General features: G+C 46.8%; 3 protein-coding genes and 1 pseudogene across 5 annotated transcripts; 1 reads left to right on the top strand and 3 right to left on the bottom strand.

The window, feature by feature from the left end:
- Positions 1–49,756: 49,756 nt before the first annotated feature.
- LOC123181899 (peroxisomal adenine nucleotide carrier 1) lies at positions 49,757–53,208 on the top strand. The gene is made up of 5 exons (XM_044594307.1): positions 49,757–50,149; positions 51,133–51,364; positions 51,439–51,585; positions 52,283–52,449; positions 52,569–53,208. The coding sequence occupies exons 1-5, from the start codon at positions 49,983–49,985 to the stop codon at positions 52,858–52,860; spliced, it is 1,005 nt and encodes a 334-aa protein (XP_044450242.1). The 5' UTR covers positions 49,757–49,982; the 3' UTR covers positions 52,861–53,208.
- Positions 52,973–55,188, bottom strand: LOC123181898 (desmethyl-deoxy-podophyllotoxin synthase). Its single transcript, XM_044594306.1, has 2 exons — positions 54,005–55,188; positions 52,973–53,889 (listed from the first exon to the last, which is right to left on the bottom strand). Exons 1-2 carry the CDS (start codon positions 54,905–54,907, stop codon positions 53,224–53,226), a joined length of 1,569 nt encoding a protein of 522 aa, XP_044450241.1. The 5' UTR covers positions 54,908–55,188; the 3' UTR covers positions 52,973–53,223.
- A 398-nt stretch (positions 55,189–55,586) lies between these two features.
- LOC123181896 (calmodulin-binding protein 60 D-like) lies at positions 55,587–58,369 on the bottom strand (annotated as a pseudogene).
- A 271-nt stretch (positions 58,370–58,640) lies between these two features.
- Positions 58,641–62,188, bottom strand: LOC123181897 (mitotic-spindle organizing protein 1A). 3 transcript variants are annotated; one of them, XM_044594303.1, is made up of 3 exons: positions 62,039–62,188; positions 60,424–60,779; positions 58,641–58,853 (listed from the first exon to the last, which is right to left on the bottom strand). In XM_044594303.1, the coding sequence occupies exon 2, from the start codon at positions 60,715–60,717 to the stop codon at positions 60,430–60,432; it is 288 nt and encodes a 95-aa protein (XP_044450238.1). In that variant the 5' UTR covers positions 60,718–60,779; positions 62,039–62,188; the 3' UTR covers positions 58,641–58,853; positions 60,424–60,429. The 3 variants fall into 3 exon arrangements, with proteins under 3 accessions (XP_044450238.1, XP_044450240.1, XP_044450239.1); XM_044594305.1 differs by having other exon boundaries at positions 58,641–58,850; XM_044594304.1 differs by lacking the exon at positions 58,641–58,853 and having other exon boundaries at positions 60,159–60,779.
- Between the last annotated feature and the right edge of the window lie 9,901 nt (positions 62,189–72,089).

The following is a 72,089-nucleotide window of genomic DNA, read 5'->3' as shown; positions in this document are numbered from 1 at the left end:
TGGTCGACAGGCCGGCCCCACCGCCTAGGGTTTTGTCGGCGGCCGCTTACTGTAGCCGCGCCTCTGATGAAGAGGGCTTTGTCAAGGTGAGCATGGCTACAGTGGGCCGCTTTGGGGGCTATCACTGTAGCCTCACCCCGTCTTGTCTCCTTAATGGGGCTCCTGCTTCGAGGGAGGGAGTGGCCGGCTTCTGGAGGCCGGCTATACTCTTGGCCGACTAGGAAGAGCCAGGCCGCCTTCACGCCTCTCTCTGACTGAAGGGGCCCGCAGTCCTTGGGCCGTACAAGAGTGGGTCGTGAATGACGTCGTAGCTGGCGTGGCTACAGTGCCGGGCCGCACGGGAGACATCCCCCCGTACGGCCTCCTGTAGCCATGCCCGCCTCGGTCTTAGGGGGTCGTGGGCCGCACTATGGCCATGCCCCGTCAGGTCGTCGTTATGTGGGAGTGGTTGTGATCTTGGCCGGCTTCTAGGAGTCGGCATCCTTCTTGGCCGGCTTCTTGGAGTCGGAGAGGCTGGGTCGCCTTCCGGGAGTCGGCTTTAGTGCTTAGCCGGCCGGGGAAGGCGGCCCAAATGCTTGGAGTGCTTGAAGGCCCAAAGGCCCGATAAATTTTCTGAAGAGCCAGGGGTAGTCGGTTAGGCTACCCATGGTCGTTTACCCCGACACATGATGACATGATGAATGCAACAAGCAAATAAAACACACGGCAACAACGAAAAACAAGGAAGGCATCTGGAGCGTCGGTCTCGGGGCGTTACAACACTCCACCACTACAAGAGGATCTCGTCCCGAGATCTAGGATGGCACCGGAAAAAACGGAAGAGGAAGAGAAGAGGTAAAGCTAAGTTGCTTCTTTGACAAACGAGTGAAACCACGAACCTTGAGAGATTGAACGAACGAAAAGAGAGAATACAAGGGAGATGAACGAGATTGAAAACACTCCGTTATCAAAGAGGAACAAGGAACATTGCGAGAACCTTTGTAGGTTGAAGAATATGAAACAAGAGCTTAACGGATCAAAAGGAATATGAAAGCACACCGGTAGAAAAGAGAAACAAGGAACACCATGTGAACCTTGGAGTTTGCAAAGCTATGAATGACGAGAACAATGGACGAGAAGTACATGCAAGCACTCCGGTTGAAATTTGATGTACAAGGAACGATAAGGATCAATTACGATAACGCTCCGGTTGGAAAATGGAAGAGATAGAATATGAACTTGGAAAAATGAAAGCAGTTGGATGAGACTCCGGTTAAAAGAGGAATGATAGACACAACACTCCGGTTAAATGGATTAGTAAGAAAAGAACACGATCCTCACAATTCGAGATGATGAGTGAAGAGAGCAACATCACCATGTCTCCGGAAGAAAAAATAGAAGATAGAACATTGGAATAAAAGAATGGAGATGAAAATGCCAACTTCTACCACAAATGCGCTTGGAAAACACCCTTCCATGGAGGTAAGAACGGAGTAGTTGGAAAACCAACAACGAAACGAACAAGCTTGTAGTGGGCTTATGGAAAACTTCTCAAGATAGAGGCGAAATTCTGCCACTACGGAAACAACTAATATAATTGATAACACCAACAAGATGAAAATCTTCTTTCACCAAGAGGATAGGAGAAAACTTGGATCATTGATAAGCACCATAATAGCAACATTCCTTAGGGAAGGCTTTAGGTGAAATATGACACAAGATAACTCCAACAAAGAGATTAAAGGATTGAAAAGATCTCGTGAACGAATTGAAATTGATGGTTTTAAAATATGTCATTCCGGACAACTTGTGAATCATGAACCATGAAGGGGGATTGTCAAGAATGATATAACACCATCTCAAAAGATAAGATAGAGAGAATTGCACTTCGGAATGCAAGATGAAGAATGCTTGAACTCCTCAAAACAAAACATGTGTAGAACACAATGTTTATCTTTAGTATAGCTCGGCGGATCATAACTTCGAGAGAATTCTTGAAGAACAATTGAAGAATGAAAGGAATCCTTGATGAGCCACCATGTTGATCCTCCATGAAGAACTCCGATAATAAAAGAATGATCAAACAAAAGGGAAAGTTGAAAAGAACTCTGGGAGAAGCCTTGCAATGATTAGATGAAGCTTTGAAATGATATAATTGAAATAACTTGGAGCTCCGGAAAGAAAAATGAACAAATGAGATCAAGAATTTTGATGAATCTCCGGAATAAGGAAATAATCACTTGGATGAAACAAGAATAAGAATTACATTATGCTTAGCCTTCACCAATTTAGATTGATGACAAGCAACGGATTTTGCATACTACTTATTCTCGTAGAAAGGATTAAGATAGATATTGCGCAAACTTGGGAAGGTCTTCATCGAACCACCGGTAGGATTGAAACAACGAATAAATTGATATGGTAACGAAGGAAGAGAAATCTTGAACGAACCGCCGTAAGAATTGAAAATGAAAGTGGCAAAAGCACAAAACACCGGGAAAAATTGGAAAACGAATGAAGATACTTGAGGGGATTTAGATACATGTGAACGAATAGATCACGAGCTGATTAGAGAATACTTGAATGATGCACCGGTAAGATTTTTGGAGAACGAGAGCTGAAAGCTGGAATGAATAATTCTGAGATGATGGGCTTCGAAGAATCAAACGGAAAAGACTCCTGAAATGCTCCGGATGGGTGAAAAGAATTCTCACAGTCAAAACAATTATGAGAGGATGGCATCAAACTAGAACCATGAATCTTGAAGAGAAAGGACAAGATTTAAGGGAAACTCTTCTTCGGTCTTCAAAATCTGAGAATGACAACGAGAAACACTACCATGAATTGTTGAGGCACTCTGTAATGAAAATTAGAAAAGTTGAACCAACAATAAAAAGAATTTGAAAGCGATCTTGGAGAAGGAATATGACTGATGATAATTCATTCTTACGTCAAACTTTGCAATGAATTTGAGAATAACTCCAAAAAAAATTAGAAGAGTCAGGTAAGATCCTGGAAAAAGACATGTGGGTTAGGACCCACTCAAAAGATACACCATTGAATGATTAAAAGAAAGATTGCGCCGGTTGAATTAAATGGCTCAAAAGAGATAACAACCTCGAGATAGCTTGAACGGATTGGGAATGGAAATGCAAATCTTCTAAGATATCTTCAGCACTCCAGATAACATAAATAGCAAGAGGTGGATGATTAAGAGATGCACCGACATGAGAAAGCATTTGAAACGAGGAAAAGAATACGATCAACACTAAAAGCTTGACTTGAGTCCACCGGAGAAGAAAAAGAACGAAGAATAATAAACTTGAAGCTCCGTTAGTATCTTCATGGGAAATCACCGGATAAGAACATTGAAAGAAAAGAATGAAGAGACTTCGCATCAATAAAAAGGATACTTGATTAAGAAATCTGAGTCCTTGAAGAAAAGGGTGGGAGGGAGGGAAAACAAAGGCAACTTGTGACGGATGAAACAAACGCCGTTGAGAAAAACATAGAATTGACCTTGCGGATGTGGAAAAATGATCGGATCCACTTGAAGAGAAGCACGCCGGTTGGAAAAGAATTGACATGACAATCTTGATAATCAAGAAGGATTATCATCCACATAGAAATATGAGAACATCGCTTAGGATAAGGTATGGAATCAACACTTGGCATTGAAGCAACTCGAATACCACAAAACAAAACAAAAACAAAGGATTTGGCTTGCAGAATAAGCCGGAAACAAACATATGATAGATCCCATATCGTATCATGTGTGTGTTGGAAAGATATCCTACGAGATACTTGAATTCCCACTTATAAACTCCCGAAACTTTCTGGTTATGCAATCTGGTGTTGGAGATACAGGGGACACAATATATCTCACCCAAACTAACAATACGTAGATCCAGCTGTATCCATCCTTCAACACATAACCAAGAAATCTTCGGAAATCATTTACCTCAACCTTCGAAAAGCATCCGTTATACAAGTTATGGCAATACTCCCGAACTCCCGCCCCAGTACTGGGTGGCGTCGAGGTGATCTCACCAACAACTGCATAAAAGAGATTTTCGATGTCGGCGAAACTCAGGTATTCCAGAACTGCAACGATAAAATTGTGACGACAACACCTCGGAGCTCAACTCCCCGGGACACTGCCACAACCCCTAAATGTCAGGAGGCACCAAGAACAATGTTCTCATCACAAAACCATCGGAACGATTCCAAGATACCCGCGTGATCCTAAAAAAATTAGTGAAATTTGAGGAGAGAAAAGTCAAAACTTCTACGTCAGGAGGCCTCACCAGAGTGACGAAGGGACTGAGGAGTAAAAAGAATCCTACTCTCCGATATATATAATCCTAAGACTCAAAACATTTTGATCTAGACTCAACAACGTCAGCGATTCGATCAAGCAGGGGGCTCCTAAGTCGAGGATGGCTCTGATACCAACTTGTAACACCCACGATGCGGCTATATCTCTCACGTGTCAAGGCACGACTTAGAGGCATAACCGCATTGTAGGTTTTGTCACAAGAAGGGTCATCTTCACACAATCCCATGTAATGAACAAGAATGGGATAAAGAGTTAGCTTACAATCGCCACTTCACACAATACATAAATAAATTCATACATCATCCAAAAATACACACATAGACTGACTACGGTCAAATCCAAATAAAAAGAAGATAACCCCAAATGCTAGATCCCCGATCGTCCCAACTGGGCTCCACTACTGATCATCAGGAAACGAAACATATTAAAGACCAAGTTCTTCATCGAGCTCTCACTTGAGCTGGGTAGCATCGCCTGCACTGGTATCATCGGCACCTGCAACTGTTTGGAAGTATCTGTGAGTCAAGAGGACTCAGCAATCTCACACCCGCGAGATCAAGACTATTTAAGCTTATAGGAAGGATGGAGTAATGAGGTGGAGCTGCAGCAAACACTAGCATGTATGGTGGCTAACATACGCAAATAAGAGTGAGAAGAGAAGCAACGCAACGGTCGTGAAATAGAAGTGATCAAGAAGTGATCCTAAAACTACTTACGTTCATACATAACCCAAACCGTGTTCACTTCCCGGACTCCGCCGAAAAGAGACCATCACGGCTACACACGCGGTTGATGTATTTTAATTAAGTCAAGTGTCAAGTTCTCTACAACCGGACATTAACAAATTCCCATCTGCCTCATAACCGCGGGCACGGCTCTCGAAAGTTTATACCCTGCAGGGGTGTCCCAACTTAGCCCATCACAAGCTCTCACGGTCAACGAAGGATATTCCTTCTCCCGGGAAGACCCGATCAGTCTCAGAATCCCGGTTTACAAGACATTTCGACAATGGTAAAACAAGACCAGCAAAGCCGCCCGATGTGCCGACAAATCCCGATAGGAGCCGCACATATCTCGTTCTCAGGGCAACACCAGATGAGACATCCTACGAGTAAAACCAGCCCTCAAGTTTCCCCAAGGTGGCCCCGCAGTCTGCTCGGTTCGGACCAGCACTCAGAGGAGCACTGGCCCGGGGGGTTTAAATAAAGATGACCCTTGAGTCTGCAGAACCCAAGGGAAAAGGGGATAGGTGGTAGCAAATGGTAAAACCAAGGTCGGGCCTTGCTGGAGGAGTTTTATTCAAAGCAAACTGTCAAGGGGGTCCCATAAATCACCCAACCGCGTAAGGAACGCAAAATCAAGGAACATAACACCGGTATGACGGAAACTAGGGCGGCAAGAGTGGAACAAAGCACCAGGCATAAGGCCGAGCCTTCCACCCTTTACCAAGTGTATAGATGCATTAATTAAGATAAGAGATATTGTGATATCCCAACAATATCCATGTCCCAACATGGAACAAACTTCATCTTCACCTGCAACTAGCAACGCTATAAGAGGGGCTGAGCAAAAGCGGTAACATAGCCAAACAACGGTTTGCTGGGACAGGTGGGTTAGAGGCTTGACATGGCAATATGGGAGGCATGATATAGCAAGTGGTAGGTAGCGCGGCACAGCAATAGAGAGAACAACTAGCAAGCAAAGATAGAAGTGATTTCGAGGGTATGGTCATCTTGCTTGAGATCCCGCAAGGAAGAAGAACGAGTCCATGAAGTAGACGAACCAACGTAGTCGAACGGGTCCTCACAATCTCAACGTAACCGGAACTATCGGGAAGGAGTACACCCGGAAAAGAAGCAAACAACATGGTAAACAACCAAGCATAATCATGGCATGATGCACAATCAAGTATGATGCATGTCTGGTTTAAAGAGGCATGGCATGGCAAAGTGCACAAACCAATCTACAAATTAAGTGGAGCTCAATATGCAATGAGTTGCATATTGACGAAACACCACATCAATTATTTAGTTCTCTCTTGTTTATTTACCCAACAATATTAAATGTTATTAAACATGGCAAAGGGTGAAGCATATGAAAACTACCTATCTAGGCAAGTTTAAATGAGGCCAGAACAACAAACAACAATTCAGGAAAATCCTCATGTGCATAATTTAGATTTGGTACTGTTCTGCCCTAAACACAATTTTAATGGTGTTAAACAGCAAAATAAAGTGCACCATGTTAAACTAGGCATTTTTCTACCCCATTTACATATAAAGTTTGTTAAAATCGGAGCTACGGTTAATTAGTTATGAAATAAATCATTTTAGCATGGCATTTAGCAAATTACATGCAAGCAGCATTTTAAACATTTTAAACAAGGATGTAAGCAGCATATTATGAAACTAGATGAAATTCTGAGCATTTTACATATATAAAGCATTTTAAACCCATGCATGGTTGGTGATTTATTATATGCATGAACAACAGGGGGCAAACTATAAACATGCAGTTTCTGGATAATGAACAGATTCGCAGCGCTGAAAAAAAACATAAGCCGGCCGAATCTGACTGGGCCAACTATGCACAGGAGGCGGCTGCTCACATTGGGCCAAAAGGCCGGCTTGGGCTGGCGGAACTGGGCCGCGAGGTGAGGCCGAAGGAGCTGGCGGCCCACAGAGAAGGCGAGGCAGAGGAGGGCTCGCGCAGGCTGGCGCTGGACGGCTGGACCGAGTCAATACGGGGGGGAGCGGCATCGCTCGCTCATTCCCTCGAACAGGACGAAGCAGAGGAGAGGTCGGGCTTGGCGGCGCGGGACTTGGCGGGACGCAGAGGTGGACTTGGGGCTCCGGCAGGAGGAACTTGAGGCGCAGGGGACGGCGAGCTCGAGCAGATCCGGCCGGTGGGGTCGCGCATGAGGTGGAACTTGGGAGCGGCGACTCCTGTCCATGGCGTCGGGGCAGAGCTCCTTTGGTTCCTGTGGAAGCAGGATAAGGAGAGAGAAAGAGAGAGAGAGAGGGATTAGAGCAGAGGAGGGAGTAGAAGGCAGGGAAGGAGAAGAAGGGGCGCAGGTGAGGGCGACGGTCTGGTCGTCTAGGTCGACGGAGGGCGAGGTCGCCAGCAGCAGGTCGAACTCCTGCTTGAGGAAGGAGGCGCGCGAGGTGGTACTTCGGCACGGGAGTTCGAGGCGGCGGGGTCGACGTGCTCGGGAACGATGGCGCTATGGGAGGAGCACGAGAGGAGCTCGGGGTAGGAGGCGCGCTGGAGCAAGGGCTGGAGGGCTCCTGGTGCTCCAGTGGCTTGTGGTGACAGGGGAATCGGGCGAGCGGTGCTGGTTGGATGGATCGAGGGAGGAGGCTTGCGGGCTGATTGGAAGAAGAATGGGGATGGATCCCGAGGGAGTTTTGGAGGAGTGGCGACGCCGAGAGGGATCGATGGGACATGTCCCTAGATTTTAGGGTTGGTCTTTATATAGCAAGTGGATTTTTGGGTAGAGGTCTAATTGGACCCTCTGATTTAGATCGGGCGGTCGAGAAAAATAGGCTAGGGAAGCCCAAATAAGAAGCCAGAGATATTTTGTAGATGTTAGGGGATGATCCGGACCCATTGGTCATGACAGAGCGGGTCGGGTTCGGGACAACTTCCGGGCGCGCGCAAGGGGGTCAGTGCACTGTGCAGAGAGGGTCAAATGGTCGGACAACAAAAGAACGGTTGGACTAAGAAAGGTCAACGGAGGCAAGGGATTTGATGTGCTCAGAAAAGAGAGAGAAGAGAGCGGTCCGGTTGATCAGAGAGAAGGTCAACCGAGAAACGGAAGAAGCGGCAACTACGAGCGGATGCAAGTTTTATGAAAACATGAGAATGCAATGCTCATGATGACATGATGAATGCAACAAACAAATAAAACACACGGCAACAACGAAAAACAAGGAAGGCATCTGGAGCGTCGGTCTCGGGGCGTTACACCCCGAGTGAGAGGCTTGCTCATCACTCGGTAGGATTTTTCAAACTTAGGCGACTACTGGACTGCATCTAAGCCCACGAGTGAGAGGCTTGCTCACCACTCGGTAGGATTTTTCAAACTTAGGCGAAACGGATTCGCGGCTAAGCCCCCGAGTGAGAGGCTTGCTCATCATTCGGTAGGATTTTTCAAACTTAGGCGAAACGGATTCGCGGCAAAGTCAGCCACTAGGGGATTTCAGATGCAAACAAAAGCAACAACAACCATTTAGGAAGACTGTAAAGGTCTTGTCTTTGATGAAAAAACTACAAAGGTATTTCTTATTACATCTCATCTGAATGAGTACTTAAGTATAAAAGGGGTGGAGCAGCTCCGCGTTCCAAGCCCGTGGCTCGTCTTTCTGATGCTCGACATTATAAAGATGGTATGCTCCATTGTGGAGAACTCTGGTGACAATGAAGGGACCTTCCCAAGCAGGGGCGAGCTTGTGTGGTTTCTGCTGATCCACTCGAAGAACCAAGTCTCCCTCTTGAAAGGCTCGGCGCCTCACGTTTCTGGCGTGGAATCGACGCAAGTCTTGCTGATAAATGGTCGACCGGATTAAGGCCATCTCTCTTTCTTCCTCTAGGAGATCGACTGTGTCCTACCGGGCCTGTTCTGCTTCGTCTTCAGAGAAGAGCTCGACTCGGGGTGCATTGTGAAGCAAGTCGGTCGGTAGAACAGCTTCATCTCCATAAACCAAGAAGAATGGAGTTCGGCCAGTCGACCGATTGGGAGTTGTCCTCAATCCCCAAAGAACTGATGGAAGTTCATCGACCCAGGCGCCTGCTGCGTGCTTGAGATCACGCATCAGTCGGGGTTTCAGTCCTTTGAGAATCAAGCCATTTGCTCTTTCGGCTTGTCCATTCGACTGGGGGTGGGCGACTGAAGCATAGTCGACTCGTGTGCCTTGGGAAGCACAAAAGGCTCTGAACTCATCAGAATTGAAGTTCGAACCGTTGTCAGTGATGATGCTGTGCGGAACACCATATCTGAATGTCAATTCTCTGATGAAGTTGACGGTAGTACTGACTTCAAGATTCTTGATAGGGTTGGCTTCAATCCATTTGGTAAACTTGTCGACTGCTACAAGCACATGAGTGAAGTCGCTCCTACCAGTCCTCAGGGGTCCAACCATATCCAATCCCCAAACAGCAAAGGGCCAGACGAGTGGAATAGTCTTCATGGCCGACGCAGGCTTGTGGGACATATTGGAGTAAAACTGTCAGCCTTCACATTTGTCGACTATATCTTTCGCCATTTCATTTGCTCGTGGCCAATTAAATCCGGCTCGGTATGCTTTGGCCACAATGGTCCGAGAGGACGCATGGTGACCACAAGTCCCCGAGTGGATGTCGTTGAGGATCACTCGACCTTCTTCTGGTGTAATGCATTTCTGGCTGACTCCGGTTACGCTTTCCCTGAATAGTTGTCCTCTGATCGTAGTAAAGGCTTTGGATCGACGGACGATCTGTCGAGCCTCTTCTTCATCCTCTGGGAGTTCCTTGCTAAGGATATACGCAATGTATGGCACTGTCCGGTCGGGAGTGATGACCAAAACCTCCATGATCAGGTCGACCACGGCTGGGACTTCGACTTCAGTCGGATCTGTGGCACTCTTAGGCTGCGGGGGCTCTTCAGTGAAAGGATCTTCTTGAACTGAAGGTGTATGAATGTGTTCCAAAAACACGTTGCTGGGAATGGCTTCCCTCTTGGAACCTATCTTTGCCAAATCATCGGCTGCTTGATTTTTCAGTCGGGGTATATGATGGAGCTCTAACCCCTCAAACTTCTTTTCCAACTTCCTCACCGCATTGCAGTAACCAGTCATAGCTGGGCTTCTGACGTCCTACTCCTTCATCACTTGATTGACTACCAAATCTGAGTCGCCGTAGACCATGAGGCGACGGATGCTGAGTGAGATGGCCATACGTAACCCATATAAGAGTGCTTCTTATTCCGCTTCGTTATTGGAGGAATCAAAGTGAATCTGGAGAACATATCTGAGCTTGTCTCCTTGGGGGGATATCAGTACCACCCCAGCACCAGAACCATTCAGCATCTTGGAACCATCAAAGAACATGGTCTAGTGCTCCGAGTGGACTTGAGTCGGCAGTTGCTGTTCGATCCACTCGGCGAGGAAATCTGCTATTGCTTGGGACTTGATAGCTTTCTTTACCTCAAACTTAATATCCGAGGGAAGGAGTTCAATCGCCCACTTTGCCACTCGACCAGTTGCATCTCTATTGTTCAGAATCTCTGATAATGGAGCGTCGCTGACGACTGTGATGGAGTGGTCAGAGAAATAATGTGCAACCTTCTTCGTGGTCATATAAATCCCATAAACAAGCTTCTGATAATGTGGATATCTTTGCTTTGATGGAGTCAAAACTTCAGAAACATAATATACTGGGCGCTAAACTTTATAGGCTTTTCCTTCTTCTTCCCGCTCGACCGTAAGTACTATACTAACGACTTGTCTAGTGGCTGCAATGTAAAGTAGTAAAGGCCCTTTGCTGATTGGGGCAGCGAGCACCGGCTGGGTGGAAAGCAGGGCTTTGAGCTCTGCAAATGCTGCATCAGCTTCAGGAGTCCACTCAAACTTATCAGACTTCTTCATCAGTCGGTAAAGAGGCAATGCCTTTTCACCGAGGCGAGAAATGAATCGACTCATGGCGGCCAAACAACTTGTAAGCTTCTGGACATCGTGCACACGCATAGGGCGTTTCATTCGGGGAATGGCACCAACTTTCTCTGGGTTAGCGTCGATCCCCCGTTAGGAAACGAGGAAACCGAGTAATTTTCCGCCCGGAACTCCGAATGTGCACTTTGATGGATTAAGCTTGATATCATACCTTCTGAGGTTGGCAAAAGTTTCGGCAAGGTCAGCCAACAGGTCGGAACCTTTACGTGACTTGACCACAATGTCATCCATGTATGCTTCCACATTCCGACTGATTTGAGTGAATAAACACTTCTGAATCATCCTCATGAATGTGGCTCCAGCATTCTTCAGGCCGAATGGCATGGTGACATAACAGAAGCACCCAAATGGAGTGATGAAAGCTATTTTTATCTCATCGGGTCCATACAGTCGAATCTGATGATACCCGGAATAGGCGTCCAAAAAGGACAAACGCTCACACCCTGCAGTCGAGTTGACTATTTGATCGATGTGGAGGAGAGGAAAGTGATCTTTCGGGTAGGCCCGATTGATATGCTTGAAGTCAATGCACATGCGGAGTGCGTCGTCCTTCTTGGGGACCATGACAACGTTGGCTAGCCACTCGGAGTGGTAAATCTCTCGGATAAACTCAGCTGCTAGGAGCCGAGCCACTTCTTCACCGATTGCTTTTCTCTTCTGTACGGCAGACTGTCGAAGATGTTCTTTAACTGGTTTCACTTTTGGGTCGACTCGCAAACGGTGCTCAGCCAGCCCCCTGGGAACACCCGGCATGTCAGAAGGTTTCCATGCAAAGATGTCCCAGTTCTCATGGAGGAACTGGATGAGCGCTTCTTCCTATTTGGAGTCGAGTGTTGTCGAAATGTGAGTCGGAGTAGCATTGGGATCGGTTGGGTGAATATGAATCGGCTTCGTTTCACCAGACGACTGAAATGCTGAATCCGTGGCAGGCTTCTTAGCTCGCAACAAATCACTCAGATCTGCATTTTTTTGATACTCCTGCAATTCCACTACTACCATTTGCGCATCGGCGATCTTTGAGCCCTTGTGGAAGCACTCTTCCGCTTTCTCCCGATTGCCAGTGATAGTGATCACTCCTTTAGGACCAGGCATCTTCAATTTGAGGTAAATGTAACATGGTCGAGCCATGAAACGTGCATAAGCCGGCCTACCCAGAATAGCATGATAAGCACTCTGGAAATCGACGACTTCAAACATCAACTTTTCTTTGCGGTAATTCTTGGAATCACCGAAAACCACATCGAGGGCGATCTGGCCGAGTGACTCAGCCTTCTTGCCAGGAATAACCCCATGGAAACTCATATTGCTTTCACTGAGTCTGGACATCAGAATGCCCATTCCTTTCAAGGTCTCCGCATACAGTATATTCAGGCCACTGCCACCATCCATCAGAACCTTAGTCAACCGAGTGCCTTCGTCGACTGGGTCGACCACCAAAGCTTGCCTCCCTGGGGTGGCTATGTGTGTCGGGTGATCAGACTGGTCGAATGTAATGGCAATCTGAGACCACTTCAAATAACTGGGCGTCGCCGGAGCGACCATGTTCACTTCTCTGTTGATGACTTTCAGTCGACTCTTGCTCTCAACATCAGCAAAAATCATCATAGTGGAATTGACGTGGGGGTAACCATCATCGTCCTCTTCCTTATCTTCAACTTTGTCCGATTCTTTCTCCTTTTCTTTGGGTTGTTTCTCTCGGAACTGCTGGATTAGGAGCCAACATTGTCGAGTGGTATGTTTTGGATAAATGAGATTACCCACCTCATCCTTTTTGGTGTGAATGTGGCATGGTAAATCCAACACATCATTTCCATCTTGATCTTTTACTTTCTTGGGGTTCCATGGCCCTTTGGGCTTCCCCTTGAACTTTCCTTGAGTCACGGCTAAGGCTTCTCCGGGAGCAGCTGGCTCGGCTTTACGCTTCTGCTTCCGGCTGGAGTTCCCTCCCCCAGTTTCGTGGGCGACTGTTTTGTGCTTGCCACTCCGGAGCCGATCCTCCTCTTCACCATTAGCATACTTGGTGGCAATTTCCATCATTTAACTCAGAGACATATCTCCGGTCCGACCGAACTTCAGATTCAATTCTCGATACTTGATGCCTTCCTTGAAGGCACAAACTGCTTGGTGATCAGACACATTCTCCACCGTGTGGTGCAACGTGATCCATCTCTGGATATAATCTCTCAAAGTTTCATTCGACTTCTGCACACAAGACTGTAGCTCTCTTAGCCCTGCTGGCCGTTTGCATGTACCTTCAAATGTTCTGACAAACACTCGGGCAAGCTCTTACCAGCTATAAATACTGCCAGGTGCTAACTGATTCAACCACGCTCTGGCCGAGCCCTCTAACATCAGAGGAAGGTGCTTCATGGCCACTTCATCATTGCCACCACCAATCTGCACAACCACTCGGTAGTCCTCAAGCCAAGTGTTAGGCTTGGACTCACCAGTGAACTTGCTGACTCCAGTTGCCAACCTGAAGTTGGGAGGAATCACTGCTGCTCTGATGGCTCTACTGAAACACTCGGGACCTGAAACATGCACCCTTCTGCCGGTCGGGTAATCTCTATTGTGGCCATCTCGGTGTGCTCTGTTCCTGTCAACCAGACCTTGAACGAGAATGGATCTCGCATCAAAGCCCGGCTCCCGGGGGTCGACTGGAATCCTTCGCACCACTGTGAGGGCGCCTGACATCGTGTTGCTGAGGCGCGTATGACCCACTCCTTGGGGGACGCATGGGTACTCGACGACGATCATACTGCTCACGGTTTCTGTACTGATCCTGTCGATCTCCACGTCCCTCACGCCTTGGAGGTGATCTTGGGCTGTGAGCCGACTAAACTGTGTCTGCCATTACGGATCTACTATGAATCCTATTCCGAGACTGTGACACTGATGTGTTCTCCTCCCCCGCTGCCCGGAGCAAAGCCCGGATCTGCATCAAACCCCTACCAGCCTCCGACTAGGAAGGCTGAATCGACTCTGCTATTCAGGCAGCAGCTGTGAGATTCTGGATCGGAGTTCGATATACCTGGGTTGGAGGCAGAAAAAGTTGTCGTCGACTGGATTCAGGAACTCGCTGCCGAGCACGCTCGTCGAGTGCGTGCTGGAGATTCTCCAGTCGAGTGTGCTCAGCCAAGTTGGCCAGGCGCACCTCCTCCAAGGCCCGGGCCTCGGGGGTTTCTCCAACGATAGGAGTGTGAAGTGCATCCATGTTACGGCGGCGAAGCTCTTCCCTCTGCTGCGAAGAGAGGGGCTCGGGGCGGTACTCCTCGTGGACACGCGACGGATCGCCTCCGCCATCACCACCGTCGTCGCGGGGGAAGCCAGGAGGACTGCGCGGTCCGTTGACCATCAGGACTTCCGCCGCGGGGTCACTGCTGTCGCACTCGGATGCGGTCTCAACGGAGCCAGTCGAACAGGCCGTAGAGAGTTTCGTCGGGCTCGATTGCCGCGACTTGGGGGGTGGCCGACTGGCGAGCCACCGCATGCCTCACCCACCGCTGGAGCCTCGACCGACCGGAACGCTTGTGCCGGCGGGCAGCAGGGAGTGAAGACGCCACCGGAGCCGACCGATACTGGGTTGACGGCTGCCACGGGAGGACGCCGCGGACGCACGCGCGAAATTGCGTTGCCCCGCGGACGGGGAGCGCTTCGACGTCGAGTGGAGCTTCTTGGAGCCAAGCGGAGTCGTCGGCGACGAACACGAGCGCGCCGAGACGGATCTCGCGGCCCTCGGCCAATCCTCCGCCTGAAACCATGCTGATGGGGATCGGAAAAATTGCAACTTCTCCAACAAGTCACTAAGACACCTGCCCCACGGTGGGCGCCAACTGTCATGGTTCTAAGTTTGACAGTAGATTGGGGGGTAGGGATGTAGAGGCAAGATCCTAGCTATGGAGAAGCTGTACACACGAGTTTTACGAGTTCAGACCCTTCTCGGAGGAAGTAACAGCCCTACGTCTCGGAGCCCAAAGGCGGTCGACTAGATTATATGCGTGTGTGTTACAGGGGGTGTGAACCCTTGTGCATGTGGAGGGAGTGGCTTATATAGAGTGCGCCAGCCCCCGGCCCGCCCACGTTACAAGGGATTTAAGGTACATCAAGAGGGGGGCGTTACTGGTAACGTCCGTAATAAAGTGTTATAAATGGCTATTAAGTCTAGGAGTTAATGCTCGACTGTTGCTGTGTAGAGTGACTTTAGGTCTTTTGTCTGTCGAGTGTTTCTTGTTACGGTCGAGTGATCTTGACTCCTCCGAGTAGAAATGTTTCTGGTCGAGTGGGTGATGGTACCCCTCGAATGCTTCTGGCTTTAGAGTGATGTCCTTGGGGAAGGTATTTAGGTCAGGCCTGTGACCCTACCCTAGGTACATGTCCTCATTAGTGCTCGCCCGATGAGCTGGTAGCGTTGCAGACGCGCATCCAGAGCATGATAGCCAAGAATGTCAAGCTCGTTGACATAATCCAGGTGATGCTAGTTCACCGGATTCTCCCCTACCAGCGCAGGAGGCGCCCTCTATGGGATTTTAATCCGAAGAAGCACCAAACCCTGGTGAGGCTCTTCGAAACCACCCATGAAGATGCCTGGAAGTTGCTTTTTAAGGGCAACGAGAAGCCACCGGCCACGGATTGAGACCGTGGTCACGATTGTAAACACCCGGCCAGCGAGGTATGTTATGTCTGACGAATCCCCAACTTAATTGTTTCGAAGATGATGCTGAGTTTATCATTGCTTTTTCAGGACTGGATGGAGAGGGCGAAGCGGATCCAGTGTCCGGCTCCGCTGCCTGAAGAACCAGTCATCCCGCGTCTAGCGAAGATGCTGGTGCCGGCGCCATATAATGCACCGGAGAAGAAGGCCAAGGGGGCCAGGAGTGGCCCCCGTCGCAAGGGTACTTCGGACGTGACGTCCGAAGATGACGAAGCTCATTCCGCCGTCCCTGAGGATAATGACGAGGAAGAGGAGGAGGAGAAGGAGAACAACCCTCCCCCTGAGGAGAGGAAGAAGAAGAGGGCGGCTCCGGCGCCTCTAGAGGCGGAAACGCCCAAGAAGGGGAAGGGCATCCCGGCGGACAACACTGTGTGGGACGTTGACAGCAGTCCGGAACGACGCCCTCGCACTAAGCCCCAGGCCACATCATAAGTGACATGGCTCGCTCATGCGCACATCCGGCCCTTTCTCTTCATTATCTTGACATAGTTAACTGTATTATTGCAGTCCGGCCCGCGACCTTATCCAGCGATCCTCATCTGGAGGTTCGTTGGCTCCGTCAGAGATGGCGAGCATGACGCCACCGCCTGTCGATTCCCCCAGGGCCAAGGCGACACCAAGGTGTTGTCCCGGAGGGCTGCTCCGAACCGGGGAGGAGCCCAGGACGCTGTCCGGGAGGCGCCACAAGGCGAGACCTCCACTGCCGGACACATGGGGGAGCCGATCGCCATTGAGACTGGCGAAGAGGGCCACATCCAGTTCGGCCCTCAGCCGAATACGATTCCGGAGACCCATATGGCCCCGGAGTCGGGCGAGCAGCCCCCTTTGAAGGAGGGGGGTGCCGCTTCCACCGGCGGCCCTTGTCCATCCAGGGGCGCTGGATAACCTGATGGAGGCGCTACGAGGCGCCTCCGTCGAGGACGAGCACCGTGTCCTTATGGGTGTGGTGATCGAGAAGGTTCAGTCCGCCAAGAGTGGACTGAATGAAGCCTGCAGCAACCTATTGACAGGTTTCGAGGTAAGAAAGAGAAAAACCCCGTGTAGACAGTAGCCCCTGAGACGCTGTCCGGTGTTCGGCGAGACGAACCGGACATCGGATCAATCTTTCGTTGTAGGAGGCTAACATAATATGTATGAATAAGCATGCGTCGCTGTTGGTCGCAACCTCGCATGCTGCCAAAGTCCCTGAACTGAGGCAGAGGCTGGAGCGGACCGAGGACGAGCTCGGCGAGGTTAAGGTTCGGCTCCAGGAGAAGCAAGGTGAGTGACGACTTGCTGTGTGTTCGGAACAAACAGGCGTTGTATATTGACCGCAGTGTCGTAATATGTGCAGGAGCCACAACTAAGGTCGAGGCCTTGAGGAAGGCCCTGGGCGAGGCCGAGGAGAAGGCTGTCCAACAGCAAGCCGCCCGTAAGAAGCTCAAGGCCCGGGTAAAAGAAGTCCAGCAGGAGCTCCAGGATGCTTCAGTTCAAGGGGCCGAACTCGCCAAGGCTCGTCAGAGCGCAGAGTCCGCACAGAATGAGGCCCAGGCCGCCCTCCAGGAGATCCAGGAGGCCAAGAAGATCACGGCGGGTAAGGCATTTAAGATGCAAAGCAAGTATGCGGAGAAGCAGTACCTTTTAGTAACCTGGGTTCGGAGTTCCCCAGGGGCTTTTGCGGATTTACCATGCAGTGTATCAGACGCCGAGGAGTTCTATCAAGCCGAATGAGGGGGTTCAACGGACAAGCTATTCTGGTCGCAGTATGCAGCACCAGAGCGTCCCGTGTCCTTCACCGATCAGCTGAAACAGCTAGTGGAGCTGCATAGGGTGGCCGAACTAGCCATTAAGGACTTCATAATCCGGCTATGGCCGGCCGAAGCTATGCCAGGCAGCTACTTCGGACTCGTGAGGCGGATGGTGGACGCCTGTCCTCGGCTGGACGTTGTCAAGCGCTCGGCCTGTATTGAAGGCGCGCGCATGGCCTTCGCCCATTGCAAGATGTGATGGGCGAAGATGGACGCTGTCGAGGTGACCGGAGGGCCACCGGAGGGCAAGGAGCACCGCATGCCCGAACGGTATTTTGCGGATGTCCTGGAGGGGTCTCGCCTTGCGGTAGCACAATGTTCGCAGGACATTGTATTTGAATAAATGTATTCGTGTTGCCCCTGCCTTGTATTACGAAAACAAAGCCTGTTTGCAATATAATTTTGTTATGCTTTAATTGTTTCCTCCTGTGCGGCCGTGTTGTATGTAATCTGAGGGTTGGCCAGTCGTCGGCTTCTGCCCTCACGTAGGTAGTACGGAGGTGTTCGGGATGGAATCTAAACAATCTTGATCCAATTATATGGTCCTTGAAGGAGTTGTTTAGCGCAACGAACAAGGCAATCAGACTATGCGGCTTAAACGCCCTCACTTAGCCATAGGAGTTTTATAATAAAGCATGGGCGCAGCCCCTGGTGCTGTAACGACCAAACCTCGAAGGATTTGAGTCTCTGTGCTTACCGTGCTAGTCCCTGGATCGAACTCGCTAGCACACACAGTATAGATGAATACCAGAATAGCAAGTGCATCATTTATTACAACGTATGATCCAGAGTATATAAAATAAAACAATTTGCATAGCACTTGGCTAGCTTTATTCAATCAAACAGCGGAAAGTAGCAGAAAATAACGATGAGTCCCATCATAGCCCACTGGCAATGCTGAGTGCAGACTCGCGACCCTAACGGTACCTTACTCTTCATCTGAATATCATGCAACATGAGACGTTGCAGCCATATAGGTCAATACTTTGAATGTATTGGCAAGTTACACAGGAGTAATAATATAGCAGACCTACATGTATATGCATAATATAACAAAAGGAAGGCTTGAGGGTTTATTTTGTAGAAAGCTGATTTTATCCTAATAACTACCTAATAGTCAATTTTATTATTTAGTTCTTTTATTACTACAATTATGTACACAAGGTTGAGTTGGCAAAATCAACTCCAACCTACCCTTTATTAAGTTGCCCAACAAATTTATTAAGTGTTACATCTGTCAAGATCATCCAACAACTGTAATGGCATAGTGGCTCAGATTTACCCATAACCGGGGACACGGCTAATCATGATTAGTTTTAATACTCTGGAGAGTTTTGCACACTTTACCCACTAGACTCAACCCGAATATTGAGACGAAGTCTTTCAGAAGCAGTCACCTCCACCCCCGGCAGCCGGTACACCTACTCATATCTACATCTGCTAGCTTACCTGGGCGAGGATCCCACAACCTACTCAACTAAGCCAGAGCCCATTTAGCTAGTGGTTGCGCATGGAAGCTACTAGTCACTAAGTCTGTCTGGTCTTTTTGAGCCTGGGTGGCCGTCCACTTACATTCAGAGGGTATAAACCATGATGTTCTTGAAACCACCCTTCAATACCAATTCCGCCTAGAGGTGAATTAAGTCCTTAATTACTACTCAATTTGTTATATTTATAGTCCTCACATAGGCTCAATGAATACACGAACCACCCCCGTCTGCAAAGCATAGCAACTACAACTACCACGATTTGCAAAAGACGGGAAGATAGCTCAACAGCATAGCAAAATTTATATATTAATCCTATACATGCATATATTCATAGTGTGATATAACTACATGCAGAGAAAACAATAGGTAAAGGATGATCAACGTGTAACTTGCCTTGGTTCTGGTTCAGAAAGTCACACTCTTGACAATAGCTCGCGTCGCACTCCGGACAATCTACACGTTTCACACAACTAAACAAATCAATCACCGGAACACGAATTGAACCAAAACAAAACCAACAGCAAGGAAACCATTTTTAAAACCCAACAACAGAAGCTTAACAGCACCTAAAATGCACTATGGTCACAACGCAAAAAAGAATCACTCGATTCCGATAAACTATTTAAAAGTTATGGCCTCCGGAAGATTTAATTCAAATTCAAACGAATTCAAATTTGAACAGTGCAAACATGTGCAAAGTTGGTATTTGTGATAATGTGCTGATTTTTTGTGAGATCATAGGAAAAAGAATCACCTAATTTGGACATATATAATAAAAGATATAGCTAGTTGAAGTTAGAGTTGAAAATCTGAAGAAAAAAAACAAACAGAAACAAAAATCTCCTGGGCACTATAGCAACTCCTGTGCGTGCCCTGTAGCGAAGTGCCACATGGCAGCGTCCGATTGGCTGGGCGCATGTGCTCACCAGAACAGGGGAAAACGGGGGCGGCGGTCTCGGGCGGCGGCGGCGGCGCGTCTCCGGCGGGTCTCCGGCGAAGGTAAGGGGATGGGTGGATGCGGCGGTGACTAGCGGAGGTGGTGGTGGTGTTCAACGGCGGCGGGGCTCCCTCGAGCGGCGGTGTGCTCCGGCGGCGGCGAATGAGCTTCAGTTGCTCGCTCCGGTGGCTCTCTGCCCACGAAAATAAGTCAGCGAGGCGCGGCTTCGAGGGGGGGAGCGAAGGGTGCAGGCGGAGCTGCTGTGGGTGATCTTACGGCGGCGCAAACTTCCGGCGAACGGCGGCGGACTTCGAGCTCCGGGGCGAGATCCGTTTCGCCCTAGCTGAAGTGTGCGGCAGCGGAAGAGATCGAGAAAGGGGTGCGGGGGTTCTTCGGGGTCTTGGGCATGCGCGAGATGGCTCGGGCGTGCACGGGGCGGCTCGGGTGTGCGACCTCGACTCGGGTTCGCCCCGGGTGTGCGTGCGGTGCGTGCGTGTTCGACTCGGGGAAGAAGAAAGCGGCGCGGGACCCACGGTCAGTGGCTGGAGGCGAGGTGGATCGAGCGCGGGTCGGGTGCGAGCGACGCTGCTGCGTACCACTTCGCGGGAAGTGGGCTGCACCGGCGGGAGCTGGGCCGCGGCGTTGGCTGGCTGGCTGGCTAGCTAGCTGGGCCGCTGGCTAGCTGGCTGGCCGGCTGGTGTTTTTTTTTAAACAAAAACAACAGCAGCAGAACAAAATAAATAAAATAAATACACAATATAAATTCTAAATAAAAATACCTAGACACAAAGTAAAAATAGCCCTACAGCTATAAACTACAGGAACACTAGTTCCAATACTAATGCAATTTTGTAAAATAATTTTGATGCAATAAGCCACTCAAATAGCAATAAAACAATCAAATATAATATTTTGGAGATTAAGAAAAATACCAGAACATATCAGATGAACTGGAAATAATATTCTGGACATTATGAACATTTTTAAAACAGGGGAGAAGTCATGTTATCTCCACTCCAATAAATTGCCTTTGTTGCATAATGATTTGAATATTGTGAAAAAGCAAATAATGCAATAAAAATATGATATGCATATGAATGATCTATTAACATCCTAATTTAGGAAAATTGGGATGTTACAAACCTACCCCCCTTAAGATGAATCTCGCCCTCGAGATTCGAGCTGGCTAGCAAATAGGTGTGGGTGATCCTGCCTGAGATCTTCCTCTCGTTCCCAGGTAGCTTCCTCCTCTGTATGATGATCCCACTGAACCTTGCATAACTTGATTGTCTTGGTGCGAGTAACTCTCTCTGCTGTCTCCAGAATCTTAATAGGCTTCTCCTCATATGTCAAATCACTTTCCAACTGAATTGCCTCAGGTGGCACTGTGTCCCTCAATGGAACATCCATCATCTCTGCATGGCACCTCTTCAACTGAGATACATGAAACACATTATGAACTCCAGACAAAGATTCTGGCAACTCCAGCTGGTAAGCTACCTCTCCTCTACGCTCCAAGATCTTGTAAGGCCCCACAAAACGTGGTGCTAACTTACCTTTGATTCCAAACCTCTTAATTCCACGGAGTGGTGAAACTCTAAAATATGCACGGTCTCCTACCTCATATGTCACCTCCTTTCGTTTTGCATCTGCATAACTCTTCTGCCTGGACTGTACTATCTTCATCCTGTCACGAATCAACTTGACCTTCTCCTCAACATCTCTGATCAAGTCTGGTCCAAAGAACTGACGCTCTCCAACCTCATCCCACATCAACGGTGTCCTGCACTTCCTACCATACAATACCTCAAATGGTGCCATCTTCAGACTAGCCTGATAACTGTTATTATATGAGAACTCTGCATAAGGTAAATTATCATCCCAACTGGACCCATACTCCAAAGCACAAGCTCTCAACATATCCTCCAAAATCTGAGTTACCCTCTCTGTCTGCCCATCTGTCTGTGGATGGAAAGCTGTACTGAACTCCAGCCTGGTGCCCAAGGATTCATGCAACTGACGCCAAAATTTGGATGTGAACTGAGTACCTCTATCAGACACTACCTTCCTTGGAACTCCATGCAGACAAACAATCTTAGACATATAAATTTTTGCTAGCTGAGCACTGGTATAAGTAGTCTTTACCCAGATGAAGTGAGCAACTTTAGTCAAACGATCAACAACTACCCAAATAGAATCATAACCTGACCGAGTCCTGGGTAAACCTGTAATGAAGTCCATACCAATCTCATCCCACTTCCAATCAGGTATAGGCAATGGCTGTAACAAAACTGCTGGTCTCTGATGTTCTGCTTTAACTCTCTGGCACACATCACATGTTGCAATATACCCAGCAATTTCCCTCTTCAGGCTAGGCCACCAAAATCTTTCCCTCAAATCCAAATACATCTTAGTATTACCTGGGTGAATGGAATAAGGTGAATCATGCGCCTCCCGAAGAATCAACTTCCTGATATCTGCATCTTGAGGTACACAAATACGTTTTTCAAACCATATGGCCCCATGTCCATCCTCATAGAAACCTTCTGCCTTACCTTTAACCATATTCTCTTTTATCTCAGCAATCTCCTTATCACCCTTTCGAGCTTCTCTGATCCTGTCAAGCAAAGTAGGCTTTACCTCAAGTGTTGCTAAATATCCCTTAGGAACCATCTCCAACCTGAGATTCCTGAACTGTTCACATAACTCGGGTGGCATATTATCAATATTAATTGCATTAGCATGGCTCCTACGACTCAATGCATCAGCAACAACATTAGCCTTACCAGGATGATACTGCACATTCAAATCATAATCTTTAATAAGCTCCAACCATCTCCTCTGCCTGAGGTTCAAATCCTTCTGAGTAAAAATATACTTCAAGCTCTTATGATCAGTAAATATATCACAATGATTACCAATAAGATATGGCCTCCAAGTTTTCAATGCATGCACAACTGAGGCTACCTCCAAATCATGTGTAGGATAATTATGCTCATGATTCTTAAGCTGACGTGAAGCATATGAAACAACTTTACCTTCCTGCATCGAAACACTCCCAAGTCCTTGACGAGAAGCATCACAATATACCTGGAAGTCCTTATGTATATCTGGTAGAGTTAAGACTAGTGCTGTAACCAAACGCTGCTTCAACTCCTGAAAACTGGCTTCACATTCATCAGTCCAAACAAACTTCTTCTCCTTCTTCAACAATTCAGTCATAGGCTTTGCAATCTTAGAAAAGTTCTCAATAAACCTCCTGTAATAACCTGCAAGGCCCAAAAATCTGCGAATCTCTCCAACTGTCGTGGGTGTCTCCCACTCTGTAACTGCAGCAACCTTAGATGGATCAACTGCAACTCCATTACCTGACACAACATGTCCAAGGAAAGCTACCTCATCCAGCCAAAACTCACATTTGCTGAACTTGGCATACAACTGATGTTCCCTCAATTTCTCCAATACCAAACGCAGATGCACCTCATGCTTTTGCTTATTCTTGGAGAATACCAATATATCATCAATGAAAACAACCACAAATTTATCCAAGAACTTCATAAACACCTTGTTCATCATATTCATGAAGTATGCAGGGGCGTTAGTCAATCCAAATGACATAACAGTATATTCATACAACCCATACCTCGTAGTAAAAGTAGTCTTTGGAATATCTTGCTCACGAATCTTTAATTGATGATAACCAGAACAAAGGTCAATCTTAGAAAACACAGTAGCTCCCTCCAACTGGTCAAACAGATCATTTATCATAGGCAAATGACACTTATTCTTAATGGTTAGCTCATTCAGAGAACGATAATCAACACACATCCTCAAGGTCCCATCCTTCTTCTCCACAAACAAAACTGGAGCTCCCCAAGGTGATGAACTTGGGCGAATAAATCCTTGTGCCTTCAATTCTCTTATCTGCTTCTTCAATTCCTCCAACTCATGAGGAGGCATTCTATACGGTCTCTTTGCAATAGGTCCAGTGCCTGGTATTAAATCAATAAGAAACTCAATATCTCTATCTGGTGGCATACCTGGCAACTCCTCTGGAAACACATCTGGATAATCCCTCACGACTGGCACCTCTCCAGGCTACCCCCCTTAAGAGAGTTCACATGTACCTGCTTATGCTTATACTTACATACATATTTGATCCTCTTCCCTCCTGGTGCACTGAGAGTAATAGATCGACTGGCACAATCAATAAGACCCTCATACTTGACCATCCAGTCCATACCCAAAATAATATCCAGACCTTGTGATTTCAGTATAATTAAATTTGTAGGAAAAACATGCTTCCCAATAGACAAAGGCATCTGAAAACAACCCAAACTTGCTGCCATCTTAGCCCCCGGAGAACTTACTGGAATGGGTGACTTAAGTACTACAGTAGACAGCTTATGTTTATCCACAAATACCCGTGATATGAATGAATGTGATGCACCAGAATCAAAAAGAACAAGCGCAGGTATTGAATTGATCAAAAACTTGCCAATCACTGCATCAGGTTCATTGTAGACATCCTCCACATTAACATGATTTACATGACCCTTTTGGAAGGGGTTTGGCTTGCTCACTCCTGAATTCCCATTACCGTTCTTGCTCTCTGGACAAGCATTGGAGTAGTGGCCCATCTGCCTACACTTATAGCACTGAACCTGACTAATATCCCTCTGCACAGGCATACTCTGGTGGCTCTGGTTATTATTCCCTCCATTACCATTACCATTACCATTGTTACTCTTGTGCCCATTGTGATGATGGTGGCCATTATGGTTGTGGTCATTCCCTCCATGGTGATTATGACGCCCATTACCTCCATGATGATTATGTCCATTACCTCCATTACCATGATATGAAGTGCGTGGCTTCTGCTGTGGTCCTGAATTATACATGTTATTGTTGTTGTACTTCCTCTTGCGATTCTCTATGGCATGTTGATTTCCCTCCAGCACAATAGCCTTATCAATCAGGTCCTGACAATTCCTAAAAGTGGCCACTGTCAACTGAAGGCTCAACTCATCATTTAGGCCCTCCAAGAATTTCTCCTGCCTAGCTGCACCAGTGTTAACATCATTAGGAGCATAACATGCAAGATTATTAAATTCCTCCACATACGCATTAACTGTGCGACCTCCCTGGCGCAAACTGCGGAACTCCTTCTTTTTCAAACTCATAGCACCAGCAGACACATGTGCAGCACGAAAAGCATCCTGAAATTGAGGCCATGTGATAGTAGCAATGGGATAAGTGACCAAGTAGTTGTCCCACCAAGCTGCAGCAAGACCCTCCAACAAATGTGAGGCAAACCTCACCCTCTCTGCATTTGTGCATCCAACCGTCTCCAGGTTCCTATTGACTGCACGGAGCCAGTCATCAGCCACAATAGGTTCAGGGGAACTGGAGAACCTCTGAGGATTCAACCTCAAGAACCTGGTAAGCATATCCACTGGTTGAGGTGGCGGTGGATTGTTGTTGTTATTGTTGTTGTTCTGGTTCTGGACAAGCAACTGGATCAACTGAGCTTGTCCCTGAAGCAATTGCTGCATGTATGGCGGTACATCATTGCCATTGTTGTCTCCTCCTGCAGCATTACGCCTATTATCACGCCTCGGCGACATCTGGTGGTCAAGCATAGAAGAGTTATAGATATAATAAGGCCAAAAACTATGTATATATAAATATATTCTACCCATATGCATAATATGATCAAGCCAACAAAACACAACAACTAATAACACCAACAAACAAAGAAACAACAAACAATATGATAATATTATATATATATAGTCGAATAATTTCGACACTAAGAAATTTAAGAAACAACTACCAATCAAGCCAAACAATCTAGTATCTTCATACCACGAAAGTGGGCATAATCAGATACGCTAACACGATAACGTTGCAATATAAAGCAAGCATGAAAGGTGGTCTCAGCACTAGTTCCTACTTAACTGTTCAAGATACTTGAGGGGGTTAACTAATAAACAGCAAGAAGTATAGCTGGTTTACAAAATAATTTTCACTCCTATGGCTTTTCTAATCCATTTTCTAGGGTCACGTCCTACAGTCAACACACTGCTCTGATACCATTTGTAACGACCAAACCTCGAAGGATTTGAGTCTCTGTGCTTACCGTGCTAGTTCCTGGATCGAACTCGCTAGCACACACAGTATAGATGAATACCAGAATAGCAAGTGCATCATTTATTACAACGTATGATCCAGAGTATATAAAATAAAACAATCTGCATAGCACTTGGCTAGCTTTATTCAATCAAACAGCGGAAAGTAGCAAAAAATATCGATGAGTCCCATCATAGCCCACTAGCAATGCTGAGTGCAGACTCGCGACCCTAACGGTACCTTACTCTTCGTCTGAATATCCTACAACATGAGACGTTGCAGCCATATAGGTCAATACTTTGAATGTATTGGCAAGTTACACAGGATTAATAATATAGCAAACCTACATGTATATGCATAATATAACAAAAGGAAGGCTTGAGGGTTTATTTTGCAGAAAGCTGATTTTATCCTAATAATTACCTAATAGTCAATTTTATTATTTAGTTCTTTTATTACTACAATTATGTACACAAGGTTGAGTTGGCAAAATCAACTCCAACCTACCCTTTATTAAGTTGCCCAACAAATTTATTAAGTGTTACATCTGTCAAGATCATCCAACAACTGTAATGGCATAGTGGCTCAGATTTACCCATAACCGGGGGCACGGCTAAGCATGATTAGTTTTAATACTCTGGAGAGTTTTGCACACTTTACCCACTAGACTCAACCCGAAGATTGAGACGAAGTCTTTCAGAAGCAGTCACCTCCACCCCCGGCAGCCGGTACACCTACTCATATCTACATCTGCTAGCTTACCTGGGCGAGGATCCCACAACCTACTCAACTAAGCCAGAGCCCATTTAGCTAGTGGTTGCGCATGGAAGCTACTAGTCACTAAGTCTGTCTGATCTTTTTGAGCCTGGGCGGCCGTCCACTTACATTCAGAGGGTATAAACCATGATGTTCTTGAAACCACCCTTCAATACCAATTCCGCCCAGAGGTGAATTAAGTCCTTAATTACTACTCAATTTGTTATATTTATAGTCCTCACATAAGCTCAATGAATACACGAACCACCCCCGTCTACAAAGCATAGCAACTACAACTACCACGATTTGCAAAAGACGGGAAGATAGCTCAACAGCATAGCAAAATTTATATATTAATCCTATACATGCATATATTCATAGTGTGATATAACTAGATGCATAGAAAACAATAGGTAAAGGATGATCAACATGTAACTTGCCTTGGTTCTGGTTCAGAAAGTCACACTCTTGACAATAGCTCGCGTCGCACTCCGGACAATCTACACGTTTCACACAACTCAACAAATCAATCAACAGAACACGAATTGAACCAAAACAAAACCAAAAGCAAGGAAACCATTTTTAAAACCCAACAACAGAAGCTTAACAGCACCTAAAATGCACTATAGTCACAACGCAAAAAGAATCACTCGATTCCGATAAACGATTTAAAAGTTATGGCCTCCGGAAGATTTAATTCAAATTCAAACGAATTCAAATTTGAACAGTGCAAACATGTGCAAAGTTGGTACTGTGATAATGTGCTGATTTTTGTGAGATCATAGGAAAAAGAATCACCTAATTTGGACATATATAATAAAAGATATAGCTAGTTGAAGTTAGAGTTGAAAATCTGAAGAAAAAAAACAAACAGAAACAGAAATCTCCTGGGCACTGTAGCAACTCCTGTGCGTGCCCTGTAGCGAAGTGCCATGTGGCGGCGTCCGATTGGGTGGGCGCGTGTGCTCACCAGAACAGGGGAAAACGGCGGCGGCGGTCTCGGGCGTCGGCGGCGGCGCGTCTCTGGCGGGTCTCCGGCGAAGGTAAGGGGATGGGTGGATGCGGCGGTGAGTAGCGGAGGTGGTGGTGGTGTTCAACCGCGGCGGGGCTCCCTCGAGCGGTGGTGGTGAGGACGTGAACGCGGTGTGCTCCGGCAGCGGCGGACGAGCTTGAGTTGCTCGCTCCGGTGGCTCTCTGCCCACGAAAATAAGTCAGCGAGGCGCGGCTTCGAGGGGGAAAGCGAAGGGTGCGGGCGGAGCTGCTGTGGGTGATCTTACGGCGGCGCAAACTTCCGGCGAACGGCGGCGGACTTCGAGCTCCAGGGCGAGATCCGTTTCGCCCTAGCTGAAGCGTGCGGCAGCGGGAGAGATCGGGAAAGGGGTGCGAGGTTCTTCGGGGTCTTGGGCACGCGCGAGATGGCTCGGGCGTGCACGGGGCGGCTCGGGTGTGCGACCTCGACTCGGGTTCGCCCCGGGTGTGGGTGCGGTGCGTGCGTGTTCGACTCGGGGAAGAAGAAAGCGGCGCAGGACCCACGGTCAGTGGCTGGAGGCGAGGTGGATCAGGCGCGGGTCGGGTGCGAGCGACGCTGCTGCGTACCGCTTCGCGGGAAGTGGGCTGCGGCGGCGGGAGCTGGGCCGCGGCATTGGCTGGCTGGCGGGCTAGCTAGCTGGCTGGCCGGCTGGTGTTTTTTTTAAACAAAAACAACAGCAGCAGAACAAAATAAATAAAATAAATACACAATAAAAATTCTAAATAAAAATACCTAGACACAAAGTAAAAATAGCCCTACAGCTATAAACTACAGGAACACTAGTTCCAATACTAATGCAATTTTGTAAAATAATTATGATGCAATAAGCCACTCAAACAGCAATAAAACAATCAAATAAAATATTTTGGAGATTAAGAAAAATACCAGAACATATCAGATGAACTGGAAATAATATTCTGGACATTATGAACATTTTTAAAACAGGGGAGAAGTCATGTTATCTCCACTCCAATAAATTGCCTTTGTTGCATAATGATTTGAATATTCTGAAAAAGCAAATAATGCAATAAAAATATGATATGCATATGAATGATCTATTAACATCCTAATTTAGGAAAATTGGGATGTTACACGTGCGAACCAGAGTGCTATCAGCATCTGATCGGGAATTACCGATCCTTCGCGTAACGCGGAAAAAATCTCCAATGATTTGTAACCCTCGAACAGCTGACCGGCTCTCGCCGTATCATGACAGTCAGTTTTTGGCTTTCTCTACTGAGGCGCTCATCTGGTCAAGGCCAGGGCACAATCGCAGTAGTTCTCTCTTTACTACCCTAGCCGATTTAGCGAAACGTAGGGTAGCAAGCACAGGAGTCGGGCAACCCAACTATTGACCAAAGACATGATTCGGAACCAATGCATATATTGCTAAATTCGGGGTGCCAAACTTATCTTTAAGGAGTTCGGACTTTTTTCCATGTTAAGGGGCGATGGGGAGCCCCTGGCGAATATGAAATGTACCAGAGTGTACGGTTGTTAGTAAATAAGTAATTAAAGGAAAACAGAGATAGAACAGAGATAGGATCTAGGGCCCTTGAACTTGGCTCATGAAATGTTTCCATTATAGTTGGGTTAATGCGTCAAAGCACATTGGTACAAAATAATGCAATAAGCAACCGGCTATTTGACATGCCACAACCAAAAGGTGAGCTGCGTGTGGGTCCTGAAAGCGGATAGAGTAATCGTTGAATTAGCCTCTAGGGCTTCCCGTGTACGCTTCTGCTCCGTGTCAATCCGGTGTGTTCATCCTTTGATAGGACCATTAATTAAGCCGTCGAAGGAGGCCCGCATAAGAGAACCCTGAAACAAGGGAAAAGGAGATAGTAAAGTTATATGTGTGTCCGGAATCGGTCTAGCCGAACTGTAGATCCCGGGCTAGCTTGTGCCTCCGTCGATGCCCATGGAATTTTGAGTGCGTAATTATGTACGCGTGGTATGAATGCCACTACCTCATCGGGATTGGGACGGAGGCCGAATTGCTAATCGAGCTCTTGACGAGCCGCGCAGTCCTGTTGCAGTGTAGTCCGGACTCTCTTAATGATGTCTAGGGGCTCGGCAGCCAGATTATGATGCTGCTTGAGAAGGCTGCTTTGTACCTCTACTGCTAGGGCATGTTGGGGAACGTAGCAATAATTCAAAATTTTCCTACGTGTCACCAAGATCAATCTAGGAGATGCTAGCAACGAGAGAGAAGGAGTGCATCTTCATACCCTTGAAGATCGCTAAGCGGAAGCGTTACAAGAACGCGGTTGATGGAGTCGTACTCGCAGCGATTCAAATCGCGGAAGATCCGATCTAGCGCCGAACGGACAGCGCCTCCGCGTTCAACACACGTACAGCCTGGGGACGTCTCCTCCTTCTTGATCCAGCAAGGGGAGAGGAGAAGTTGAGGGAGAACTCCAGCAGCATGACGGCGTGGTGGCAATGGAGCTCATGGTTCACCGGCAGAGCTTCGCTAAGCACTACGAAGGAGGAGGAGGAGGTGTATGAGGAGGGAGGGCTGCGTCAGGGAAGAGGTGCGGCTGCCCTCCCACCCCTCCACTATATATAGGGGCAAGGGGAGAGGGGGAGGCGCCCTAGGGTTTCCCCTAGGGGGCGGCGGCCAAGCAGATTGGATCTCCCTAGGGAAAATCCTAGGGAAACTTGCCCCCCAAGCCAAGCAGGTGGAGGCTTGCCTCCCAAGCCAGGTGGAGGCGCCCCACCTCCCCAAGTAACGTGGGGAAGGGTGTGGGGGCACACCACCCCTTAGTGGGCTGGTTTGCCCCTTCCCCTTTGGCCCATGAGGCCCTCCAACACTTGCCGGGCCTCCCGAAACACCTTTCGGTCATGCTGGCCATAGCCTGGTACCCCCGGAACACTTCCGGACTCCAATACCTTTCGTCCAATATATCGATCTTCACCGCCGGACCATTCCGGAACTCCTCGTGATGTCCGGGATCTCATCCGGGACTCCGAACAACCTTCGGTAACCACATACTATTTCCCATAACAACTCTAGCGTCACCGAACCTTAAGTGTGTAGACCCTACAGGTTCGGGAACCATGCAGACATGACCGAGACACCTCTCCAGCCAATAACCAATAGCGGGATCTGGATACCCATATTGGCTCCCACATGTTCCACGATGATCTCATCGGATGAACCACGATGTCGGGGATTCAATCAATCCCGTATACAATTCCCTTTGTCTATCAGCATGTTGCTTGCCCGAGATTCGATCGTCGGTATCCCAATACCTCGTTCAATCTTGTTACCGGCAAGTCTCTTTACTCGTTCCGTAACGCATGATCCTATGGCTAACTCCTTAGTCACATTGAGCTCATTATGATGATGCATTACCGATTGGGCCCAGAGATACCTCTCCGTCATACGGAGTGACAAATCCCAGTCTCGATTCGTGCCAACCCAACAGACACTTTCGGAGATACCTGTAGTGCACCTTTATAGCCACCCAGTTACGTTGTGACATTTGGTACACCCAAAGCATTCCTACGGTATCCGGGAGTTGCACAATCTCATGGTCTAAGGAAACGATACTTGACATTAGAAAAGCTCTTAGCAAACGAACTACACGATCTTGTGCTATGCTTAGGATTGGGTCTTGTCCATCACATCATTCTCCTAATGATGTGATCCCGTTATCAATGACATCCAATGTCCATGGTCAGGAAACCATAACCATCTATTGATCAACGAGCTAGGCAACTAGAGGCTTACTAGGGACATGTTGTGGTCTATGTATTCACACATGTATTACGGTTTCCAGTTAATACAATTATAGCATGAACAATAGACAATTATCATGAACAAGGAAATACAATAATAACCATTTTATTATTGCCTCTAGGGCATATTTCCAACAGTCTCCCACTTGCACTAGAGTCAATAACCTAGTTCACATCACTGTGTGATTGTAATGAATCCAACACCCATGGGGTTTGTTCACATCTCGCTTGTGAGAGAGGTTACTAGTCAACGGGTTTGAACCTTTCAGATCCGTGTGTGCTTTACAAATCTCTATGTCATCTTGTAGATGCAGCTACCACGCGCTACTTGGAGCTATTCCAAATAACTGCTCTACTATACAAATCCGGTTTATTACTCAGAGTCATCCGGATAGTGTCAAAGTTTGCATCGACGCAACCCTTTACGACGAACTCTTTCACCACCTCCATAATCAAGAAAATTCCTTAGTCCACTAGTTACTAAGGATAAGTTCGACCGCTATCATGTGATCCATTCCTGGATCACTCTTGTACCCCTTGACTGACTCATGGCAAGGTACACTTCAGGTGCGGTACACAGCATAGCATACTGTAGAGCCTACGTCTAAAGCATAGGGGACGACCTTCGTCCTTTCTCTCTCTTCTGCCGTGGTCAGGTCTTGAGTCTTACTCAATACTCACACCTTGTAACACAGCCAAGAACTCCTTCTTTGCTGATCTATTTTGAACTCCTTTAAAATCCTGTCACGGTATGCATTCATTTGAAAGTACTATTAAGCGTTTTCGATCTATCCTTATAGATCTTGATGCTCAATGTTCAAGTAGCTTAATCCAGGTTTTGCATTGAAAAACACTTTTCAAATAACCCTGTATGTTTTCCAGAAATTCTACATCATTTCTGATCAACAATATGTCAACAACATATACTCATCAGAAATTCTATAGTGCTCCCACTCACTTCTTTGGAAATACAAGTTTCTCATAAACTTTGTATAAACCCAAAATCTTTGATCATCTCATCAAAGCGTACATTCCAACTCCGACCAATCCTTAGAAGGATTGCTGGAGCTTTGCATACTTGTTAGCATCTTTCAGGATTGACAAAACCTTCTGGTTGTATCACATACAACCTTTCCTCAAGAAAATCGTCGAGGAAACAATGTTTTGACATCCTATCTGCAAGATTTCATAAATAATGCAGTAACTGCTAATATAATTCCAACAGACTCTTAGCATCGCTACGAGTGAGAAAGTCTCATCGCAGTCAACTCCTTGAACTTGCCGGAAAACATCTTAACGACAAGTCGAGCTTTCTTAATGGTGAGACTTACCATCATTGTCTGTCTTCCTTTTAAAATCCATCTGTACCCAACAGCCTTACGACCATCAAGTAGTTCTTCCAAAGTCTACACTTTGTTTTATACATGGATCCTCTCTCGGATTTTATGGCCTCGAGCCATTCGTCGGAATCCGGGCCCATCATCGCTTCTCCATAGCTCGTAGGTTCATTGTTGTCTAGCAACATGACTTCCAAGACAGGATTACGTACCACTCTGAAGTAGCATGCATCCTTGCGTCCTACGAGGTTTGGTAGTGACTTGATCCGAAGTTTCATGATCACTATCATAAGCTTCCACTTCAATTGGTGTAGGTGCCACAGGAACAACTTCCTGTGCCCTGCTACACACTAGTTGAAGTCATGGTTCAATAACCTCATCAAGTCTCCACCATCCTCCCACTCAATTCTTTCGAGAGAAACTTTTCCTCGAGAAAGGACCTGTTTCTAGAAACAATCACTTTGCTTCCGGATCTGAAATAGGAGGTATACCCAACTGTTTTGGGTATTCTATGAAGATGCATTTATCCGCTTTGGGTTCGAGCTTATCAGCCTGAAACTTTTCCACATAAGCATCGCAGCCCCAAACTTTTAAGAAACAACAGCTTAGGTTTCTCTAAACCATAGTTCATACGGTGTCGTCTCAACGGAATTGCATGGTGCCCTATTTAAAGTGAATGCGGTTGTCTCTAATGCCTAACCCATAAACGATAGTGTAATTCGATAAGAGACATCATGGTATGCACCATATCCAATAGGGTGCAGTTATGATGTTCGGACACACCATCACACTATGGTGTTCCAGGCGGTATTAGTTGTGAAACAATTTCCCCAATTTCTTAATTGTGTGCCAAACTTGTAACTTAGATATTCATCTCTATGATCATATCACAGACATTTTATCCTCTTGTCACGACGATCTTCAACTTCACTCTGAAATTACTTGAACCTTTCAATAATTCAGACTTGTGTTTCATCAAGTAAATATACTCAGCATCTACTCAAATCATCTGTGAAGCAAGAACATAACGATATCCACCGCATGCCTCAGCACTCATTGGACTGCACACATCAAAATGTATTACTTCCAACAAGTTGCTTTCTTGTTCCATCTTACTAAAAACGAGGCCTTTCAGTCATCTTGCCCATGTGGTATGATTTGCATGTCTCAAGTGATTCAAAATCAAGTGAGTCCAAATGATCCATCTGTATGGACTTTCTTCATGCATATATACTAATAGACATGGTTCGCATGTCTCAATCTTTTCAAAAACGAGTGAGTCCAAAGATCCATCAACATGGAGCTTCTTCATGCGTTTTATACCAATATGACTCAAGTGGCAGTGCCACAAGTATGTGGTACTATCATTACTATCTTATATCTTTTGGCATGAACATGTGTATCACTACGATCGAGATTCAATAAACCATTCATTTTAGGTGCAAGACCATTGAAGGTATTATTCAAATAGACAGAGTAACCATTATTCTCCTTAAATGAATAACCGTATTGCGATAAACATAATCCAATCATGTCTATGCTCAACGCAAACACCAAATAACAATTATTTAGGTTTAACACCAATCTCGATGGTAGAGGGAGCATGCGATGCTTGATCACATCAACCTTGGAAACACTTCCAACACATATCGTCATCTCACCTTTAGCTAGTCTCCGTTTATTCCGTAGCCTTTTATTTCGAGTTACCAACACTTAGCAACCGAACCGGTATCTAATACCCTAGTGCTACTAGGAGTACTAGTAAAGTACACATTAATATAATGTATATCCAATATACTTCTGTCGACCTTGCCTACCTTCTCATCTACCAAGTATCTAGGGTAGTTCTGCTTCAGTGACCGTTCCCCTCATTACAGAAGCACTTAGTCTCGGGTTTGGGTTCAACCTTGGGTTTCTTCACTAGAGCAGCAACTGATTTGTCGTTTCATGAAGTATCCCTTCTTTCCCTTGCCCTTCTTGAAACTAGTGGTTTTACTAACCATCAACAATTGATGCTCCTACTTGATTTCTACTTTCGTGGTGTCAAACATCGCGAATAGCTCAAGGATCATCATATCTATCCTTGATTTGTTATAGTTCATCACGAAGCTCTAGTAGCTTGGTGGCAGTGACTTTGGAGAACCATCACTATCTCATCTGGAAGATTAACTCCCACTCGATTCAAGCGATTGTAGAACTCAGGCAATCTGAGCACATGCTCAACGGTTGAGCTTTTCTCCCTTAGTTTGCAGGCTTAAGAAACTTGTCAGAGGTCCCATACCTCTTGACGTGGGCACGAGCCTAAAATCCCAATTTCAGCTCTTGGAACATCTCATATGATCCGTGACGTTTCAAAATGTCTTCGGTGCCTCAATTCTAAACCGTTCAACATTACGCACTGAACTATCACGTAGTCATCAAAACGTGTATGTCAGATGTTCGCAACATCCACAAACGACGCTCGAGGTTCAGCACACCGAGCGGTGCATTAAGGACATAAGCCTTCTGTGCAGCAATGAGGACAATCCTCAGTTTACGGACCCATTCCGCATAATTGCTACTATCAACTTTCAACTAAATTTTCTCTAGGAACATATCTTAGTAGAACTAAAGCGTAAGGTACGACATAATTTGCAAAGACCTTTTGACTATGTTCATGATAATTAAGTTCATCTAATCAAATTATTTAATGAACTCCCACTCAGATAGACATCCCTCTAGTCATCTAAGTGATACATGATCCCAGTCAACTAGGCCGTGTCCGATCATCACGTGAGACGGACTAGTCATCATCGGTGAACATCTTCATGTTGATCGTATCTACTATACGACTCATGTTCGACCTTTCGGTCTCTTGTGTTCCGAGGCCATGTCTGCACATGCTAGGCTCGTCAAGTCAACCTAAGTGTTTCGCATGTGTAAATCTGGCTTACACCCGTTGTATGCGAATGTTAGAATCTATCACACCCGATCATCACGTGGTGCTTCGAAACAACGAACCTTTGCAACGGTGCACAGTTAGGGGAACACATCTCTTGAAATTTTAGAGAGGGATACTCTTATTTATGCTACCGTCGTTCTAAGCAAATAAGATGTAAACATGACAAACATCACATGCAAATCATAAAGTGACATGATATGGCCAATATCATCTTGCACCTTTTGATCTCCATCTTCGAGGCGCGGCATGATCACCTTCGTCACCGGCATGACACCATGATCTCCATCATCATGATCTCCATCATCGTGTCTTCATGAAGTTGTCTCGCCAACTATTACTTCTACTACTATGGCTAACGGTTAGCAATAAAGTAAAGTAATTACATGGCGTTTTCATTGACACGCGGGTCATACAATAAATTAAGACAACTCCTATGGCTCCTGCCGGTTGTCATACTCATCGACATGCAAGTCGTGATTCCTATTACAAGAAGATGATCAATCTCATACATCACATATATAATTCATCACATCCTTTTGGCCATATCACATCACATAGCATACCCTGCAAAAACAAGTTAGACGTCCTCTAATTGTTGTTGCATGTTTTACGTGGCTGCTATGGGTTTCTAGCAAGAACGTTTCTTACCTATGCAAAAGCCACAATGGTGATATGCCAATTGCTATTTACCCTTCATAAGGACCCTCTTCATCGACTCCGATCCGACTAAAATGGGAGAGACAGACACCCGCTAGCCACCTTATGCATCAAGTGCATGTCAGTCGGTGGAACCTGTCTCACGTAAGAGTATGTGTAAGGTCAGTCCGGGCCGCTTCATCCCACAATGCCGCCGAATCAAGATAAGACTAGTAACGGCAAGCAAATTGAACAAATCATCGCCCACAACTACTTTGTGTTCTAAACGTGCATAGAATCTACGCATAGACCTAGCTCATGATGCTACTGTTGGGGAATGTTGAGGATATAACCATTAGAGTGACCCGCCCAGGAGGGGCCGGGTTACGTCATAATGATCATCACGTGAAGCCCAGTACCAAGCTTGAGGATGGTGGACCAATAATGGGCTTAAGACCCGGAGGCGGCTTAAGGCCCGTAGTGATAACCCGCCGTTATGGCAAGACTTGTAATGTAAGGCAAGAGTAGTTAAGAGTCCGAGCCAGATACTGTTATAAGCCGGCCGGGGCTCTGAGAGCCGCGGGGTGTCAACCTCTCTATATAAAGGGATGACCCGGCAGCGGTTCAGGACGAGAGACAACAGATCGAGAGCCAGGCATAGCGATTAAGCTCCCTGGTCATCGAAACTCTAAGTAATACCACCTCAACTGGACGTAGGCTTTTACCTTCATCGTAAGGGGCCGAACCAGTATAACCCTCGTGTTCCTTGTCCCGCTTAACCCCTTTAAGCTTCCTAGCTGCGATGGCTGCGCGACTAAGTCCTTGCACGAGGACATCTGCCGTGACAATTCCACGACAGTTGGCGCCCACCGTGGGGCTGACGCACGGTGGATTTGAGTTCTTGAAGTGCAGCTTCGAAGGGCTCAAGGGATACGCTGTGGGCCGGATGACCAAGAGTCGTCGCGGCAAGCTCTACATCGACGATGCAAACTGGGGCCCCGATGCCGGCTCAATTGAGTACGGGTACTGGGTCCCCTTCGGCGGAATCCATGTCTTCATTGGCAAGATTGGCGAGCCGGGCCTTGAGCCGGACCTCTGCGCCGATCTCATCGAGACGGCTCAGCGTGCACGACCCGCCCGGACTCTGCCTACCTTGAAGCATGCTTTCGTAGGATGCGTCCATGGAGGACTCTCTGAAGGATCTGGATCTGGCGAGGAGACGGCCGCTCGCTCTGACGGCGAGTCATCCACAGAGGAGACCGACTCGTTATACCAACTTCAAGATGACAGGCTCAGGGGTTGTTCCGATGGCGACAGTATTCCGGACCCCTTTGAGCCGCCGAGCCGGGTTGGAATCTTCATGGCTGGCGCACAACCTGTTCAAAACCCCGCCGCAGGGGCAGGAAGCCCTGTGCCCTCGCCGGCTCAGGTGCTGATGGACCTCACAGACAAAATGACGACCCTGTTAACCGCTACGGTCGCCCCAGCGGATCAGGCTCAGCATGACGCGGAGGTGGCACAGTTAAAGTTGGATTTAGCAAAGGCCAAGGAGGATCTGGCGGCGGAGGGGATCAGGATGGCTGCAGAGAGGGCGGCTCTCGACGCACAGACTCAACTGATTCAGGCACAGTCTTTCCGGCTCACGATGGATCAGAACGCGTCCAATGAGGTCATGAGAAGGAGGCATCAAAAGGCCCAATCTCGACTCCCTCCGGTTTACGATCCTCGAAACCTCTTCAACGAGCATGGTGCAGGGCCCAGTAACCCGCCAGACATCACGACGCCCGGGGTTGGAACGTCAATTCAGCCCCAAGTGACGGGGCCTCCCCGGGTGAACGCTGCCCCGCCTCAGTACGTGCCGATACCGCCGGGTCATTATGCTAACCCATTGGAAAACATGGTCGCCGCGGCGGCGCGCCTGGCGGCTCTCCCAATCGACGGTGACTCTCCGACGGCGGTTGAAACCCGCCGGGTCAGAGAACTCCTTCAGACGGCTCTGGCGCAACAGGAGGCATATTCATATAGCCGGGACAGGATTCATTCAACCCCTCGTCCAGGCCGGAGCCCTAGTTATAGCAGACACATGGTCTCAGCGACCGGCTCTAGCAATGTCCGACACCGTGACATGCCTCCGGGCCACAGCCCGGCTCATAATGGAGCTTTTAACGCGGCAGACCAAGACAGAGCACGACAAGAGGCGGAGCAGACGGCTCAATTGACGGCTTACCAGCCACTCCCGGCTTATCCGACGGCCTCCATCGACGCGGGTATACCTACAAGGACTGGAGGTGTTCCTTGTCTGGTGCCGGCTCTCCGTAATGAACGTCTGCCCAAGGATTTCAAAGGGCCTAGGAAGGTACCTAATTACACGGCTGATTTGCAACCCGGAGCATGGATCGAGAGTTACGAGATGTCTATGGAGTTGTTGGAGGTTAGTGAAGCGGCAATGGCCAAGTACCTCACCATGATGTTAGATGGGACTGCCCGCACTTGGTTGAAAGGACTGCCACCAAACTCTATCGGGTCTTGGGCTGAGCTAAAAGCCCGATTCATTCAAAACTTCAAAGATACATGTAGGCAATCTATGTCAATTGTGGAGTGTCGAGTCTGTGTGCGGCTCCAACGCCGCGGAATCTGTGGCCTCGGATGGCATGATCTGCTTCGGTTCTAAGGCCGTTGCAGCAACAGGAACCATCTCCTGGACGTGATCCGATGACAGATTTAAGTCATGTTCATCGGGGCGAGGGGGAGCGATCGCTGCGGTCTCAAATCCGTTGAAGATCAAGTCTCCACGGATGTCCGCGACATAGTTCAAGCTTCCAAATCTGACCTGGTGGCCAGGGGCGTAGCTATCGATCTGCTCCAGATGGCCAAGCGAATTGGCCCGCGGTACGAGGCCGCCGAACACAAAAATATGTCCGGGGAGGAAGGTTTCTCCCTGGATAGCATCACTATCGACGATTGAAGGGGCCATCGAACCTTTCGTCGACGGCACAGTGGAACTCTCAATGAAAGCACCAATGTCGGTGTCAAAACCGGCGGATCTCGGGTAGGGGGTCCCGAACTGTGCATCTAGGATCGATGGTAACAGGAGACGGGGGACACGATGTTTACCCAGGTTCGGGCCCTCTCTATGGAGGTAATACCCTACTTCCTGCTTGATTGATCTTGATTAATATGAGTATTACAAGAGTTGATCTACCACGAGATCGTAATGGCTAAACCCTAGAAGTCTAGCCTATATGACTATGGTAATGTGTGTATCCTTTCTGGACTACCCCCTCCGGTTTATATAGACACCGGGGGCATCTAGGGTTTACATAGAGTCGGTTACATAAGAAGGAATCTTCATAATCGGTCGCCAAGTAGAGTCCAATCTGGACACGGGTACGGTCTTCGGCCTTCATGTCTTCACAGCCCATCAGTCCGGCCCAATGGATAACGGGCCGGACGCCCGAGGACCCCCTAGTCCAGGACTCCCTCAACGGGCGGAGGGGCTACAGTGTCGTGTCGTGCAGGAGATCTCCGGCTCGTACGGCGCACTGTAACCATGACTCACCCTGGATATGGGGGTGGCAGGCTTCACTGTAGCCACGCCCCGTCTAGTCGTCTTTATGGGGTTGCAGACTTTGAGGGCGCCTGGGGCCGCCTGCTAGGAGTCGGACTCCCTAGAGGCCGCTTGCTAGGAGGCGGCCCACTTTATGGCCGTCTTCTGGGGTCCTCCGCCTTCTGGCGGCCGGCCGACGGGACCAGCCGGCCACAAGAAGGCGGCGACCAAGATTCGAGATTCTGAGGGGCGCAGCCGGCCCCGATGTTTTGAAATGCCATGGGGGCGGATGAAGCTACCCATGGCCGATAACTCCGACATGAGGAGAACAAGGAGTGACAAAACCCTAAGCTTGGGGATGCCCAAGGCACCCCAAGGTAATATTCAAGGAAGATCCTGCAACTAAGCTTGGGGATGCCCCGGAAGGCATCCCCTCTTTCGTCTCCAAAATTATCGGTAACCTTACTTGAGGCTATATTTTTTCACATGATATGATTTTTACTTGGAGCGTCATTTTATTTTGCTAGGATTTGCTTGCTGTTATTTAGAATAATGTTTTGCATCTTTTATTTTTCAATAAAGTGGCATTGATAGCCTTTGCCATGCTTATCTTGCAAGTATACATGTTGCTGTTTGAAAACAGTAAGTTTATCGATGTTGCAAAAATTCCCAAGGAAAGTCAGAATGTGATAAAATGTTGAAACTTTTTGCATAATAAGCTCTGAAAAATTTCCTACAGTGTGATAGAATTTCATAATGTTTGGATTTGAATAAGTATTGATACTCTTGCATTCTTTACAGACTGTACTGTTTTGGCAGATTGTTGTTATGTTTGCACTGTTTGCATATGCTTGCTTGTTTAATGAATCTATTTGAGGATAGGAGTATTAAATATGCAGAGGCATTTAGTATGCAATGTTGAACAATAGTTTTAGTGATTTTTCTACAGTAGAGAATGATAAGGTTTTTGCATTGGTTTATACTAACTTATCTCACGAGTTCTTGTTGAGTTTTGTGTGGATGAAGCTTTTGAGATTTAGGAAAACCGTGATATGAGAGGAATTAAGGAGACACAAAAGCTCAAGCTTGGGCATGCCCAAGGCACCCCAAGTTAATATTCCAAGAAGTCTCAAGCATCTAAGCTTGGGGATGCCCCGGTATGCACCCCACCTTTCTTCTTCAGCAATTATCGGTTAGTATCGGTTGAGCCTAAATTTTTGCTTCTTCACATGATGTGTGCTTGGAATGTCATTTTATTTAGTTTTTCTTGTTGTTTTAATAAAATATTTAGATCTGAAAGTTTTAAATAAGAGAGAGTCCTCACATAGCTATCTATTTACTCAACTACTCGCGTGATCTTCACTTGTATCTTTTTGGAGTAGTTTGTCATTTACTCTTGTGTTTCACTTATATCCTATGAGTAAATTGTTGAATGAATTGAATATCATGAAGTTGAAATTGTATGTTCATATCATGCCTAGTGGTAGCTTCACATTGGGTTTAGAAAGTGAAATCTTTTGAGGCTTGACAATCACAATTTTGGTCATACAAGCAATTCATGAATAATTAGTATAAGGAAGAGAACTTTCACATGAAAATACACTATCATGGAAATCTTTTGTGATTGTGAGCCCCCATCAAAATATTATATGCCAAAATTGTTGACGTTGGATAAGGAAGACAACGTAATGGTTTATGTTTGTTCATATTCATGTCACGACCGGATTTTTGGGATATAAATTCCCAGAAAAACGGCCTGTGCGCTCATCAGCCCCAGGATTTCTGTTAGCTGATGAGGTACCAACTTGATACAAGAATTCCAAGAAAGTACAAAAAAATATGTAGTACAAGACCATTTAGGCTTAGGAGTACAACACTTGGTTACTAGAGGTTGAGGGCGGAAGCGGTTGGATACATCTGCGTTTATGGGACTCCATTTCCCACAAGAACAGCTGACCAGGATAACTCCTATCTTCGCGAGGCTGCAAACGTCAACGCATAGGTTCCGAGGTTGTCACCGCGATGCTTATCTCCAAGTAAGGAATCTGGCCAAGACAATAGCCAGGGACAAGCCAGTGAGTACGTTTGAATGTACTCGCAAACATTAAGAACACGGGTATAATATATCAAACATGCTCCGGATTAATTAGATGGTCACGCGTCTGTCACGAAATATACGAAAGACCAAGATGCACACATATGGTAAAAAAAATATACCAAAACAAAATACTGGGTGCCAAACGAGTGTCTGAATGACTCCTCGAGCGGAAAATGCAGAATAGTAATACATGTGCCAAACGAGTGTCTGAATGACTCCTCGAGCGGAAAATGCAGAATAGTAATACTGGTGCCAAACGAGTGTCTGAATGACTCCTCGAGCGGAAAATGCAGAGATAATAATGCCGCAGTCGGGCGTCGGGGCGACACCACATAAAGGGCTTATAAAAGATAAATGAACAACAAGCATGCCGCAGTCGGGCGTCTGAGCGACGCCACAGAAAGGGCTTAAAAGAGAATAATTACAGTGAATATCTGGGAGGTAGAACCATCCCAGGGATACTCAATAATATACATAATATAAAAGGTTAGTCCAAAAATAAATAAGGATCAAAATCCACATGTGCCACAATCATAAACAATATATAGTACAGTCGTTTCTCCATCCGAAAAACCGATAATTTAGTCAAGCCGTATCTCCATCCGAATACCGTTGCTATGATCCAGTTAACCGTGTCTCCATCCGAATACCGTTACAGAGTTCTAGTTAAATCGTTCTCCATCCGAACACCGTTACCAAGATTCAACCCAGACTGTGGTCCTTACTCAAGAACATGACTATCCAACAGGATATATCCTCTGCAGAGGGAGTACCATTTTCCACGAGTAAAGGGATTACTCAGTCCCTTGGGACTAATTCCGTCTATGGTCTTTTGATTGAAAACACGCCTGACCTGCACACACCAGCTTAACTCACCAGTGTCTGGAATCACCCACGACACCTGCCAAGCAAAACTCTAAGTGGGGAGGCTACAACCTCGACGTAGCATGGGATCACAAAATTTATACCGCGCGCAAACTAGGGGAGCAACCCCCCTCGGCTCCAACCGGAAACACCCATGCCCCGGACCGAATGATAGGCTTTAATCCGTGGCCACGGGACCTTCATCACGGCCTCTTTGTACGGTGTGTGCTTTGGAAAGGGGTTGACAACCTACTGAACCATACCCTGTCCCCTGCAGGGACAAGTGATGGTGCCAACAAAAGGAAGCTATTGATCAAGACTCGGTCTACAACCGACTCAGGTGGTCCAAGCATCCACCATCGATATTACCACTAGTGAAATAAATCACCACTCCTCGAGCCTCACCATGCTATGCCGGGCATACTCGTCTCGATGAGGGATTAGGGACAAGCTCGTGTCTACCCAAGACCACGACTTTCCCGGCTTCCTACCGGTGTGCAAGAGAAGCTCACGAGGATGACCCAAATCATTAGTGTATCCATTGCTGACCACAAAACAACTCCAAAGTGCACTCATGCACGAGACCATATCGATACATAAAGCTATCGCATACTCCACGTCCAAAGGTGTTGCGATCGTATCAAAACACCACGACAAAAATATTATGCCAGAGTTCAGAAATGCTTGCCTTCAAGAGTATGCAAAGGATGCACTTATTGGAAGCTTCCCTTTTCCTCCAAAAATCCTATTTTGCAAAATACACAAACAACAAATATTTCAAACACAGTACCAAAAGTTGTCTCAAATATTTTTGAAATAAATCTTAAAATAAACTAGATGAAATTTGAGAGAGGTAGGAAAAATAATCAACTCATTTGGAGTTTTATTTTAAAAGTTACAGCCAGTCAAAGATTAGTCAAACTTCTGTTTTTAAATAAAACCAGAAAAGGAAAACGATTCAGCAGAAATACGCTTTCGCAGCAGAGGAAACGCACTCGGGAGTTTGCACCTTCACTTAAAAAGAGAGAGGGCGGTCGTGCGGGTCGCTGACAGTGGGTCCAGAGGGCCCACTGGTCAGGTTTAACCGTTTCTTCCCTCCTTCTCCTCTCTTCTGCCCAACGGGAGCGGGGCTCCGGCGATCACCGTCGACGAACGGCAGCGCCTCACGGGCATCCAAGGGCGGGGATGGAACGGCTAGACCGAGGCGGTTCTTTGGGTGGTGGTTGGGTCGACGGAGGTGGCAGGAATCGCCGGCGGCGGGCTCCGCGGCGGAGGAAAGCTACGGTGGTGAAGTGACATTTGGGTTCCGGTGGTCTCCGACCGAAGTTGGGTAGCTGGGCCGCTCCGCAAGACTACGGGGAAGTTCTTGGTGGCGCTGGATTGGCGAAAGGGTGGCCAGCTGCGACGAATCGCACCGGAGCTTGGCGGCGGCCGAGCTGGCCGGAGTTGGGGAGGACGGTCCTCTCCGGTCAATCTACTGCTAGGGGAGCTCTACGGGGAGGGCCTGATGTCGCCTGAGTGCTCGGAGGGGCTCGGGGTTCCCTTTTATAGCGTGACGAGGCTGGCTCCGCGGCGGCAGAAGATAAGATCGCCGGCGACCACTTTCCTATAGTTGCAGGGCATCGTGGCGGCGACGAACGCGTTCCGACGAGCGGGAGGATAAGCATGGCCTGTGCTCTGGGGCAGCTAGCGTGCGCTGGTGGTTTGGGCGGCGCCGTCCGCGGCGGAATCCGCTGCCGACGCCGGCGTGCTGCCAAGGCGGCGCTGCAGGGTGTCAGGGGGAGCTTGGAGTGTACTGGAGAGAGGGCGAGTGCCTGGCGGGGTTCGGCAGGCGAGCAGCGGTCAGAGATGGGACGCGGCGAGGGCGGCAGTGCGATGTGTCGGCGTAGTGCGCGCGCGTGCAAAACGTGCGCTCTGGGCGCGCCCAGAGCACGCACGGCACCTGTTCGACGAAATGCCAGCGCGCTCTAGAGCTCGAGGGTGGAGCTGGCACTGCACAGGGTGGAGGTAGGGGTAACAAGGCACTCAGTGGACAAGGTGGGTAGGTCAGGGGTTCAAGCCTATAATGCAAACCAGAGAGCTTGCCAAAAAGGACTGTGCACACCAGGCGTTCGACAGAATGCCAGATGCACTTAGGCAACTCTTGGAGTGGCCAAAATCTCCAGATCAGTGTCTCTTTAGATGCAGGAGATGGTGGTAAGGTTAGTTTGGCAAAGACAGAAAGTTGATAGTGCAAGTTTTGCAAAACTCCAGTTTTGGACAGAAAGAAAAAGGGTTTAGAACATGTATTTCAAAACCTCCAATGAGCCCAATCTCCTGGATTTAAGAGTTTGGTAGGGAGGGCTACTAGTAGGAAAAAGCTCAGGGTTACTAGAGCAAGGAAAAATAAGGTTGCAGTACAAATCACCAATTTGGACCAGAATGCAAAAGAGGCTGATCCACTCAAATTTTCCAAGGAACATCACTGGGTTTTTGCTTGAAGATGAATGGTATGCATCCACTGACATCTCCAAACACTTGGAAGAATTTTTAGAAGAATATTTAAATGGGTTGCAGTGCAAAAGTGCCTACTGGACCAGATTGGAAAAGTTGGTGAAGAGCTCAAAATCTCCAATGGCCAGAAGGTATTTTTGCATAAAAGTGATGTGGAACCATCACATGACATCCCCAAATTTTGGTGGAATTTTTAGGAGCATTTATCAAATGGTTGTAGTGCAAATGGGCTCCAAATGCAAAAGAAATCATTTTATAAGAGCAAAGTTTTGAGAAAATAAATCTTGCAACATTTGAATCCACTGAATAAATAATTGCTTTATTATAGAGAGAAATCAAGTTCAACAATACCTTTGAAGGTTTTTCCCACAAGAGGTATAAATCCAAAATCACAAAAGGTAAAACTTGACAATTGGAAAAGTTTTATTTCCTGGCAACATTTTAATCAATAAAAACAAGGCCAAAATTTTGGGTGTCACAATTCACATAGAAGTCATATTTTCATAGATCCTTCAACATGTGGTGCTTGCCCCCCATCTTTGCTAGCCAAAAATTCCGCACCAAGTAGAGATACTACTTGTGCATCCAAAAACCCTTAAACCCAAATCTTATCTTCAAGAGTCCACCATACCTACCTAAGGGTTGAGCAAGATCCTTCAAGTAAGTTGTCATCGGTGCAATAAGGTAATAAAAATTGCTTCTAAAAGTGTTAGATCATCTAGTGTAAGAGAAAATTGAACGTTGTACGAACTTGTGATGGCAAAGCAATAAAAGCGACGAACTGCATAATAAAGGTTGCTATCATAAGGGGCAATATAACGTGACGTTCTTTTGCACTAAGGGGTTGAGCATACAAACAATTAAGCGCATGGCAACCTCTGCTTTCCTCTGCGAAGGGCCTATCTTTTACTTTTCAGTATTTATTTTTATGCAAAGAGTCAAAGTTATTCTCTCCATTCCTTTTTATTTTTCTCTTTTGGCAAGCATCATGTGGTGAGGAAAGATCTAGGCACATATGTTCAGTTGAATATGGGTAGCATGAGTTATTATTGTTGACACCCTTGAGGCGAATACGTTGGGAGGCAAAACAATAAGCCCCTATCTTTCTATATGTCCGGTTGAAACGTTTTGCTCATGTGTAGGCGGGGAGTGTTAGCAATCATAGAAGACTATATGATGGTTGAGTATGTGGAGCTCTTACTTAAACTCCGTTGAATAAGTTGAATTGCAGTTGCTTGGTGACTAAAAACATAGGTTTTTGAGTTTCAAAAGAATTCATTGTTTGAACCTTAACATGTGAATTGGTTGCCACTATAACATGAGAAGTTTTATAAGAAAGAATTGTTGTTATGATGCTAGGAAAAGTGATTGAAATTATCATTGATCAAACTTATGCACTTTGCTAGCATTCACACTTCATAAATTATTTCTTTTATCATTTACCTACTCGAGGACGAGTAGGAATTAAGCTTGGGGATGCTGATACGTCTCGAACGTATCTATAATTTATGAAGTATTCATGCTGTTATTTTATCATTCTTGGATGTTTTACAATCATTTTATAGCAACTTTATATCATTTTTTGGGACTAACCTATTGACCCAGTGCCCAGTGCCAGTTGCTGTTTTTTTTCTTATTTTTTACATCGCAGGAAATCAATACCAAACGGAGTCCAAATGCAACGAAACTTCACGGAGATTTTTTATGGACCAAAAGACCAACAATGGGCCAAAGAAGCACCTGGGGGTGCCCCGAGGGGGGCACAATCCACCAAGGCGCGCCTGGGGGCCCAGGCGCGCCCAGGTGGGTTGTGCCCACCTCGGTGGCCTCCCGCACCCCTTCTTTGCACTATAAATTCCCAAATATTCTGAAACCATTACATCATGAGCATCAAACATAGAACAAGCATCATGAACACCTATGTAGCTAACTAGCAGCATGAACACTAAGCAGGAACATCAAAGACAGCACCAATATAGCTAACATGCCCATGAACCCTAAGCATGAACATCAAACACACACCAATCAAGATAACATGCACATGAACACTAAGCAGGAACATCAAAGACATCACCAATGTGGCTAGCATCAAGAGCACGTTGTTGCACATGAGCACTAAGCATGAACATCAAGCACAACACCTATCTACCATGCCCATGAACACATTGTACATCATGAGCACTAAGCACACACCAATCTTGCATGCCTATGAACACTACTAAACATTCACATCAAACACATAACAAGCATGAACACTACCCTGCCTATGAACAATACCGCACAAGAAGGGATCGAATCCAATCCAATCGATTCATTGGGATGATAATGATGAAAATCCTAATATACAAATCTACGAGCAAAGGGGAGATTTGGTTCTTACCAGAGTGGGTGGAGCTCGAGCGTATGTTTGCTGGGGAGAAAACCCCGGCGGGAAGGAGATGGCGGGCGAAGAGGAGGAGGAGGAGCCGCCACTACGGACGACCGTCGGCATTGGCCTGGTGCTCGTGGCCACACGCGCGGTTGAGGAGGAGGGCGCCGTCGTCCATGGGCATGTCGCGCTGCCTGGAGAAAACCCTCGGATGGTGGTAAAAAAACCTCCCACCCACAGGGGTTCCCGAGCAGTGGCGCGGTGACCGTTCAGGGAGTCCTGGATTAGGAGAGTCCCCGGGCGTCCGGGCTATTCAATATGGGCCGGACTGATGGGCCGTGAAGATACAAGACAGAAGGCTTCCCCCCGTGTCCGGATGGGACTCTCCTTTGCGTGGATGGCAAGCTTGGAGCTCAGATATGAAGATTCCTTCCTCTGTAAACCGACTCTGTACAACCCTAGTTTCCTCCGGTGTCTATACAAACCGGAGGGTTTAGTCCGTAGGGGCAATCATAATCAGACAGGCTAGACATCTAGGGTTTAGCCATTACGATCTCGAGGTAGATCAACTCTTGTAACTCGTGTACTCATCAAAGTCAATCAAGCATGAAGTAGGGTATTACCTCCATCAAGAGGGCCCGAACCTGGGTAAAACGTTGTGTCCCTGTCTCCTGTTATCTTCGATCGTAAGACGCACAGTTCGGGACCCCCTACCTGAGATCTGCCGGTTTTGACACCGACAGCCGCCCCCTCCGGCTGCGCCACCGTACCCATGACCACGAGGTCCGAAAACGGTGGCGGAGCCGAAGCGGCCTGGTGCAGAGAGGAGACGGCGCGCGCAGAGCCTGCATGAGATCGACCCCGGAGTTCCAAGCCGGCAACCCACCGCTTGTGGATGCGGTTGTTGCCGGCGCTGATTGGGGTGAGTGAACGGCGCGACAGCGGGCGACTCATCGGAGGAGAGAAGAGGAGAGGAGAGCAACGGGCGGGTGATAGGAGAGTGAGAAAGCGTGGCGTGAAAGGGAGTGGACGGTGACACGAGAGAGGGGGAAAGTTATGAGACGTCCCGTCCGTCTCCCGTGCTTCCCGAGGAGTGCAACGAAGAGCCACACGTGGCCGCGTCCTACCTGGCTGCAGAGAAACTACCGATGACAGTAGCTCTCGGGCCTGGCCCGGGACTGCTTTAAGTTTTATGCGGGCCAAGACGTGGGTGCAGTCCCATGCGGGGCTGGTTGACCAAATGCGACCAACCAAACGCGTTCCAAGGGAGAGGCCGCACATCGCAGCAAGTTCAATCCCATCCCTTGTCCACACATCATCCCATGGCCGCGCAGCAGGAAGAGAGAGAGAGAGCAGTCCAAAGCAGAAACGGACGCACGCGGCGCACGGGCACGATGTTCACATGGCGAGCGAGCCGCTCCTTCTCGCCACCGCGTCCAAGTGTGGAAGATGGCGGACTGACCAAAGACCGACGACGGGCCAGCGGACTAGAGGCCCTCGCGCCGGCCGGTCTCTTCCGGTCGTCGTCCTCGCCGTCTCCACCTACCCACACCCAGCGCCAGCGGCGACCCTCGCTCCGGAGGGCTCGTCCCGCGCGCGCGCACGATCGATCCATGGCGCCACCATCCACCCACACCCACCCCCACGGAAAACCCAAACGGCTCGTTCCAACGTAATGCGCGGATACCGGAAGCGAGATACGCACGCACCAACCAGATACCCCGCCCCGAAACGGCGAAACCAGACCGCCGTGCCGTGCCGTGTCGTGCAGCCGTGGGTACGTGACTCGGAGTGGGCTGGCTCGTCTAAGCCGCCACGCTGGCCCTCCTCTGCCGTGACGTCTCCCTCTTCTCCTACTCCTCCTACTCCTGCCTACACACACCCCGCGCCCCGCCCCCCTTTCCCTCCTCGCTGGAAGGAAGGTACGCCCCGATTACTACTTACAGGCTGCTTGGACCCCGCGACGAGCCAGCCAGCAACAGACTAGCAGCCAGCCGAGAGCGCCGAGTAGGGAGAGGGGGAGCCTGCCTTGCCTTGCCGAGATTCCTCTCGGAGTCGGGCTCGGGGGATCTCGTCGGCCGCCATGGAGGGGGAGGACGGCGGCGGCGGCGTGGACTGGGACAGCCTGGCCGAGGCGGCGTCGGGGGCCGTCGGCGCGCTCGTCAGCACCACCGTGCTCTACCCGCTCGACACCTGCAAGACCAAGTTCCAGGCCGACGTCCAGACGGACCAGGGCGCGCACAAGTACAGGTCAGTCAGCCGCCGATTCCCTCCTCTATCTCTCTCCCCCACTTCGCCTGCGTCCCCTCCTTGACTCCGTCGCGGTCTGCTGTCTGTCTGCATATAAGGTGATCGCCGGCTAGAGGGCCGGAATTTGGGTCCTCGATTGAGTGAGAGTTCGGATCTGGGGGACTGGATTTTGCTTTGCAGACCATGATTGGGGGATATCATTCTGACAGCTAGGAATATCCATCCTGCGTTAGATGTGGACGGGTTGGTTTCCACATAGGCCGATCGTGGATTCAGTAAATCAGTATCTCGTTAGGCCCAAGTTTTTTGTATGGTGAAGGGCAAACAGTTACTCACTTGTGGTCTTTGCACAAGTTGCTAGGACTGTAGTTTTGGTAATTACCACATTAATGGATCGTTAATCAATTTAAGGTTTACAAGGAGTTCGTTTAATCTAGAAATTGTACAAATCTGCATGCATAATTACTTCAGGTTGTGAAATAAGGAAGGAGCTCAGGGTTCAGTTCCAAGCAACAGGGGTTAGGTTGATTTCTTACAAGCTCTAGGAATAGCGAGATGAATCATTGTTGTAATTTGTAAAGCTGTCAAGGAAAGTAGTTTATAGCCAAAATAAAAGGATCTTACCCGTGAAGGCGTTTCCTTGCCGATCACCTAGACCTAGTAACTGAAAAGTGAAGACATTCAGCGTAAGGTCGTAAACAATACATTCTCATACACTAGTAAGAGAGATCTGTTGGCCTTAATATTTTGGCTAGTTGAGATGTTTGATTGGCTGCGTTTGTGTGCTCTAAAAATATTTAAAAGGTTTTTGAGCTTATGAAGATTTATCTTCTCATGCAGTATGTCCTCCCCTTTATGTTTTTTGGTGAAGGAGATTTCACTGCATGCTGTTACATCTCTAGCATAAAATTCCTTTTCATCATATACGTTGAACTTCTCTAGTTACTCCATTGTACATACTAACTGGCATCATGACTTTTCAGGAACCTTTCAGATGTCTTTTGGGAAGCAATTAAGAAAAAGCAATTTTTGTCCCTATATCAGGGCCTTAAGACGAAGAATATCCAGTCGTTCATTTCGCAATTCGTTTACTTTTACGGCTATAGCTATTTCAAAAGACTCTACCTGGAGAAGAGTGGAGCCAAGTCTATTGGAACAAAAGCCAACTTGTTGATTGCAGCTGCCGCTGGTGCTTGCACAGTTGTTGTGACACAGGTAACTAGTTGTATAGATTCTTGAAAAACAGTTTTAGCTGCCTGATCTTATACTCGTTTCTCTCACCATTTCAGCCATTAGATACGGCATCTTCTAGAATGCAAACAAGTGCTTTCGGAAAGTCCAAAGGGCTGCGAGCAACTCTCGCAGAAGGTACTTGGCTTGAGGCATTCGATGGTTTGGGCATTTCCCTTATGTTAACATGCAATCCTTCAATTCAGGTACTAACTTCTGCATCATTATTGTACGACAGATCTTGTAGAACTTAATATTGGTCCTCTGAGTTACATTGTCCAGCTATGTCCTTTTCTGTATACATTGCTCGAGTATTTTTTGGTGAAGAGATATGTAGATGCTTCAATCCAATTGAACATTTTTTGCTTGAACAAACATGGGAGCCATCACAAACAAAATATTCAGCTAGGGCAAAATTCTTGGAATGTTGTCTGGTTGTGTACTATGATGTACTTGTAAGTACCATTGCAGTTATCTGTAAATTAAATGGGGCTCTCGTATAGTCGTACCTTCCATTATAGAACTTGGGATAATATCTTGAACAAACTGAGAGGAAGAGGTTCAGAGCTTATCTGTGGATGTGTGTTGTTGTCCATGTCTCCTACTGGAGCAAATGCATATACCAAATTATTTAGGTCTGCAAAATGGTGTGAATCATTGGCCTCGCGATTTTCACCTTCTTGATTCAGTCAATATAAATCCTCGATGTTTTGTAGTAACTGTAGAGCCTTCAAACATGTTTCAATATTGTTGAGTATGTAGTGTCTGCATTACCATATTTAAAGTGAAAAGTAGCAGTGTATTCGTACTGTTCTCGGGTGTAACTTGCAACGTTATAAGTTCTATTTTCTTTTCCTTTTTCGTGCACGAGATAACAACTGTTTTATGTCCAATCTTTTGCAGTACACCGTGTTTGACCAGCTTAAGCAGAAGCTAATTCTGAGGCAGACGCGTAGAAATGCAGAATCAGCAGGCGATTCTTCCCCAGTTGCTCTTTCTGCTTTCTCGGCATTTCTCCTTGGTGCCATCTCAAAAAGTGTTGCAACAATCTTGACTTACCCATTAATCAGGTATGGAAACTTCACTTTGCCAGCACTTGTTATCTGGACCTTCCCACTTGCTTTTGCCTGTTAGTGCTGCCTATAAATTCAACCGCTACCGCAATTATATGACGCCATTTTTCAAACAGGTGCAAGGTCATGATTCAGGCTGCAGACCCCGATGAGGACGACGAGGACGAATCTGAAAAGCCAGGCAATTCAAGGCCTCCCAAAACAATGTTGGGCGCCATGCATGCGATGTGGAACAAGGAAGGCATCCCAGGCTTCTTCAAAGGATTACATGCTCAGATACTAAAGACAGTTCTGAGTTCCGCATTACTGCTGATGATAAAAGAGAAGATTTCAAAGTTCACTTGGATCTCGCTGCTTGCCCTGCGGCGATACCTCTTTGTTTCTCGGAAGAGAATCAAGAGTGCATAATTGTATCATACATATGTCAGACCTGAGAAAACCAGTCTAATCGTCCACTGGTATTTCGAGATCTTATACTACCAAATAACAGAAGTACAGAAGCAGAACAGCACGAATCATCTTGAGAGCCCCATGGAATTTTCTGAATAAATTTACTTGGTTTTTTCCTGTAGCTCTGAGTATCTGATACTTTGAATGGAATGGAATAGGTGTTGTACACTGTCCAGAAGTAGTTCTGGTGATGTGATTGTGGTCTGGTAGACTGGTAGTACTATACGTGTAAAAATATCACTTTTGTTCTATTCTTTCTTTCTTTGCTGGAGATGAAGCAATAGCAATAAATCTTTCATGTTGTAAGTTTCGCGCCCTACCCTAAGGCTTAATGTCGAAAGAATTTTCGCTTGGCGCATTCAAATTTTGCTTTGGCAATGGCACGCGGACCGCCGGGACGAGCAGGAGGTCGAAGCGCCGGCGCGTGGTGAGCCCCAGCAGCTCGGCCATGTCCAGCTCCCCGGGCTCCGCCCCGTCCGGCAGCTCCCAGTCGAAGTGGTAGAGAAGGCTGGCGAGCGCGAGCTCCATGTTGGCCAGCCCGAACGCCATCCCGGGGCACATTCGCCGCCCGGCGCCGAACGGTATGTACTCGAAGTCCGTGCCCTTGAAGTCGACGCCACCGCCCTCGAACCTCTCCGGCGAGAACTCCTCCGACGAGTCCCAGTGCGCCGGGTCCCTGCCGATCGCCCACGCGTTGACGAGCACCATGGCGCCCGCCGGCACGTCGAAGCCGAGGACCCGGCACGGGGCCCGGCACTCGCGGGGGAGCAGCATCGTCGCCGGCGGGTGCAGCCGGAGCACCTCCTTGATGACGAGGTCCAGGTAGCGCAGGCTCGCCAGGCTCTCCTCCGTGACCCTGTCGCGCCCGTCGAGAGCTCGCCGGACCTCCTCCTGCGCCTTGCGCATCACCCTCGGGTTCCTCATCAGCTCGGCCATGGCCCACTGCAGCGCCGTCGCCGACGTCTCGCTGCTCGCTATGAAGATGTCCTGTCCGAGTTGAAGCAGAGGAAGGAAGTTAGTCTCGCTCCCTCACGGTGGCAACTTACGGTGCTGAAAATTTCTCCTCCATTGTAGTACGAGAAGATCGAGATGAGCAGCTTACGACGATGACTGCCTTGATGTCATCGTTGGTGAGGGGAGGGTCGAGCTTCCCCTCTCCCTGGATCCTCAGGAGGACGTCGAGAAAGTCGTCGTCGTCGGCGCCGGCGCCGGCCGGGCTGTTCTCTTGATGCTCCTGGATGATGGCGTCGATGAAGTCCCTCATCTCCCGGCGCTCCCGCTTCATCTCGCGCGGCATCCGGCTGACGAGCATCGCCAGCCGCGACGACGGGAAGAGGTCCGGCAGGCACTGCGCCGGCGCGAGCTTCATCCTCCGCTCCAGCATCCGGAGGAACGCGCCGCGGTCCTTGAACCGGCTGCCGATGACGGCGCGCACCGCCGAGTCCGCGACGTACGCGCTGATCCGCTCGCTCAGGTTCACCGCCGACGACGGAGCCGCCACCGCCACCGACCGGAGCAGCCGCCCGACCTCCTCCTCGCGCACGGGCCGGAAGGACCTGACGCGGCGGGAGGTGAAGAGCTCGAGGGTGCAGATCTTGCGGAGCTGCCGCCACGCGTCGCCGTAGGGCGCGAACACGATGCCCGGGCTGTCGCCGAGGAGGGCCGTCCCCGTCGGGGTCATGGGCCGCGACGCGAACGCCAGGTCCTGGGTCTTCATGATCTCCCGCGCGGCGTCGGCCGAGGAGGCGACGACGACGCGGAGCTCGCAGAGGCGGAGCAGCATGAGCGGGCCGTGGCGGCGCGACAGGCCCAGCATCGCGCGGTGCGGGAGCGCGCCGGCGACGTGGTGGAGGTGGCCGATGACCGGCAGCGCCCACGGCGACGGCGGGGGCCGCGGCCGGCTGCTTCCCTCCTCATGCCGGCGCCACGACCGGATGAAGTAGAGCACGGGGACGACGACGAGCAGGGCAAGGAAGAGCATGGAGAGCGGAGCTAGCTCAGCCATGGCTCGATTGATTTTGATTCTGACCTCCGATCCGAGCTAACGCAGCAGAGCGCTTCTCTTTGTCTGTGTGTGCGTGTAGCGCAGCGTAGTAGACCAGCAGGAGCAGTAATTTTTTCTAGTCAGTGTTCGCCTCATCTTAATCTGGTCAATATCCTGTAATATAGGAGTACTACTGTACGCTACACTGACGCTTTGCCCAACCACTCGCTCACTCTGAAAGCGATTTTCTTAGCGTAGCCAGTTTCTTCTGCCGGAGTTCAACCCACCATCCATGTTTGACTTGGGCGAGTATTTATTATAGTAAAAAAATACTCCCTCCGTACCATAATATAAGAGCGTTTTTAACACTAGTGTAGTGTTAAAAACGCTCTTATATTATGGGACGGAGGGAGTATCGTTTGACAAATCCGCATCTCAGGGAAAGTCATGTACTACGTGGTAAAAACCTGAAGGTACATCACAACAGAAATGTCCGTCGCTGCTTTGAAACTTTAAATCCAACAAATGTTTGGAGTATGGATCCTGAATTTGGCAGCACATCACAATCCATTTGGTTCTGCACCTGTAGACTTCATTCATACTTGGGCAGCATATGCGCACATGTAATGTCATACCACAAAACATGTGGCAACAAGTTATGGACCAAATTGACAATACCTAACACGCTGATAATAGCCCATACAATAGCACCACCATTCATATTTACGGATTTATGTACTGTACAGAGCTCATCTGATTATTTAGAGGTGTCACTCTCGCTGATAAAACGGCTCGAGAACACCAGCAACAAAAGCACGCAAAATGAAAAGATCCGAAAGATAACCAACCACTCATTTGTACATGCTTTCCTTTCCTCCACTTCTATATCTCACAATCTTTTAACTAATCAACCACAGGCAAATGAAAATCATCATTTCCCGGGTTTCTTCCTCTTCTGAGCGGCCATCCTCTTGGTGTAGAATATCCATCCTATAACATATGACAATGTCCTCCATCCTCTATATGGCTTGGGCTTTGATATTGTCGCGATGAATCCCTTCAGCGCAGCGCCGAGATCTTGCGTCGAAGGATACCGGGGGAGGATCTGGACGGCAATAGTAGTCTTCTTCGTTGAATGAGGCATGACTGGTGCTCTCCTCGAAAACCAATGAATTCGAGAACTTGTCTAAAGCAAGTGATTCTTGAGGCTGTCCATGGCCACCAAGTGGGGGAAGCTCAGGCTGAAATCTATTTTCACTGCTCTCTACAGCTCCCACCGCACAAGGATCCAAGGCACACAATGGTTCCACAGAGAAAATGTCACCTGATGGTATGTCCAAGTGGCTTAAATCAAAATCGGCAGTGGCAACTTGTGCAGGTAACTGGAAAAATTCGTTTTCACATAAAGATGAGGATCTCATATTGAGGAGCTGTGACGGATTCTCCAAAAGTGTTTCACTGTCGCAGGTCGAGACATTCTTCCAGTCTTCAAATGCTTGTTTAACAGCTGCATTTGCTTCAGCCTAGAAAGAACAAATGCTGTAAGACCAGATGGTCTAGGTTGCAACTGGTAGAAGGGTAAATGAATTTGATCTAAAGAACTTATACGACGAAGAAAAGTGAATGCCTTCTCCTTTTCTGTTAGATCATCAACAGAAACAAACTTCTCCGATATTAACCCTCACTCCTCCAACAGCATTGAACACAACAGCAGTTTTGCTTGGGTTTTCTATATAGTAAATGTGCACCTTGTCACTGAGAATACATGTTGTTTTTGCATGCTCAATAGTAACCTCCTACATCTTAGTTGACATGCCAGTGCCCAATATCTGCACAATGCTAACATTAGAGTTGGTTAGGAAATCTACATATTTTCTGAGCCACCACTATCATCTGCAACAACATGCCACACCTCATTTACACTACCATAGATAAAATACAGTTGATCCATCCAAATGAGGGATCCAGTTTGATGGTTCCAGTTTTTCCTAATTCAAAGATTTACAAAATAATGCTGTCAAACACCAATATAAATATACATGTCAACCTTGGATAGAATGGACAAGTCATCAACAGCTTGTATAAACTCTACAAAGAATATAGAATATAAATACATAAGCAAATTCTGTAAACCTTGCAAAAGCGTGCATAGTACCTTCCGGAGCCTAGGAGCATCAAGATGCAATAAAGTGAGAAAATCTTTGACTGTAACTATCTTCTCCTTATTCAAACGCTTGTGAAAAGTTCCTTCCTTGCCGATCTTCTCCAGTCTCCAAACCTCATCTTCAAGAACTGGTGGGTGATGCTTCTTGTACACTGGGAAATGGGAACAAAATATAACAAGTGAGGCATTTACATTTGTCCATTTTGGTAGCATTTGAGACAATGAAGCGATGACATAGGTCAATCATTATTAGCAGTACGAGTAAACTAAGTTGGTCAAAATCCTTGCTTTGAGAAAGCAAATTATTTTACATGACTATGACTATTATATATAATGTGTTCTAACAAATCTAGATTGCAGCAAGGAATTCATGTGCTTATATTTCTATGTGCAGTTGTCAAGTTTAAGGATGCTGCGCCAAAATGATGAAACTTACCAAATGTACAGGAAGGGGTGCAAGAAACAAATAACAATTGAAAGCGGCATGAACTCACATTCTCCACGATGATCCTTTACCACAAATGATTCAGTTTTTGCTTCCCGTACTCTTACGCCATTATAACAACCATCCTCAGTTCTTGCACCCAACCTGAACTTTCGGCTGCGTGTCCAGCTGGAGTTATCTGTGAATGATACATCTCCCACTCTACCAATGCCTCTATCAAGACCAACAAACACATCTCCAGAAAGCAAGGGCCGTTTACCTTGTCTTTCTCTAATGATGTTAATATTGAACTCCTGAGCTGTCCAGTCATTGCCTTCTCCGTCTTCAAAGTTCAAAGTCACCCTCTAGAACTACAATTTCAACCTTCAACAGGGACTCCTTACCCATTACTACAACCTCTCTGGTCAAAGTGTCAACTAGAGCAATACTTAAGGTACCCTCGCCTTCAACCTTGGAGCCAGTGAAAATTGGAAGAGAAAGCCTAGTCATGAATTGGAGCTGCAAATTTTTCGATGTCGATGGAACAGTGTATGTGGAACTTCTAATGAAAAAGGAAAAAAAACTAGGTGGTTAGATAAATCTGCATCAGTTTACAAACCTAAAAGCTTGTCAAAAGGTGTCATATACAATACCTTGTCATCATAGCAGCATGATTTGCGAGGGCCAACTCAATTTCTTCTTTAACCTAAAAAATTGGCTTCAATTAAGCATCAAGGCCACCACTGAACAACTTAAAACGAAAACATGGCTGAAAACAGCACTGATTAGGTCAAGCTTTATGATGCAAGTAACAGCTTTGGCTGAAAATATTATCTTCTGAAAATGAACAGCAAAATGTCCATATGAATGAATTGTTGCTTAGTCTTCCAGGGATTGAATGGTTCTGAATGTAGAACAATACAATACTAGAAAAACTAATTCATTACAGTGACTTCTAAAAAGCATGATTGAGATCTACTCCCTCCGTCCCATAATCGTTTCATAGCTTTTTGATTGTTATCCCGAAAACGGTACCTCGATTCATGGCCACCAGGCCGTGGCGTGTTCCTTTCAGATAAGTACGACACTATCGTCAAAGAGAGGATAATCGACAGAACACCAGATGTCCAGCTGATGCATACAGCGATGGGAATATAGGAAGACTATGAACGAAGAGGTAGTGGCCATCATGATTACTACAGTAGTGTCCAAGTCAAGCAAAGAAAGATGCCAATTTACAGGAACTCAATGAACCACAACTTTTTCTTGTGGAAACAACATCACGACCAAAGCTCATCAGGCTCTTCCAGCAAGCCAAGTATCAGATTTGGTTCGACTTCAAATCAAGAACTTCAGTTGCGTCCAGTCTTCGGTACCTGCTGAATGAATGAAGGTAATGTTTAGAATGTTGTAATAAAAAAAAGGTGGTACCTCTAGTGGTTGCACATTGATTGAAATTTTTGACATGGGAGCATTGTTTTAGCATAATCAAGTTTGGCTGCATCATGGTTGTATGCTTCAATTCACCTTGGGAGATATCAACTTCTAAACTATATACTAGTACATATTTTTGTTCTTGAAAATACAACTTCATTGGATACATGGCTACTGCTTGACTATTAGATCCATACAACACCAGGAAACAAGATGAAAAATACGATGGGCAGGCCAACTTGAATACACCACCAGTGAGAAGCATGTGTTGGATTTGTAAAGCATTTTCACCTTTAATCCGAGAGTGATAAAGAAAACAATAACTTGATAAAGGGTGAACTCGAATGCTGTCCTTGAATATGATGTATCCAGCAGTTGTTGGAACATCCGTGCATGTACCTCAACCAATGACAAAGAAGAGCTACTAATTAGGATGCCTCTAGTCTAGAGCAAAGAACATTGGCATAAAAACTACTCCGCTCATGAGCACGCTCCCTGTAGTTAAAATGTCGAACTCACAATTCTACGATTGGCAGGCCAGCCCGCACACACTATTGGGGAGGAGCATAGCCTGACTTTGTAAAGTATTTGAAATCTCACAATAATGATGCAGCCAAACCTTACAACCATGATGCAACCAAACCTTACAACCACTGGTGAGGGGCATTCCGGCTAACTGTGTTATTTCCATTTGCTTCCACCTCTGTTACCGAAAAAGGCTTTCGCCCCGCTTTATATTATAAAGCAAACCGCCCGAGCCAAACATCCAACAAGGTTCAAACACACACACACACACACACAAGTCTCACAGACATACAAGGTAGGAAATAGGGTTAATGCCGAGGGCACAGCTCAACAAGCCCTGGAAACAAAGCAACACACGCACACACAGCAACTTGGTGATCATTTTACTAATGTATAAACGTTAGTGATAAAGAAAGAATAACATAACAAAGGGTAAGTTCAAATTCTCAGCCCTTGACTATGGTGAATCTAGCAGCGATTGAAACACGTGTGCCGAATGATAAAGGAGAGCTACTAATTGGGATGTCTCCAGAACAAGGAACATTGACATAACAACAATTCTACTCATGGGCATGTTTCGAGTCACTTAAACGTGGAATTCACAGTTATACATGTGATCCAAATAAGTAGACTGTACTTCAAATTCGTCTCTGTAATCTCTTGCATTGGTGTCATATAATGATATGAATAATTCCAACGAATCAATCCATGTGCAAGAATGTGGATAACAGAATTTGACACAGACTCCATTGCATTATCAATATTGAGGATACAAACCAGGAAGCGATTTCAGCCAACAGAAGAGAAAATCATTTGCTAGAATGTGACAGAGTTTGACACAGACCCCCTTGCATTACTAATCTTGAGAATACAAATCACGAACCAGTTTCAGCCTACAGAATGGAAGACCTAAGTGCACACATACAACGCGATCAAGTGGCAAGCGGTGTCATCCGTGAGGAAAAAGAAGAAGGGGTCGAGGGCACGAACCCTAGCCTAGAGCTGCCGAAAGCCGGAGGGGAACAGCGAGGGGGCGGTCGGTGCCGCCACGGCGTTGGAGGCGGGCGCGGTGGGGGCAGCGGCGGACGGGGGAGCAGTGGAGGACAGCTCGCGGACCAGGGCGGCGAGAGCCTCCGGGTTGGCGCCGCGGTCGCAGAGCGCCATGAGCAGCGAGAGGGTGTGGCGGTCGAGGCCGGTGTCCAGGATCTGGGACATCTGGAACGCCAGCTCCAGCGACTCCTTCGCCTGCCTCGCGGCGCCCCCCGCAGACTCCTCCATTCCCATCTCGCGGGCACAGTTCCGCTCTCCGGTAGCCGAGTCTAGGTATTTTAGAAAGGGCGGTCCACCTACAAAAAAATGACAACAAAATATGACATGTGAGCGTTCTATTTAATTTAGCAGTAGCGCGTAGATATAGATCAATATGGTCTTACAAACACACCAAAATTCTCAAGTATACAAGTCTCAGTTTTGCATAAAAGAAGCCTACATAGTACATATACCAATTCTTCAACAATTCTATTCGTTTGGATGTCTCCATTGGGGAGATCCGTATTGAATTGGTCTGAATTCCAAATCAGTGAGGAAACTGAAATGGCACGAATACGAATTCACCTGTTTGGTTGTCTAGTGAATTGGCCCTTGAAATGCCTCTGAGATCTCAATATCAAATCCTGTTTGGATGACAAACTTTGGAATTGCATAGCTACATTACCAGGCTATACCTTGTTGTACATGACTCAAAAATGAAATCTGACTACGAATGATATAGCAATGAAAATAAATAAATATTCTAGAAATGCATCAGGAAAACACAAATGGCCATACAATGACAACAATATTTTCTTATGATAACATAACACAAATTCGAAACAATAACAAACAACATGTACTCTCAAATATGGTCTCGTAACATGACATAAATCACAACGATTTGAATAGATAGGTCCAAATGCTTGACATAAACAGTGCGCGTCAGTAGTTCATATATAGTTCCAAGTTCAATATAAAATAGATAGTTCGAAGTTCAACAAGACATAAAAGAACACAAATCTGCACAATACATAAACAAAAAAATTAGTTAACAGGGAACAGAAAGGTCCTCACATGAACCAACTTACAGGTACAAGACAGTACAACGTAAATTAAGAATGCTAAGGAGGGGCTGGTGTAGGGCAGGAAAGGGAGAAGGAAGAGCACGGTGGTTGTGCTGATGCCTGGGCGTCATGGAGGAGATGGCCTGCGACAGAAGGTTTGGAGATGGGTACAGGGGGTGGGCGCGGCGGACAGGGAGGAGGCCCGAGGCGGAGCGACCGTGGCCAGAGGAGATCTGCGCCTCCGCCGCCGAAGCCCTGCTGGTGGCCGCCGTGGTCCTTCTGGACGCCGCCGAGATGCGACCTAGACCGGGGACGGGGATAGGGTGAGGAGGAGGGAATCGGGCATAAGCAGACCGGGGAACCGGCGCCTCCGCCCCCGTGGTCCTGCTGGTGGTCGCCGCCGAGGTCCTCGTGGTGGCCGCGGAGATGCCCGAGTGCGGCGATGGGAACTGGAGGAGGGAGCGGGGAAGGAGATGGGTAGAGGAGGAGGGAGCGGGGCCGAATCGAACCTGGGTGTGGCCGCCGCCGAGGTCCCTGGTGGTCGCCGCTCTGTTCCGTTCGTCTCCCTCCTTTTCTTTTTTTCTCGAGGACGCGGGGATCAAGGCAACGAGCGAAGGGGTACGTCTCGGTACGTTTTGCCGGAAAGGCCAATTCGGAGGAAATCGGGGCCAAGGCTCCCTATCGTTGGAGGAAGTTCTGGTTGAGCTACAAAGTTCCCCCTAGGGTTTCCTTGTCCTCTGGCGGTGCCGCCGTCGAGAATCTACTTCTACCATTCGCCGCCGATCATCCCCACCCGATCCCCACCCCTACCTCGGATCTGATCCCTGGGAAGCCGGCGTGGAATTGTGCAGTGGGTCTCGCACTCCCGAGCCTCGCCCATCTAGGGCTAGGGTTTTAGCGATCGTGTTCGTCATGGCGACACAAGAGGAACCAAACAGAACCCGTCGGGGCAAGGAGCATGTGGAAGAACTCTTGAGTCGTTTGGAGCTTCAGGAAGATGAGGAGGAACAATTTTTCTGGGAAGAAGAATTCAAGGAGGAGAGGATCGAGGCCAAGTGGCTTACGATCGCGAAGGTGCACACCAATAAGGGTTTCAGCCATTCGGCTCTATATGCTGATATGAGATCGGCGTGGAACCCAGTCAAGGAGGTCCGTTGGCGCAGGGTTGATGAAAATTTGTTCACGGTACAATTCGGATGCCTGGGGAACTGGAACATGGCAATACACAAGGGGCCATGGCTGTTTAGGAACCAAGGGGTTCTGATAGAGGAATATGACGGATTCACGAAACCGGAATCGGTGGTGCTGGATAAGCTTGTGGTATGGGCAAGGATATTGAAACTGCCGGATAACTATTTGTCCCCAGCAGCAATCAAAGGTATGTGTCGCAGGATGGGCAAGGTGTTAGAGGTTCAAACAACCCTACCTATTGGTTTTGTAGGGGAGTTTGTTAGGGTCAGAGTTCAGCTTACTGTTTCGAAGAAGCTTATCAGATTTGTTTCAATTACAAAGAATGAGCAAACAGATTTCTACCAAGTCCAATATGAGAAACTACCCGATTTCTGTGGCAACTGTGGCCTAATGGGACATTGGTACAAGGAATGTGGCACTGGAGAACATGATGTAACTAAGCTGGAGTGGGGTGATTTCCTTTTGGTTGATGGAGGAAGAGGCAGAGGTAGAGGTCGTGGTGCGGGGAGGAACCCTGGACGTGGGAGAGGTGAAAAAGTGAGGGAAGAACCACCTTTTGGCCCTGGTCGTGGTCGAGGATCTCCTCCTTTTGCTTCTGCTGGGAGGGGAACAATGCAGAGCTGGCGCCATAATGTGTTGTACAACCCGGTGAACACTGATATGGAACCGGGGCAAGGGTCAGGACAGGAGACGGAGGACCAAGACATGCGTTAGGTTAACGTTCTGGGAAAGAGGACGACAGTGGATACACAACAGGTAGTGCCAGGTGGGTCTAACACTTTGGCGTTGGTCCCTAGTACTGCTAAGACAACAAATGTGGCAGAGATGGTGGATCAGTTTGAAGGAGAAACACTGCCAGGGATTACTTTGGAGGTGGCAAGTACGCCTCAGAAGAATGCCAATAGGAAGAAGTACAAAGGAGTTGATGGAGAAGCAATAGACAGTTCGGAAGGGCAGCAAACCAATGAGATATCGACATCCTCCCGAGAGGGGGATGACTGGACGCAATGAAAATATTATCGTGGAACTGCCGGGGCCTTGGGAACGCCCCGGCAGTGCGTGCTCTGCTGGATGTTTAGCGGAGATGTGCCCCTGAGGTGGTGTTTTTGTCGGAGACCCACCTTGACAGTTATCCGACAGAATGTTTAAGGAGAAGAATGAAGATGGACCAGAAACTAGTGTGCACGAGTAATGGTAGAAGTGGTGGTTTAATTCTTTTTTGGAATAATCATATCAATGTACGTAGGCTTGCCCTAGATGCTATGTTCATTGATGTAATAATTGAGGATAATAATAACAATCCGGTTTGGCGCTTGACTGGGATGTACGGTGAGTTTAGATGGGCGAATAAACACCTCACCTGGTCACGTATGCGACAACTTCACCAGAGTCAGAACTTGTCGTGGCTCTTGATTGGTGATCTGAATGAAATCCAGTTTCTTCATGAGAAGGAAGGAGGCAATCCGTGTCCGGCACAATATATGCAGGCTTTCCAAGAAGCAATTGATGATTATGTGTTACATGATATGGGCTTCCTCGGAGACCCGTTCACATGGAGACGTGGAATGATAAGAGAAAGACTAGACAGAGGTCTGGTGAATGATGCATGGGCGAGCTTGTTTACTAATGCGGCATTGCAGAACTTGGAATTCAATCACTCTAACCACAGACCTCTTCTAGTGGATACAGAGTTCTACACACACCAACAGCTGGCCAGAATAATGTACAAGTGAATAGATTTGAGGCACGCTGGTTGAGGGAGCAGAGTTTTGAGGAGACAGTGACGGCGGGGTGGAATGACGTTACAGCTGACCCAACTATGACTAATATTTACGACAAGCTGAATAAAATGCATAACCAGTTCCACGACTGGGACCAGAGAGTTCTCAAGAAACCAAAAAAGCGTATGCGTAAAGCTCAGCGAGAACTTGAGAGAGTCATGGCCGGGCCTATGGATGATGTGAATGAAGAGAAAAGAAGAGAACTATCTGAACTAGTCGAATACTTGTTAGAATTGGAAGAGATCCAAGTGAGGCAACAATCCAGAGCAACTTGGCTTAAGGCTGGCGATCGTAACACTGCGTTTTCTCAGGCCTTCGCTTCTACAAGGCGGAAAAGGAACTTTATTAAGAGACCGAGAAATGAGGCTGGGAATTGGTTGGAAGGTACTGATGACTCAAATGCCCATATCTTAAACTATTTTAATAATCTTTTCTCCTCTGAAGTCCAGCAAACTAGTCTGGTGATCCTGGAACGAGTTCAGCATAAGGTGTCAGACCAAATGAATAATTTTCTGATGGCCCCGTATACAGCGGATGATGTGAAGAAGGCGATCTCTAGCATTGGAGATATTAAAGCACCCGGGCCAGATGGTCTGCACACAATTTTCTTCAAGAAATACTGGCATATAATCAGAGATGAAACACTCAAGAGGTTTTGCTAGCCATTTATTCGAGGACAATTCCAACAAATTGGAACGACACAACAATTGTGATGATTCCCAAAATCGAGTCTCCGGAGCTGGTAACGCAATTCAGACCCATTAGTCTTTGCAATGTTCTTTACAAGATCATCTCGAAAATGTTAGCTCTACGCCTGAAAAGTGTACTCCCTGAAATCTTTTCTCCTACTCAAAGTGCTTTTGTTCCTGGAAGAATGATCATGGATAATATCTTGATAGCATATGAATGTATGCATAAGATAAAGAACAAAAGGGCAGGCCAATCCGGGTTGTGTGCAGTAAAGCTCGATATGCACAAAGCCTATGACAGAGTAGAGTGGTCTTTCTTGCATGACATGATGATCAAACTGGGATTTCATGAATAGTGGGTAGAATTGATTATGGAATGTGTGAAATCGGTTACATATAAGGTGAGGTTTAACTCATAAGAAACAGATGTCTTTAGCCCTACAAGGGGAATTAGGCAGGGGGATCCCCTCTCCCCTTATCTATTCCTCATCTGTGCAGAGGGTCTTTCCAGTGTATTGCAGTATGAAGAAGAAGCTGGTGGCATAGAAGGGATTAGAGTGTGAAGAAATGCACCATCAGTATCACACCTTTTATTCACTGATGATTCTCTAATTCTCATGAAGGCAGACACACTTAATGCAGCTTCCTTACAGCATATCCTGGAGACTTACTGTCAAAGCTCGGGGCAAATGATGAGTTTTGCTAAATCTAGTGTTTTCTTTAGCCCTAACACTCCTGCTGTCTCTAGGGCTGAAATATGTCAAGAGCTACACATTGATACAGAGGCACTATCTGATAAATATTTGGGTCCACCTGCAATGGTGGGGGCGGACAGAAGTGATGACTGCTTTAAGCATTTTGTTGAAAGAATCAAAGAGAGGCTCAAAGGATGGATGGAAAAACAATTATCTATTGGCGGAAAGGAGATCCTATTGAAATCTGTGGCACAAGCTATTCCGGTGTTTTCCATGTCAGTCTTTTGTTTACCCAAAGGAATATGCAAAGAGATTACTGACTTAATTTCCCAGTTCTGGTGGGGCGATGATGAGGAACATAAGAGAATGCATTGGTATTCTTGGTGGAAACTTTGCTATCCGAAGAGTGAAGGGGGGATGGGGTTCCGAGATCTATATTCTTTCAACCTATCAATGCTCTCAAAGCAATGTTGGAGATTACTAAACAATCCGGATTCATTATGTGCAAGAGTATTGAAGGCGAAATATTTCCCTAATGGCAGTTTACTACAGTCTACTTTAAAAAATGGTGCCTCATTTACCTGGCAGAGTGTTATGAAGGGTTTGGAGACTTTCAAATTGGGGTATATATGGCGTATTGGGTCAGGGGAGAAAGTGAACATCTGGAGCGACCCCTGGGTCCCAAGCAGTGCAAATAGAATGGTGATTACGCCACGAGGTCACACTGTTCTAACTACAGTTAATGATCTCATAGAACCCCTAAGTGGAAACTGGGACGAGGAACTGATTAAATCTATCTTCAATCCTGTCGATGTTCGAAGGATCCTAGAGATTCCGCTTAATTACAATGCTTTTGAGGATTTCATAGCTTGGCACCCGGACCGAAGAGGTATTTTCTCAGTATGTTCAGCTTACCACACTCAATGGATTCGGACTTTTAGGGCACATGAAAATGCACTAACGTAGCCAGGGAGGTCCAGCACACCAGCGGTTTGGAGTATGCTGTGGAAGCTTCGAATTCCATGTAAAGTGCAAATTTTCTGCTGGCGGGCACTACATGGGATCTTACCCCTAAAGTCAATACTTACTAATAGGCATGTTGGTACAGCTGGTGCTTGCCCCATATGCCACAATGCGGCTGAAGATGTGAGGCACCTGTTATTTGATTGTTCCCATGCTACAGAGATGTGGTCACGGCTCAGAATCTTGGATATTATCAATGAAGCAAAAATGGTTGATCGTTCTGGGTCAATCATTCTAGAACATATCCTGGTAGGCCCACCAAGACAAGTGCCAATCAAACCAAATTTGGATGTGAAGCAGATCATAACGGTGGGAGGATGGTACCTGTGGTGGATCCGACGCCAGTATACTCATAATGGTTCCCCTCCACCACCTTTCAAATGGCCTATATCTGTCCTTACTATATCTAATAATTTCGATCAGGCAAACGCTAAGAAAACTGCCCCAGTGCAAGATAGATGGGAGAAGCCGGAGCCTAGATATGTTAAGCTAAATGTTGATGCAACATTTTATGTCGAAGAAGGAGTGGGAGCAACTGCTGCGGTTATCAGAGATGTGAATGGTTCCTTTCTTGTAGCTCAATGTATCTACATTCCCGTTGCATCAAACGTGGTCGCGACTGAAGCTTTGGCAATGCGGGTTGGCCTGAAGTTCGCAAGTGATGTCTACTACGCAACCTTCTTCTTGTAGACGTTGTTGGGCCTCCAAGTGCAGAGGTTTGTAGGACAGTAGCAAATTTCCCTCAAGTGGATGACCTAAGGTTTATCAATCCGTGGGAGGCATAGGTTGAACATGGTCTCTCTCAAACAACCCTACAACCAAATAACAAAGAGTCTCTTGTGTCCCCAACACACCCAATACAATGGTAAATTGTATAGGTGCACTAGTTCGGCGAAGAGATGGTGATACAAGTGCAATATGGATGGTAGATATATGTTTTTGTAATCTGAAAATATAAAAACAGCAAGGTAACTAATGATAAAAGTGAGCGTAAACGGTATTTCAATGCTAGGAAACAAGGCATAGGGTTCATACTTTCACTAGTGCAAGTTCTCTCAACAATAATAACATAATTGGATCATATAACTATCCGTCAACATGCAACAAAGAGTCACTCCAAAGTCACTAATAGCGGAGAACAAACGAAGAGATTATTGTAGGGTACGAAACCACCTCAAAGTTATCCTTTCCGATCGATCTATTCAAGAGTCCGTAGTAAAATAACACGAAGCTATTCTTTCTGTTCGATCTATCATAGAGTTCATACTAGAATAACACCTTAAGACACAAATCAACCAAAACCCTAATGTCACCTAGATACTCCAATGTCACCTCAAGTATCTGTGGGTATGATTATACGATATGCATCACACAATCTCAGATTCATCTATTCAACCAACACAAAGAACTTCAAAGAGTGCCCCAAAGTTTCTACCGGAGAGTCAAGACGAAAACGTGTGCCAACCCCTATGCATAAGTTCACAAGGTCACGGAACTCGCAAGTTGATCACCAAAACATACATCAAGTGGATCACGTAAATATCCCATTGTCACCATAGATAAGCACATGCAAGACATACATCAAGTGTTCTCAAATCCTCAAAGACTCAATCCAGTAAGATAACTTCGAAGGGAAAACTCAATCCATTACAAGAGAGTAGAGGGGGAGAAACATCATAAGATCCAACTATAATAGCAAAGCTCGCGATACATCAAGATCATGCCAAATCAAGAACACGAGAGAGAGAGATCAAACACATAGCTACTGGTACATACCCTTAGTCCCGAGGGTGAACTACTCCCTCCTCGTCATGGAGAGCGCCGGGATGATGAAGATGGCCACCGGAGAGGGATTCCCCCCTCCGGCAGGGTGCCAGAACGGGTCTAGATTGGTTTTCGGTGGATACAGAGGCTTGCGGCGGCGGAACTCCCGATCTAGGTTATGTTCTGGAAGTTTGGGTATATATAAGAGGTTTTGGCGTCGGGAACAAGTCAGGGGGGTCTCCGAGGCGGCCACGAGGTAGGGGGGCGCGCCCAGGGGGTAGGGTGCGGCCCCACCCTTGTGGGTGCCTCGGGACTCTTCTAGCCCATCTCCGATACTCCGCGGGCTTCTTCTGGTCCAAAAATAATCTCCGTCAATTTTCAGGTCAATTGGACTCCGTTTGGTTTTCCTTTTCCGTGATACTCAAAAACAAGGAATAAACAGAAACTGGCACTGGGCTGTAGGTTAATAGGTTAGTCCCAAAAATCATATAAAATAGCATATAAATGCATGTACAACATCCTAGATGGATAATATAATAGCATGGAACAATAAAAAATTATAGATACGTTGGAGACGTATCAGCATCCCCAAGCTTAATTCCTGCTCGTCCTCGAGTAGGTAAATGATAAAAACAGAATTTTTGATGTGGAATGCTACCTAACATATTTATCAATGTAATCTTCTTTATTGTGACAAAAATATTCAGATCCATAAGATTCAAAACAAAAGTTTAATATTGACATGAAAACAATAATACTTCAAGCATACTAACAAAGCAATCATGTCTTCTCAAAATAACATGGCCAAAGCAAGCTATCCCTACAAAATCATATAGTCTGGCTATGCTCTATGTTCATCACACAAAATATTTAAATCATGCACAACCCCGATGACAAGCCAAGCAATTGTTTCATACTTTTGATGTTCTCAAACTTTTTCAATCTTCACGCAATACATGAGCGTGAGCCATGGACATAACACTATAGGTGGAATAGAATGGTGGTTGTGGAGAAGACAAAAAGGGAGAAGATAGTCTCACATCAACTAGGCGTATCAACGGGCTATGAAGTTGCCCATCAATAGATATCAATGTGAGTGAGTAGGGATTGCCATGCAACGGATGCACTAGAGCTATAAGTGTATCAAAGCTCAAAAAGAAACTAAGTGGGTGTGCATCCAACTTGCTTGCTCACGAAGACCTAGGCAATTTTGAGGAAGCCCATCATTGGTATATACAAGCCAAGTTCTATAATGTAAAATTCCCACTAGTATATGAAAGTGACAACATAGGAGACTCTATCATGAAGATCATGGTGCTACTTTGAAGCACAAGTGTGGTAAAAGGATAGTAGCATTGCCCCTTCTCTCTTTTTCTCTCATTTTTTTTGTTTTTTGGGCCTTCTCTTTTTTATGGCCTCTTTTTCTCTTCTTTTTTTTCGTCCGGAGTCTCATCCCGACTTATGGGGGAATCATAGTCTCCATCATCCTTTCCTCGCTGGGACAATGCTCCAATAATGATGATCATCACACTTTTATTTACTTACAACTCAAGAATTACAACTCAATACTTAGAACAAAATATGACTATGTGAATGCCTCCGGCGGTGTACCGGGATGTGCAATGAATCAAGAGTGACATGTATGAAGAATTATGAAGGTGGCTTTGCCACAAATACGATGTCAACTACATGATCATGCAAAGCAATATGACAATGATGGAACGCGTCATAATAAACGGAACGGTGGAAAGTTGCATGGCAATATATCTCGGAATGGCTATGGAAATGCCATAATAGCTGGTATGGTGGCTGTTTTGAGGAAGGTAAATGGTGGGTTTATGGTACCGGAGAAAGTTGCGCGGTACTAGAGAGGCTAGCAATGGTGGAAGGGTGAGAGTGCGTATAATCCATGGACTCAACATTAGTCATAAAGAACTCACATACTTATTGCAAAAATCTATTAGTTATCGAAAATATGTACTACGCGCATGCTCCTAGGGGGATAGATTGGTAGGAAAAGACCATCGCTCGTCCCCGACCGCCACTCATAAGGAAGACAATCAAAAAATAAATCGTGCTCCGACTTCATCACATAACGGTTCACCATACGTGCATGCTACGGGAATCACAAACTTTAACACAAGTATCTCTCAAATTCACAATTACTCCACTAGCATGACTCTAACATCACCATCTTCATATCTCAAAACAATCATAAAGAATCAAACTTCTCATAGTATTCAATGCACTCTATATGAAAGTTTTTATTATACCCATCTTGGATGCCCATCATATTAGGACTAATTTTATAACCAAAGAAAATTGCCATGCTGTCTAAAAGACTCTAAAAAAATATAAGTGAAGCATGAGAGATCAACAATTTCTTCAAAATAAAACTACCGCCATGCTCTAAGAAGATATAAGTGAAGCACTAGAGCAAATGACAAACTACTCCAAAAGATATAAGTGAAGATCAATGAGTAGTTGAATAATTATGTAACTATGTGAAGACTCTCTAACATTTAAGAATTTCATATCTTGGTATTTTATTCAAACATCAAGCAAAGAAAATAAAATGACGCTCCAAGCAAAACACATATCATGTGGTGAATAAAAATATAGCTCCAAGTAAAGTTACCGATGAACGAAGAAGAAAGAGGGGATGCCATCCGGGGCATCCCCAAGCTTAGGCTCTTGGTTGTCCTTGAATATTGCCTTGGGGTGCCTTGGGCATCCCCAAGCTTAGGCTCTTGGTTGTCCTTGAATATTGCCTTGGGGTGCCTTGGGCATCCCCAAGCTTAGGCTCTTGCCACTCCTTATTCCATAGTCCATCGAATCTTCATCCAAAACTTGGAAACTTCACAACACAAAACTTAACAGAAAATTCATAAGCTCCGTTAATATAAGAAAATAAATCACCACTTAGGTACTATTGTGAACTCATTCTAAATTCATATTGGTGTCATATGTACTGTATTCCAACTTCTCTATGGTTCATACCCTCCGATACTACTCATAGATTCATCAAAATAAGCAAACAACACATAGAAAATAGAATCTGTCAAAAACAGAACAGTCTGTAGTAATCTGTATCATTCAAATACTTCTGTAACTCCAAAAATTCTGAAATAAATTGGTGGACCTGAGGAATTTGTCTATTAATCATCTGCAAAAATAATCAACCTAAAATCACTCTCTAGTAAAAAATGGCATCTAATCTCGTGAGCTCAAACGTTTCTGTTTTGTTTTACAGCAAGATCGCATAGACTTCACCCAAGTCTTACCAAAGGTTCTACTTGGCACAAACACTAATTAAAACATAAAAACACATCTAAACAGATGCTAGATGAATATTTATTACTAAACAGGAGCAAAAGCAAAGGACAAAAATAAAATTGGGTTGCCTCCCAACAAGTG

This window comes from Triticum aestivum, chromosome 1D, assembly GCF_018294505.1.
Source record: "Triticum aestivum cultivar Chinese Spring chromosome 1D, IWGSC CS RefSeq v2.1, whole genome shotgun sequence".
In the NCBI taxonomy this organism is placed as follows: domain Eukaryota; kingdom Viridiplantae; phylum Streptophyta; class Magnoliopsida; order Poales; family Poaceae; genus Triticum; species Triticum aestivum.
This window is presented reverse-complemented; position numbering and strand designations above follow the sequence as displayed.

What these genes read in the sequence shown, in the direction of transcription:
- LOC123181898 (XM_044594306.1), bottom strand. Translation starts at nt 54,907, where the DNA reads ATGGCTGAGCTAGCTCCGCTCTCCATGCTCTTCCTTGCCCTGCTCGTC. An exon ending in ACATCAAGGCAGTCATCGTC is followed by an intron (nt 53,890 to 54,004) that starts GTAAGCTGCTCA and finishes CAACTCGGACAG; the next exon opens with GACATCTTCATAGCGAGCAG.
- LOC123181897 (XM_044594303.1), bottom strand. Translation starts at nt 60,717, where the DNA reads ATGGGAATGGAGGAGTCTGCGGGGGGCGCCGCGAGGCAGGCGAAGGAG.
- LOC123181899 (XM_044594307.1), top strand. Translation starts at nt 49,983, where the DNA reads ATGGAGGGGGAGGACGGCGGCGGCGGCGTGGACTGGGACAGCCTGGCC. An exon ending in CAGGGCGCGCACAAGTACAG is followed by an intron (nt 50,150 to 51,132) that starts GTCAGTCAGCCG and finishes ATGACTTTTCAG; the next exon opens with GAACCTTTCAGATGTCTTTT. An exon ending in GCACAGTTGTTGTGACACAG is followed by an intron (nt 51,365 to 51,438) that starts GTAACTAGTTGT and finishes TCACCATTTCAG; the next exon opens with CCATTAGATACGGCATCTTC.